Raw genomic sequence first — 72,089 nt, forward strand, 5'->3', positions numbered from 1 at the left:
ACTTGATTTGTGCAAAAGACCACTGAAAAACAGGCGAATCTCAACATAACGCCGACTGTGACGCAACAGTCGGGATCATTAATATGTACGCCCCCAACTTTTGCATATGGCATCCCAAGTTCAAGGCATTAGACAAGCCAGTATTAACGTCTGGAGCTGCACAGCCAAATCAACAAAAGTTATGCAGGTAGTATATTGTAAAGCAAGCAAGGACAATAGTGAAAATGGCAGATGGATTGATAAACTGTTCATCATCCATGATATCATGATATATTTAGTGATATTTGTAAATTGTCTTTCTAAATGTTTCGTTAGCATGTTGCTAATCTGTTAAATGTGGTTAAAATTACCATTGTTTCTTACTGTATTCACGGAGACCAGAGCCATGTCGTTATTTTCATTATTAAACACTTGCAGTCTGTATAATTCATTAATGCATCTTATTCTTTATAAATCTCTCCAACAGTGTGTAATGTTAGCATTAGCTCCATTAGCCCCATCATAGGCTACTATCAAACTCATTCAGAATCAAATGTTTATGCAATTGTTTATGCAATGTATTATACCAGTGGTTCCCAACCTTTTTTACACCAAGGTCCACCTCCTCTCTGAATCAACATGGCACGAGAGCGCACATGTGCGGTTTGTTTGCGCATCAATAATTGCGGACTCGTGCATGCTTTATGTACGACTGCTGTATGTCCCTATCGTCTTTACCTTCATTACTATCGTCATCCATCAAAACATTTTTAGCGACACTGGTTTTCTTTTTCCAACTGAGAGAGTTTGCGTTTTGAGCCACCATTCAGTCTGTATTTCACAGCAGCACAATTAGAAACAGACTGGGCTAAACCAAAACAATCACAGAATACGTACGAGAGAGGTGGTGCTTTGTTTTAAATGTATTTTTAATTCATTGAATTTAATTCATTAAATGTAACATATTAATAATTAAATTAATGAATTATATTAATATATTTAAATTAATTTTAATTTATCTCGCGGCCCACCTGGAGGATAACTGAGCCCACAGGTTGGGAACCACTGTATTATAGAGTTGGGAGCTTGGGAGCAGGGATCATGAGCATTTAAAGGGGACACGCACATTTTTAATTATGCCCCAAAATAGGCAGTTAAAACATAGTATTAGTGTTGTCAAAAGTACTGGTACTTCGGTACCAAGTCGGTACTGAAATTTTGAAAATGTGACGATACCAGCATTTCTGTAGTACCGGTAGTACCGAGAATCCGGGTATATTCGGTACCCACTGATAGGGCTGTGCCAGTATTTACTTGAATACGACACGAGTGAAGCACAAAGCTTTGTTTACAGAAGAAATAATAGGTTAGCAATTAAATGTGACATCGCAGCCATGGAAACATTTTGGTTAATGCCGAATAAGAGAGGTGCGTGAGTCCATACATTTAAGCTTCGTATTCTGTTTTCCGAATCGCGATCTGGTCACCTGATTAGCAGAGAATTTAACAGTATTCCATTAGTTATTCCACTGAACATGGAATCTGTTTCTTTTCCCAAATCTTCACTCACGCTGGGATTATAACGTTTCTTTCGTTCGCATTTAGGCCTATTATAGGCTATTCGCATTATTTACTGTGGTAAAGTAGAAAAAACACCGTAGGACAGAAACCTTTTTGCTTGCACGTCAGTTTCTATTTAACAGAGTTTGTGCTTGTTATTAGACTTTATAAGGCACGTCAAGTTTATTTGTATAGCACGTTTCACACACGCCGGTGATTTTTACTTTCGTTTTCTCTGGCAGCGCTAAATCAAACATAGCCTGAATGTCTTGCCCCTGCGGAGGATAAAACACGCTCTTCACACCTTTTACAACAAGTGTCCGTTGTTTGTAACATCAGGAGATAACGAAGATATTATTAAAGAGAAATGGTCTCTTTCCTGCTCGTGTCCCACATCCCTCTCAAAGTGCAAAGCGGCTATATCAAAGTAATAACGGGACTTTGGCTATATGACGCGTCTTTGTGTGGAAATAAAAAACGAATGCTTTTTGAAATAATATTTAACTTTCTTATTATTTAGGTTACCATTATTTACCGATATTTATTTCATAGTTTTACAGGCTGTAGTGTGTTGTTTCTCTGACGGAATAGCTAAAATAAACACGCACGTCTGTTACCCCTGTTGAAAAAACAGCATATGCTGGTAAAGTAGGTTTTGAAGCTGGTATGCTGGTTTGAGCTGGTTTATGCTGGTCCAGGACCAGCTTAGGACTAGTATGGACCAGCAGGACCAGTTTAGGACCAGCATTTGACCAGCATACAGCTTCAAAACCTACCTTACCAGCATATGCTGGTTTTTTTCAACAGTACACAATGGATGTTTGAGCATTTAATTATTTATTTATTTTTTTTATATTTCAAAATTTATTTCATTGAGGTAGCCTATATATACACACACAAACACACACACTCCGAATCATATTTAATGTTTTTAAAATAGGCTATATAAAATAGTAAAATAGTAACAATAGATTTTACTGTGGTACCGAAATTGGTACCGAGAACCGTAAAATTTTCATGGTATCGGTACTGACTACTGGAATTTTGGTACCGTGACAACACTACATAGTATAATAAAAAAAAAAAATTTCACAGACACATTCTGGAGACACCTTAGACTTTTATTACATCTTGTGAAATAGTGTTTTAGGGCACCTTTAATTTGAAACTTTTTAAAGTTTTTTTAAAAGTAACTTTTTAACTAAACTTTTTTTTTTAACTTTTTTTAAACTTAAACTTTTTAAACTTTTTAAAGAAGTTAAAATCACTAGACTAAAAATGAAAATAAAAACAAAGCACAGACTTAGCTATATAGGCTATTTTGATTAGGTTACCTACCCCAAATAATCACTTACAGTTACTGCTATTGTTTGTTTGTTTGTTTTATTTATAGAGCACAATTAAAACAGCACAAGGTTGACCAATGTGCTGTACAATAGTAACTAGTGAAAAAGAAGACAACAGCACAGAAGGAAAAGCAAGTAAATAAATAAATAAATAAATAGGCAAGTAAAACAAACATCAACGAGACCTACTTTGGTTACTCGATGTGTTGAGCAAAGGCTAACTCTAGTAAATACAATTTCACATTTCTTCTAAAAGAACTCAATGTAGGTAAAAGTCTAAGATATAAAGGCAAGCTATTCCAATGCCTTGCGCCCACCACTGAAAATGCCCAGTCACCACTCATTTTTAATCTAGTCCTAGGATCATCTGGTTTGATGCCCTTAGATTCCTTTGAGGTTTGTGTAAATGAAAAAGATCACTGAATAAGAGGGAGCCAGACTGTGTAAGTGGCCATTCACATATTGCGTCTAAAAGCGAACGACCGACCGATCGATCGAACGTCAAACCGAACGTCTGTCTGAACGTCTTGTACTTTGAGCGTCTAACTCAGCGTGTCGACCCACGTGACGACCTGACGTGACGCCAGCGTCTTGAAATTAACTGGTTTTTAACCATGTAAGGTGCCAAGCTGATGTGTAAAGACTATAAATGGACATTACAGGCATGAAAGTATACTATGAAAGACTAGACTATGTGTTTTACTAGCATGTAACTGTAAAAACATCCTAGTCTTAATTTGATCCGTACAATCATGTTAACTGTTAGCTTTATTGCCTACTGTACAATATAGCCTATACCAGTCCATCAGACCTCTTTATCCTACTTCCCAGGAAATCTACAGAATACCAATCAGGTGATGTGCTCCAGGAGAGCCTTTAGTGTTGGCTGTTAAACTAAACTCTGCTGGTCGTGTCCCTGCAGGAACTAAATTAGCCTTGCTTTATACACCTTTTTCCACCAGTTACTTTAAAAAATAATAATTAGTTATAGTAGTTACTTCTCACAAATAGTAGCTGAGTTAGTAACTACGTTACTTCATTCTCAATTACCAGGGAAAGTATAGGTTTTTCTTTTTCTTTTCTTTTTTCAAATATGTCAAATAACTTTATTGTGTGCAGATAGATAATTTTACAGATAATTAAAGATAATTTTGTCACCAAATCTCATTCAACTGAGATGAAGGAAAGAGGGTAAGAGAGCAACTGTCCACTAAAGGAATTGTAATGTTAAACTTTCATTCAAAAACATTTTAAAGGCTCTTCCGAGGCTTCACATGATATCACCTGAATATTTTGTTGATTTCATGGGAAAAAGGATAAAGAGACTCTGATGATGTACTATAGGCAATTACAATAATTAACAATGTATTAATTTAGAGTGTCTTGCATGGACTGTGAACATTGTACAGCAGGCAATAAAATTAACAATAAAAACAAGTTAGAATGATAATATAGGTCAAATTAAGAATATAGAATGTCTGTATGGACAGTCTGCTTTTTGAAAGTAGAACAATGGAGGAGCACATGGATTCAGGAAAGAAATATGTTTGTGTTAGTGTTGTTTTAGATGTGTATTGCCTGTAATGTCCAGGATTTAGTATTTAGGTATAAAATATCTTTATTTAGTGCCTGTAATGTCCATTTATAGTCTTTACACATCAGCTTGGCACCTTACATGGTTAAAAACCAGTTAATTTCAAGACGCTGACGTCACGTCAGTTCGTCACGTGGGTCGACACGCTGAGTTAGACGCTCAAAGTACAAGACGTTCGGATAGATGTTCGGTTTGACGTTCGATCGGTCGGTCGGTCGTTCGGAAGCTTGATTTTGGCACGGAGTCCGTGCCATATGCCACATGTGATTTACGTGACGTCTACGTCACGCCTGCGCCTCGTCTGCACCTTAAAATAAATGGAATAAATAGCAGAATAAAAAATTTAAAAAAAGATGTTGAGTGAGACATTCAATGAGATGAGTGCATGTAGCAAAGTCACATTATTGAACCCGGCGGAACGCGTTACGTATCAGCTCCGGTAGCCGCGTCGCAGCCGTAACGTGTGCAGTGTAAACGAGACTTAACGCCGCAGACGCGTCCAATGTAAACAAGGCTTCCTTCTTTCCAAAGCACTCGCACTCCCGTGGTGTCTGTCGTTGCTTTGCAACCATGAACTGCGCTCTCCACGAGGAGTAGGAAGTTTCAGCAAAGGATAAATTGGTACTGATAAATTCTAGCCCTTGCATTCCCACACAGCAAAAGGACAGATCTGCCGTGGAGGTATCGCAGCTTCCGGAACGTATCCGCGTATGGACCCGCATCGGCGTCCACTTGTGCGCAGTGACGGATCCGCAACGAAGGCGGATCGTGGACCCACCTTGGCTCCACGCTGCATCCGCTCCGCATCAGCGATTAAAACCTTACCTCCGCGACGGGTCCCTGTGGGACCCTCAAATTGATACAACCGTTAAGCCCCGGGTATACTTTGGCCGTCCGCGTTCGTGCACCGTCCGCATGACGTAATTTTCGTCATGCGGAGGGCTTGCGGCCGGCCGCACACCCTGGCCGCGTGCAGGCCAAATTTCGAGACCGCGCGGACAGTCCGCGTGCAACAGCGCATGCGCAAGCAGTATAGAAGAGTCCACTAGGTGGCAATACGCACAGTATTGAGCACAGTGTTCAGCCGTCAAAGAAGAGTGTGAATAGACCGTTTTAAAAACAACACGCTTGAAAAGAGAAAAACACGACAATGGACAGCGAACTTGACGAGCGTTTGTGCGAAGAGATTAGAAAGTAACCACATTTGTACAATTCAGGTTTAAAGAGTACAAAGACGTGTTTAGGGCGGCAAATTCATGGAGGGGGATAAGTAAAATATGGAAAAGGATGCACTTCTTTTCTTCTCCGATCATGCCCAGTGAATGTCACGTTGATGACACGACTCAGTGCTGCTCTCCGATGTCTGGTAGAGCATAGAAAAAAGCTGTACTGCGCATGTGACGAACGCGGTCATCCGCGCGCATCCGTGGTGTAGTATACTTTGAAAGACGCGCGGATGTGACTGCGCGCGTGACGCGTCCAGGCGCTGAAAATGAAGTATACCCGGGGCTTTACAGTAAAGGTGCGTGCGTGTCCGCGGATCCAACATGGGTCCGTTCAGGATCCACTGATTGACAGTAGAATTTACGGCGCCGCCCGGAGGCGGACCTGATCCTCTGGGCGGCGCCAAAACAAATGTGACAGTCACGCGGGTTTGGCGACTTGAACGCGGATTGCCTAGGAGTCTTCTGCTGTGTGGGTTAGCTTTACTACTAGATATTTATGGAGATATATTATGGAGAATATAAAAACCACCCTGTGCAGCTATGATCAGCCATTCGGCTGAGATTTCAATGTTTTGTTACAGAAAGGCTGAAGCTGATCGGTTGGTTCTTGTCACATGACCTGCAGTGCATTTGTAGCATTCTGAAAAGTTGAGAATTTTTCATCTCGATGCGCCTGGAAAACGCACCGCATCCGCGTCGCCAACTCTGAAACGTGCCACGGTGCAGCTGGTGTAAACAGAAGCATTGACTGGCCACGGATCAGCTTCGGTAGCCGCGTCACAGCTGTAATGTGCCGCAGACGTGTGCAGTGTAAATAAGGGGTAAGAGTTTATATAGTAAGATAAGTGATTTAAAATCGACACTGTAGTGGATTGGAAGCCAATGTAATGTAGCTAAGATAGGTGTTATATGCTGGTGTATACGAACACCCATCAGCAATCTAGCAGCAGCATTCTGTACCAACTGCAAGTGAGTTAACGACTGGCTCACACCCGCATACAAAGAATTACAGTAGTTCAATCTTACAGAAATAAAGGCATGAAAAATGTAAGTTATGCGCTGAGGAAAACACTACATCACAAACTCATTAAACAGCACAAGTATCTATCAGAACATATCTGTTGGACATCTGACAGGGCAAGCCACTTTAAACTGTACATGTTAACTATATCTTAATCTTGTGAGTTAGGCTATTTTTAAAGCCCTTAATATTAAGCATGTCTCATGTTTAGGACAAATGCATTTTTCCTGCAGCAGCACTCTGCGACATCCACCGCTATGTTTCAGATGCGCTCATATAAAACTACTGTATGTGTATATATTTTTATATATGATACGGAATGAGGCAATACCGTTTAGTATTGCCTCATTCCATATCATATATAAAAATATATCGATATACCGTACAAACTTGATATACCGCCCAGCCCTTCTGACTAGTACAATTCCATTTAGTATGGTGTACTTTGTGCGTACACATCCAGTCATCCTCTCCACATGAACCCTGAGGTGAGCTGGAATATCTCCTCCACATCTTTTGCATCCAGCTGATTGCATAATTTCACTTATGCATGCATTAGACCAACACTGTCAATGTCAAATTATCAATCTTCCAACACCAAATCCCCAGGCAATAAGAAGGCCACTATTCTTGTCACTGACACGACCTCCCCACCCTTTGGAAATGAAAGATATAGATCCTCGTGGTGTATTGCCAGTGAGATATTTAAGGGTGTGGTGAGTTTGTATTGGGAAAATGTCTGTGCTTTAGCTTTGAGATTAATGATCCTTCAGTTCAAATTTCAAAGCAATCCACGGTAGCTCCTACATAATTGCCAAAAGCCTCTACAAACTGAGGTGGCATGGTAGAAGAAGCTGTGTCAGCACAAAGATGGCACTGTTTTCTGTCTTACTGCTGCTCCATGTCATGCGACGTTGTTTTATTAACTCAGAGACCTGAGATCCAAGGTGCTCTTTCCAGGTGAGAAAGCTGAAAAATGGCACTCCATTTGAGATTCAGTTTCCATGCCGGTTGTGAGTGCGATTAGTTAATTACACAACAAGCGTTTGCCATTGTAATGTGTTTTAAGCTGTATAAAGTAAACTAACACGTCTATTTCCAATCCAAATAACGATGCATTCCAAATGAGATATATCGCCCTCCGAAGGCGAAGGGCACTTTGGAGTGAAAACAATCATGGCCGCCATATTGAAGGGTCATTCCAAAACGGAAGTGCTCAAAACTGGTCACTTCAAAGGGTCCTTCAGAATGAAGAATTTTGATGGGTTCAACTGATGGACACTTCGGGCCCCGATGGTCCTTTGCACAGGGAAGTTGTTTGGTGTCACAGAATGGGCTTTACAGCTAACTTTATCAGTCCATTCAAATGTTTCAAATACATAGACACAATATACGATATGGTGCGATAAACAAAAAAATTAAATAAACTAATGTTAAACAAAAGGCACAATCTACTCATCATTCAGAGTGTTTTTTGGGGGGTCAACCAGCATACAAAATGTGCAACGAAGGCGCCTCCCTGATTGTCTTGTTAAGATGATGCAGAAGTGTATTCCAAAAAAGTGTTTTTTTTCACCCCTACACCCTTCAAGCTCACCCTACAAGCTCACCCTACAAGCTCTCACTCCGTAAAGGATTAAAGGGATTAGTGCGTAGGGATGAGCCCTTCCAAATGGAACGCAGGGAGAGTAAGTCCCAGCATGCATTGCGTTGCTGATGTCATGTTTCTGGACTCTATATTGTTCAACATTATGACTATTATATTTAAGTGGAGCAATAATTCAGTCTCGTATCGATATGTGGCTTCTTCTCTGGAAGAACTGAAAATTGCGCCGCCGTGTTCGGACGCCGTCCAGTTCGTTCCGCTAAGATTGTGCTTTTACATACTATTTTGCTCACTTTTACTTTCTCTTTTTACACACATAACGTCTGCACTGATTAGTTATGACAAAGAAACACTTTTGGACATTGGACACCGCTACACTGACCTGTTTCAGGACAATTTATCCTTGAATAACCCTTTGTGGTCATCTGACCCTTACAAAAATAACCTACAGGAATCCTGCAGGAATATTATGCAGATTTCCTACAGGATTTCCTACAGGATTTTCAGCTCATTTTCCTGAAGGAATACCTGCAGGAATTTTATGAAGGAATACCTGCAGGAATTTTATGAAGGAATACCTGCAGGAATTATATCCCTGCAGGGTTTTAAAATATAATATTCAAAGTTCCTGCAGGACTGTTGTGGATATATATGCAATTATACAGGTCTTCTTATGTCTTCTGTAGGATTAATGCAGGGGGAATAACTTCACAACAAACAATGCATTTTCACAAATTATTTATTGTATTTATTGAAACTGTAAGAGCAGAGCGAAGCAGAGACCAATTCACAGCCAAATGAAGCCTCTACACTGTTTTCCTGAAAAACAAGAAACAAAGAGAAATTTAAAAATTTGTTTGTGTGTGTGTGTGAGAGAGAGAGAGAGAGAGAGAGAGCATGAGCGTGTTTGTGTGTGTGTGTGAGAGAGAGAGAGCATGAGCATGTGTGTGTGTGTGTGTGTGTGTGTGTGTGAGTGAGAGAGAGAGAGAGAGAGAGAGAGAGAGAGCATGAGTATGTGTGTGTGTGTGTGTGTGTGTGTGAGAGCATGAGGGTGTGTGAGGTGTGAGAGAGAGAGAGAGAGAGAGAGAGAGAGAAAGAGCATGAGCGAGTGTGTTGTGTGTATGACAAATTATTACCTTACTCGTAACTTGTGCTCATCATTTAACTTTTCTCTTAGTGCTGCCCTGATGAACTTTTTTGGAACATCTGGGAACTTTTTTTGTACTGTGTCTGTAAATGCAATTCCACTTATCATATGTGATAACATTATTACAATTTTGCACTATAACTGCAAAATCATGTTTGCGTAAAGAAAAAAGCAGGACATTTTTCTCACCTAGGATCATTACAACTTTGTCCTGGTCAAGAGCTGGCTTTGCCAAAGTGCCTGTGTTAGCATTGCCAGCCCTTCCAGACAGCCCATGTGTGGCCAGTGTCTCTCTCCCAAACACTGCCACTGCCAGATCTTTCACCATGGCAGAACATGATGTGCCCCCCCGTCCACAACTTGTCAGTACAGCTGAACTAATTCCTAGCCCCTGTGTCTGTCAAGAAAAAAAGTTAGGGACACTGTATCTAAAAGCATATAACTTTGACTACATACTGTGCAAAAGTGTTAGGCTTGTTAGATTCTTCAACAAAAAAGTGATATATTTGGTTTAGTGTGCCAGCTGTTTTATAGTCAAGGGGGTGATCATATCAAATGTGTATTTTGTTACAAAAGTAAAATGAAACATGAAGAAGTTAACATGCCTTCTACGACTTCTGTACAACACTTTACGTGAATATAGGCTATATAAACAAACTAATATATTTGTATTCACCTTTTCAGGGGGATTCTTCTGACTTGAATCTTGTGGTTGTTGAGCAACAAGACGAGTGTCCTGGTTCATGCTGCACTTGAGCATTGGAAGAATTTCTTAAAAAATACAAAATAAATGATTACTAACAGACAACCACACTGACTGATAAATTAATATATAGATGAATAGACAGAAATACATGAAGAAAAAAATAATACCTTGTTGCAGAGCTATATTAAGTGCTCTTAGATTCTCATTTTCTTTTTTTAATTTGAGAATTTCTCTCTCAAGTTGAGTTTCTCGGCTTGAATGCTCTTCAGCTTGACTCTCCATGCTGTTAATCTCTTGCATTAACATACTGTCCTTTCGGTGGATGACCTAAAGATGGACACACAATATTAGTGTCATATCGGTGTCATTAATATTTGTTATTTAAATAAGCATAATGAAAAATAAGAGTAGCCATTTAAAAGATGTAGGTATTACTTGATGTTTGACTGGAGGCTCTTGATCAGATGAGGACGTTTTGGAGTGAGATGGGGACTGAGTTGGAGTGTACGTTTTTTTTTTCTTTGCTACTCTTTTTGCATCATTTTGCAAACATGGCTGATTTTTTCTTTTCCCCTCTAGCCTAAACATCCTCCTCCTGAGGGTATCTTTGCTCTCTGAAGGGACAAAAATAAATTAGGAAATACATATCTTCTATATCATGATTAAGTCTTGTTTGCTGAACTTTTACCATCAATATCTATAACTGTGGCTGGGGAACTTTCCTCTTCATAAGCCACATCCACAACATCTCCAGATTCAAACTTTTTTTTTAGTATGTCCTTTTTAGGGACAATATCATAGGTGGGAGGCTCCTCCCTCCATTCCACCAGAACCCATGTTTTGCTCATTTTCTAAATAAATAAATAATTAAATGCATACATATTTACATACATACAATTGAACGAACATGAATACATTTATTCATTAATAATAATAATAATAATATTATATATGTGTGTGTATATATATATATATATATATATATATATATATATATATATATATATATATATATATATATATATATATATAATCCAAAGGTGTACAAAACTTTAAAGTCTCCTCATTCACATTCATCTGTTGCCTTCAGCTGATTGTATCCATGACAACAGTGTTACCTTAACGCAACCAGGCCAGCCAGCGACTCAGCGGTCTCGTCCGGTGCAGATAATTTATTTCTAATCTAAGGTAACAAAGATATCAATTATTAGCAAAAAAAAAAAAAAAATAATAATAATGTTTTTTGTTAGCAATAGTTACGGCTTACTTTTTATAGTCATTTATTAAAAAAAGTTTTGATGTAGGCGGTATATGGTAGTTATAGGCTATAATATAATACTGGCCTATAATGTATCGACAGCAAAAAAAAAAAAAGAAAGAAAGAAAAGAAAAACATCTTCATATGTTTTAGTGTTACAAATACACATTATTTTAGAAATGTATAACAAAACAGTAATTTAAAGCATTATAACGATATAATTATATAATAAAAGGCGGACTTACCTTCACGATACAAAGTGACAGTTGATGAATGACGTGCAATGATGTCACGTGAATCGGCTGCGCGAAGCAAGTGAGCGTCAATGAAACACGTCACCTCAGTGAAAAGATTAATTTACCGGTTCTTTATGTAAATTACACGAGCTTCTTTTTCAGGGTGAAAGACAACACTAAGACTTTTACGACCAAACTTTTCTTTTCTTTAAAAAAATAGCCTTCTAAAATAAAATATGTCTTCCAATTAACTAAGTCAATTTTGTCAATACCCAGATTCGTTATTGTAGTCATTTTTAGGAAATGTTCTCATTTGGATTAAGCTATTCGGGTAATGCAAAAAATATATTCTTTATTATATTTACAAAGAAATAACACTAACGTGTTTCTTTTTGAAGGATATGGAGTATAAAGTGTACTTAAATGAAGAGGCACCTGTTCCCGCAGCTACAAAAAGGCGATGGACACAGAATATAATAGGTTGCTGAATGCAAATAACTGTATTTTAGGCAATTTGTTTCTTATTGTACAATTGCATATTGACTTACATTAATCAAATAAGCAAGAAATCTGCTCTTTTTTCTTCTTCAGGAGCAAAAAAGAGAAGATCATACAAGACATGGCTTATTCCCGATATAGTTGAAGTATTTCAGGTTTTAATGTTGCCCTAAAAAACATTTTCAGTGATAAATTCATGGCCATTTGTTGTAGTCAAGAAACCATGTCTAACATGCTCCTGTATGTTTATAATTTCATACTTATAGGAAAACATTTCCAATGATGACAGTGGTGACAATATCAGCAAATCTGACAGGAACTGCCCTGATGCTCATGTGAGAATAGGCTTTTTTAATTTTTTTATTTTTCAAAGTTAATCTTCTTTAGAATTGTGCTTCCTTGTTGTCATACGGTTGGCAATTCTTTGATCCTTTATCAGCCAGAACATTTACAAAATTTAAGTACATGCATAAAACTAGTGGTCCAAGTACCTGTACATGTCTCACAGGGAAACTTTTCTACTGATGAAGAGAATGAGGTCGTCAGCGATGCTGATGGAAACTTTTCAGATGCTGATGTGAGAATGGATTTCTGATATTTTTTTTAATCCAATGCTTTTTGCATACATTTGTAAATATCGGTGTTCATATGGATTTTGTTTTAATGTGCAATAAATGCACAATTTCTGACAGGAAGGCTTTTCTGCTGATGACGAGGGTGATGTTTTTAGTACAGCTGATGAGAACTTTCCACAGACTCATGTGAGAATAAAGTTTAGAATATGTATCTAGTCTATAGCCTCATGCTTTTTTTTTTAAAGCTCACACTTCTTTATGTGTCAGCTTGTAATTAGTGCAATATTTACTTTCTAGATTGTCAGAAACCACAGTGCAGTTTGTGAGGGAAGCACAGAAGAAAGAGAGGAGTGTGCCAGTGAGGAAAAAATATATCCAAATGCCAAAATCACTAATGAAGAATCTCTGCTGTGCATACTTGCCTACAGCCTCAGGCATACAACATCCAAAGTGGCTTTGAGTGACTTGTTAGATCTTATCAATCTCCACTGTCCTGATTCAACCAATGGTGTTCCAGATAGCTTATACAAGTTCATGAAATCCTTTCACTGTGACACTTTTGAAGTCCAGTATATTTGCCCATCCTGCCAACATTTCTTTGGTAGTGAAATCCCCACCCATTGTGCTTCATGCAATGGTACCCCAGGGGACATGGAAAACTTAATCAAATCTGGCTCTGTCTTTATCAAATTATCTATTTCAGATCAATTAAGAGGTAAATTTCAAGATACAGATTTTTGTCAGTCTTTGAATTACAAATGGTCAAGGACAAAGCGCAACTCACAAAATGTTGAAGACATATTTGATGGCACTATGTACAAATCGATTGATGCACTGAAATGACCCAAAATTGTTGAATATTTCAGTGTCCTGGAATGTTGATGGTGTTCCAATTTTCAAATCTTCTCCTTTTCATATCTGGCCTCTTCAAGTCACAATCAACGAGCTCCCCCCTAATCTGAGGGCAAAGCATGTCATTCTTGGCGGTTTGTGGTTTGGGCCAAAAAAGCCAGAAATGAACTCGTTTCTGCAATCATTTGTTGATGAATTGCGTAGTCTTGAAAACCAAGGGTTACCTTGTCAGTGGAAAGGTGAAAAAACAGTAGTCCATGTATACAGTTTGCTTTGCATTTGTGATTCAGTGGCTCGTTGTGCTGTACAGAATGTCAAACAGTTTAATGGAGAGCATGGTTGTAACTGGTGTTATCAAAAGGGTGAAGTTGTAGAAAAGGGTAATGGGTTTACTAGGGTGTATCCTTTGCAGTCAACAGGGCCAGAGCTGAGATCACACAGAAAACACACTGAAGATGCTCAGCAAGCTGTTGGTTCTGGAACATGCATAAATGGCGTAAAAGGTCCATCTCCTCTAATGCTGCTGATGTTTTTTAATATGGTTTCTGGATTTGCATATGATTATATGCATGGCATATTACTTGGTGTTTGTCGCCAGCTGACTACCCTATGGTTTGACTCCAAATACCATACAGAGCCTTGGTACATTGGAAGAGAAAACGAGCAGATTGAAAGAAGGTTACTTGCCATTAAACCACCTACAAGTATAACAAGACCACCCCGTTCAATTTCTTTGCGTAAATATTGGAAAGCTTCGGAATACAGACACTTTCTCTTATTTTACAGCCTTCCCTGTTTGTTCGGCATTTTACCCAGACAATATCTTGACCATTTACTACTTCTAGTACAGGCTACATACATTCTCCTTCAAGATTCAATTTCCCCCCACGACATTGACAAAGCTGATGGCCTTTTAAAAGCATTTGTGGGCCGTTTTGAGTCTCAGTATGGAAAGTGTCATGTGTCTTATAATGTCCACATACTTGTACATGCAGCAGCATCTGTGAAAAATTGGGGTCCTTTATGGAGTCACAGTGCATTCTTATATGAGTCCCAGAATGGACACCTTCAGAAACTCTTTCATGGCACACAAGCTGTAGCAGAACAAATTGTTAACATGTTTAACCTTTACCAACATGTTCCACGACTCATTGCTGCTGTATTCAGTGATGAACAAACACGGCAAAGCAAAAGCTTTGTTGAAAAAATGTTGGGAGGCACCAATATTGTGACAAAGTGTATTGGTAGTTCTAGCGTGATGTTTCTTGGATGCCCACATGTACGACAGCCAACCCCAAGAGAGTCTCATATCCTTCAAGAGTCAGGTTTTAGTGCAAATAAAGCTTTCAGTTTTTATTCTAGGGCTGTGGTTAATGGCAAGCGAATTCATTCAAAAGGAGCTAAATCTTTATCTAAAAGAATCAACCATGCAATTCAAACCAAACATGGGTCTATAGCATTAGTACGATCATTTATAGACGTAGGCAATGCGCAAGGAGAGGGTCATGCCTTCATTGATGTTATGAAAACAACAAGTAATGACATCAGCAAAGACAGAGAATCAGGGATAACGGCAAAAAGCATTTTAAAAGAAAGAGGGATTGACTCAGTTGAACTTATCAAATGCACAGACATACATTCAACCTGTGTCTACCTCAAGGACCTACCAGGTCTTGCAAATAATTTTTTTTGCATCCAACCAAATAGATGGGAGTTGGATTAAAAACAAAATAGCTGCATCTTCATGTTATAAAAGGTAAAAATGTACAGTATACAGACTCATATCTCTTGAATGTTGACATGTCGTGGATGTTTGCAGAAATGTATAATTTTGAAATGATTTAGAGAAATGTTTTTTTTTTTTAATAATTGCCTATTTATTCTTACTCTTAATTTTTTTAATTTACTTGTTAAGACTCATTGTTTTGTCTCGTTGCTGCCAACAGCCAGAGCATAATATATCCAAAATAGTTCCATGAAATGTACTTGAATCTAATTAAATAAAAATTGTATGAATAAAACTACAGCAACTATCAGAGTTTTATTCTCTAGTCTAGACATAACCTATCCTGAATCCAAAACCTGTAGGGTTTTTTTATATATATTTTTTGACTTATTTATTTTTCATTTACAGGGAAAACTCCTGTAAGCAAACATTTTGTTTCTGCGTGAGGTGCACGGCAGTCCTGCAGGATTTTTTTTAAAATTCCTGTATGATTTTTCACTTGTGCTGTACAGCGCAGTATGTGCAGCAGTATGTGTAGGACATTCCTACATGTTCTAGAATGAACCCTTCAGTACAACAGAAACATGCAACACAAGTAAAAAATCCTGCAGGACTATAATTCCTGCAGGACTGCTGTGCAGTACAAGTGAAAAATCCTGTAGGACTTTATAATTCCTGCAGATTTTAAAAAAAATCCTGCAGGATTTTATAATTCCTGCAGGACTGCTGTGCAGTACAAGTGAAAAATCCTGCAGGATTTTATAATTCCTGCAGATTTTTTAAAAAATCCTGCAGGGTTTTATAATTCCTGCAGGACTGCTGTGCAGTACAAGTGAAAAATCCTGCAGGATTTTATAATTCCTGCAGGATACCTGCAGAAAAAATGAAAATCCTGCAGGATTCCTGTAGGTTATTTTTGTAAGGGTGATCGTGATTTAACTGGTGACCTCAGTCTTACGGAAGGACAGTGGTAAATCCAAAGTAGAGCTTAGATATTCGGGCCGATATTTCCCGCCACCGTCCTCGGGCCGGGTCGGGCCGGGCCCTTGATAAATCACGTCACGTGTCATGCGCAGCGTCTCGTCCACTCGCACACGCGTGACGCATCTGTGCGTGCTGTACTATTCAGTAGCTTAAAGCCTCGTTTACACTGCACGCGTGTGCGGCACGTTACGGCTGCGACGCGGCTACGGAGCTTATTCGCGGCTACTCTAGTCAATGCTCGTGTTTACACCAGCCGCGCCGCGGTGCGTTTGAGAAGCGTCCCAGAAGGGGCTCACTGCGCCGCTTCGCTAAAGATAGGCGCCTCGCCTATTTTTGACGCGCAGCTCAAATACAAAATAAAGTCAAAATAATCCTGTAAACTCCTGCTGATATTTCACATCACTACAATGACAGAAACTGAAGACAAGAGATTCGAAGTTGAAAAACTTGAAATTTCTTTGTTTTTGTTGTCCATAACTGGAATTTTAAGTGTGTTAACTTCATCTGTATGGCTACAGCAAAATAAAGTATGGCATAGCAATAAACACAATCAAACCGGACAAAATATAACCATTTAGCCATTAAAAACATGAAAAATTTAACGAAAACAATATTGGCCACACTGTAAAAAAAATCCCGTTGTTTCTACGGAAAAATACCGGCAGCTGTGGTTACCAGAACAATACTGTAAAAATGACAACCGTAAACATACTTACGGAGTTACATGTGAATTTTACATTTTAAATCTGTTAAATTTACGGTAAAATAACGTATTTCATTAACTGATATAATGTTAATTTACCAACCTAATGAAGTACTAATATCTGTTTTGCACCTTTATAATACACTGACAGTCACCAAACACAGTGGTGATAAGAGTCACATGATGAATCAAAGTTCATCACAAGCTGAGAAGGACAACACTAACATATAGAAGGTGCACACAGTGTCATTCACACACACACTAAACACCATCATGGTAACATGCATGAAATTTTAAAAATGCAATAAACATTAATTTAACAACATTAGATGTAACATAAAACCCTAATGTACATAACTGATTAGAAAAAAATGAGAAAAACTAAGAAGAAACAGAGTTATTTCAACGAAAATATATCAAATGTGAAGTATCACGCAGGGAATTGTGGGAATGTCAATATACGGTTTTTCACTGTAAATTTTACAATGAATTGTTATTTTTCACTTCCAAAAACTGTGAATTTAACGGTATTTTACCGTAAAATTACATTAAATGTACCATTAGATCTATTACAGTTATTCACCGTATATAGTACGGAAACTTTCTGTAAACCAATTGACAGTTTTTCACCGCAGCATTTTTACAGTCTTTTACTGTTAAAATCACGGTCATTTTTTACAGTGCAGGCAAATCTAGTGGTCTCGCGAATCCAGCCGCTTCTCTTCTGAAATGCTTCTGGTGTGAGTTGACACTGCTCAGAGGACGGAACAAAACCTTGTCGGAGCCATACGAACAGTGTAAACGAGGCTTAAGTACAACATGGAGCTTGAAGAAGCAAAGAAAAAAATTAAAACAGGAGAATTAACTTTGAGCAAGTCTGGAGGAAAATCGGAGGTATGGAAACATTTTAAACTAGTTTTAATAAACAAACAACGCAGTTTACATGCTTCTTCCTTGTCGTATTATTCATTAAGATAATAATTAATAAATGCACGCACAATTATGAACTTGATAAATGTTACAGATATGTTTACTATGCACAAACAAATGCTTTTCAACTTACATGTGCAAAATTCAGAATTAAATGAATGTGCTGCAATTTGTACAAAAAGAGAGTCTGCGTGTTTTAGCCATTAAATAAGCACATTTAGTTTCAAGTTTGTTAAGTTTTGTTTTGAAGAAAGATTTTCTTTAAAGTGAATTTCGTTTAGTATAAATTGTATCTTAATTTTAATACATTTTTCATCATCCAATTACCTCGATTTAATACATAAAAAGCAATATAGCAGACAATGTAATTATGACATGGAGGCGCCGGCGCGCCGCGGTCACACACCTTTTGAAACTGGTAACACACGCTGTCACCGAATTTACAAATGCACATCTTGCTTGTTGCTCACACATATATTATGTTGAAATAACAATATGTTGAAGTAACATTATTAATAATAATTAATCTTTAAGAATATTTGATTGAATGCTGAATGTTGAGCTTGTTCAAATTTAATAAAATTAAAACTTTAATTATGATAATTCAAATAATTTAATATTTAATATTGAGTGGCCAATTTTTGCTCATTTATTAATAGTATTTATATAATGTATATAACTGCGCAGCTCCCCCCTGTAGCCTAAATGATCTAGCACAGCAGCAACCTGCGTTAAAAAAAAAAAAAAAAAAAAAAAAAATCTGGCGCCGCCCCTGGTTATAACGGCCCACATATTAAAAATTACAGTGACCACATAATTACAGTGGACGTGTCGGGCCGGGCCGGGCTCGGACACAACGTGCTCGGGCTCGGGTAGGGTCGGGCTTGATTTGTTGGGCCCGATCTAAGCTCTAATCCAAAGGTGGTGGAGTGTGCTTCATGATTAACAAGAAATGGTGTGGCTCCAGGAACATCTCCACCCTGTCGCGCTCCTGCTCGCCTCATTTGGAACATTTATCCATTATTTGCCGCCCATTCTATCTGCCCCGGGATTTTTCATCGATCATTGTTACTGCTGTTTACATACCACCACAGGCAGACACCGTTTTGGCTTTGTCTAAGCTTCATGATGTGCTCAGTGGCTATAAACATCCAGGCATCATCCAAACATCCAAACATGCTTTTATCATCGTGGGGGACTTTAACAAAGCCAAACTCATGCAGGTCATGCCGAACTTTTATTAAAGGTCCCGTTCTTCGTGATCCCATGTTTCAAACTTTAGTTAGTGTGTAATGTTGTTGTTAGAGTATAAATAAAATCTGTAAAATTTTAAAGCTCAAAGTTCAATGCCAAGCGAGATATTTTATTTAACAGAAGTCGCCTACATCGAACGGCCAGTTTGGACTACATCCCTCTACTTCCTTCTTTAATGACGTCACTAAAACAGTTTTTTGACTAACCTCCGCCCACAGGAATACACAAGAGTTGCGTTTGTACAGTGTGTTTGTCGCCATGTCGTCGAAACGCTGTTATTTTCATCCCGCAGTCCAATCACCGGGTCTGATTCCGGCTCAAATCGATAGGGTAAAATTAAAGACATGTTTACAATAACACTGAGCGCGTGCATCTCCACCTTATGGTAAGAGGCGTGACCTTTCCGGGCAAGGAGCGCTAAGCTGCTGTCGAATCACAACACAGGAACCGCTGGCACAATCAGAACTCGTTACGTATTTCTGAAGGAGGGACTTCATAGAACAAGGAAGTCATCAGCCCGTTTTTATGACAGTGGAAACAGCGGTATACAGATAAGTAAATTATGTGAAAAATACTGTGTTTTTTTACACGCGAAACATGAACACATGTTATATTGAACACTATAAACACAATCAAAGCTTCAAAAAACCACGAAAAACGGGACCTTTAACGTGTCTCCTGTCCTACTAGAGGGCCAAATACACTGGATCACTGCTACTCTCAGTTTTAGAATGCCTACAAAGCTTGCTTACTACCGGCTTTTGGCAAATCGGACCATGCCGGCATTTACCTCACGACGGAATATAAACAGAGGCTCGTTCAAGAACCTCTGGCACAGAGAGTAGTGACACGCTGGTCCTCCCATTCGGAAACCATGCTACAGGTGGCTCTTGATGACATCGACTTGGGCATGTTCCACGCAAATTCATCTGACGTCAATGAGTTCATGGATGTAGCATTATGTTAACCAAGCAGGCAACAGAAACAATAACAATAGCCAGTAGGTCAGTAGGTCAGTTCACCTCCAACTCCATAATCCTGAGTGTCGGAGCTCCACAGGGCTGTGTCCTGAGTCCCCTGCTCTACTCTCTCTTCACACATGACTTTATGTCCACTCACAGCTCTACTTCTGTTATCAAATTTGCCGATGATACTGTGGTTCTGGGCCTCCTTTCCAACAATGAGACCGCATATTTGGACGAGGTAGAGAAACTAACATCATGGTGCCAGGACAACTGTCTATCTCTGAATGTAACCAAAACCAAAGAGCTGATTGTGGAATTCAGGAAGAGACAGCAGTGGATCTACACCCCTCTCATGATCATGATCCTGTGGAGAGGGTGAACAGCTTCAAGTACCTTTGTGTGAACATCTCTGAGGACCTGAATTGGACATCACATAAACTCAGGTTAAGACATCCAGGCAAAAACTGCGACAGTTGGGGAAATTCAGGGTTTTGCCAGCAATTCTGAAAACTTTCTATTATGGGGATTTTTACAAATAAAAATCTTGAATCTTGAATCTAGAGATTTAAATAATGTATCTTCTGATATTATTCCATCGCTGCTCTCTGATCACAAATGCATCTTTATATGCATTTCTCTTTCAGATACTGCTAATTTACATAGACCTACCTCATACTGGAAATTGAATTATTTCATTGCTTAAGTACAAGGAAGGATACAATTCATTTTATAAGCACTAATTATTGGGGAAAAGCTAACAAGGAAAACAATTTTTGCAGTAATTGGGAATTGGCAAAATATGAAATTGGTAAATACTTGCATTTTAGTAGTAAATTGACTAAAAAGAAAATAAATGATGAAACTATAAAGTATTATAATATGTAAAATCTCAAATCTTCTATCTAAAATGGTTCTGTCTGATGCTGAAAATCATCAAAACTCTTTAGATGAGTTTTATAAACAAAAAGCTGAGGGAGCAGATCACGGAAAAGATGGATTGAGGAAGGTGAGCAAAATTCTTCTTATTTTTTTTTTTAGACTAGAAAAACAACACATGGAAAAAAAAAAAAAAATCAAATTGGAAAGCTTATAATTGATGGATCTCTCTGTGAAGACCAAAAAGCCAATGCAAATTTTGTGACAAATTCTATCATGATTTATATACATCTTACAAATTTAACAAACAGCATGCTCATGTTTTTTTTGTTTTTTTTTTAATACGGAGCCGTTATGATCAAGCCATTTGCGATTCTCCCATTGCTTTAAAAGCAATTGATGGAGCAATTAAATTTTTAAAAATCAATAAATCCCCTGGTACAGATGGTCTAACGTATAAATAAATCATCTCTCCCACTACATTGTGCCAAGGACTGATCACTTTAATTCCCAAGCCAAGTAAAAAAACATTACTTTATTAGATAATTGGCGTCCAATACTGTTATTAAACAAAGATTATAAATAATTGGTTGAGTATTGGCCAAAAGATTAAAAGGAGTATTACATATTATTACAGGTTTTTTTAATTGCTTTGGTGCAATTTTCACAAGTAACTGGCAAATTTTAAAAACTCTTAGTACTAATATCACAACAGATCATCAAAAGTGCACTTTTTTTTCAAACATTTCAGCATATTTTCAACTGTGTTAGTACAATACACAAAATCACAAAGTATCCTTTTCACTACACAAAGTAAGTGTTTCATCTATATAAATGTTTCATTCACAGTAACTGCCTTTCATAATGCTATTACTATCAAACTTTTGATTTGTATCTCTTCTTGTTCAGTTTTATATATTTGTCTATTATTTAATCCAACTGGACTTAATGATTAATCAATGGATCATTTGGTACACCTATAGATTTCTATAGATATTTTAATTATATAGGCATAGTTTCTATAGAACTTGTTTGCATTTTCCGACATGGATAACCAAATGTAATGAATTCTTTTTTCATTATAAGCAATTTATCTTAGATGATGACCACAGTTGTCAAAGTGAGTGTGTGGGGTCATGGTAAACCCTGTGTTGTGAACCAAATGTCCCCACTAGGTCTAAAATTACTACCATCCTTTTGGTTTGGACATTTGGTTCACAACGCAGAGTTTACCTTATTTTTTATTTTTTATTTTTTTTTATTTTTTTTGGTCTCAATGAGGAAAACGGCTTTTAAATCATACAAAATTATATTTTTCTAAAATGTAAAAATGCAGAATGTTTTCTGTGATGGTAGGTTTAACTGTATAACTGACTGTAAGGACTGACTGTATAACATCAGACTGATTAGAGGCATTACCATGCAAGTTTTTTCAACTCTTATTGATAGAGTTCCCATTCACTCACATTACAGTTTTTTTTTTTAATTTGCTTTGATACTATTTTCTCAAGTAAGGTGTACATTTTCAAAACTCTTAGTACAAAAATCCAAACTGATCACACTTGTAACACAGCTAGTCATTCTTTCAAAACTTGATCTCATGCTTTCATTCTAGCTTCATTTTACATAATCACTGTTTCAAAAACAAGATCATTGTAATATGTGATGAGAACATTTGGTTTAATCACCGAAACACAACAGTATGATCTTTCAGTTTAGTACTTTTAACAATCAGTTAATTCAATAGCAAACAATGCAAGATACATGTTTCAAATCGCCCTTGTTGCTGAAACATTTACAGAGGCTACAGATATCACAATAAATGTTCTCACTTCTCTACCATATGACTGAATCTATAACTGATCTTATAGACATTACATTGGTATATGTGGTTTACGGGGACTATAGGCGTAATGGTTTTTATACTGTACAAACTGTATATTCTATCCCCTACACTAACCCTACCCCTAAACGTACCTATCACAGAAAACTTTCTGCATTTTTACATTTTATTAAAATATAATTTCATTTGATTTTTCCTCATGGGGACAAAAAAAAAAAAAAGTCCAAACAAGGCCTAAAATTACTGGTATTACCATCCTTGTTGGGATATTTGGTTGCAGTGTTGCAGGACCACACACTCACTTTGAAAATTGTGGTCATCGTCTAAGATAAATTGCTTATAATTCATTACATTTGGTTATCCATATCGGAAATTGCAAATAATTTCTATAGAAACTATCAGTATCTATAGGGGTAACAAATGATTCATTGATTAACCATGAAGTTCAGTTGGATTAAATAATAGACAAATGTATTATATATAATATAATATATTATTATACATTATATAAACTGAACGAGAAAAGATGCAAATCAAAATTTTGATAGTAATAGCATCATGAAAGGCAGTTACTGTGACTGAAACACTTACTTTGCGTAGTGAAAAGGATACTTTATGATTTTGTGTATTGTACTAAAACAATTGAAAATATGTTGAAATGTTTGAAAAAAGTGCACTTTTGATGATCTGTTGTGAGATTAGTACTAAGAGTTTTGAAAATGTACACCTGACTTGTGAAAATAGTACCAAAGCGAGTAAAAAAAAAACTGTGTCATTACAAGGATGATCCACAACTGTTTTTTTTTTTTTTTGTTTTGTTTTATTTTGTGATGGTTGTTCATGAGTCTTTTGTTTGTTCTGAGCAGTTCAACTGAGCTCTGTCAAGGTTTTTGTTTTTGGTTTTTTTTGCATATTTGAACCCTTTCCAGCAGTGACTGAATGATTTTGAGATCCGTCTTTTCACAATGAGGACAATTGAGGGACTCAAACTCAACTATTAAAACAGGTTCAAACATTCACTGATGCTCCAGAGGGAAACACAATGCATTAAGAGCCGGGGGATGAAAACCCTCAATTGTCCTCAGTGTGAAACGATGTATCTCAAAATCATACAGTCTGTGCTGGAAAGGGTTCAAATCAGAATCACACTTTGTGGGAACCACTTCAAGCAACTGTATACACAGCAGTGTCAGAGCGCCACTCAATGGACAAAACACACATTGCTTTAAAATGGCTCAATGATAAATTATATTTTGAATAGTGTTGGGCATGGGATAGGAAAGTTGTTTTATGCAGATGATGGTGCTAATGGAGAAGGGGTAGAAATGTGTCTAGAAAAGCATGCAGTAATGGTTGTTGTAATATGATTTTCAAAAAAGAGGAAAACCCCATCTATCGAAGTTATGATCAAGAACTGAAACAAGAATACAGTACAGTCCAAAAGTTTGGAACCACTAAGATTTTTAATGTTTTTAAAAGAGGTTTCGTCTGCTCACCAAGGCTACATTTATTTAATTAAAAATACAGTAAAAAACAGTAATATTGTGAAATATTATTACAATTTAAAATAACTGTGTACTATTTAAATATATTTGACAAAGTAATTTATTCCTGTGATGGCAAAGCTGAATTTTCAGCATTGTTACTCCAGTCTTCAGTGTCACATGATCCTTCAGAAATCATTCTAATATGCTGATTTGCTGCTCAATAAACATTTATGATTATTTTCAATGTTGAAAACAGTTGTGTACTTTTTTTTTTTCAGGATTCCTTGATGAATAGAAAGTTCAAAAGAACAGCATTTATCTGAAATACAAAGCTTCTGTAGCATTATACACCACCGTTCAAAAGTTTGGGGTCAGTAAGAATTTTTATTTTTATTTTTTTTTAAAGAAATTAAAGAAATGAATACTTTTATTCAGCAAGGATGCATTAAATCAATCAAAAGTGGCAGTAATGACATTTATAATGTTACAAAAGATTAGATTTCAGATAAACACTGTTCTTTTGAACTTTCTATTCATCAAATAATCCTGAAAAAAAATATTGTGCACAAATATTTTGTACAATTGTACACATTAAATGTTTCTTGAGCAGCAGATCAGCATATTAGAATGATTTCTGAAGGATCATGTGACACTGAAGACTGGAGTAATGATGCTGAAAATTCAGCTTTGCCATCACAGGAATAAATTACTTTGTCAAATATATTCAAATAGAAAACAGTTATTTTAAATTGTAATAATATTTCACAATATTACTGTCTTTACTGTATTTTTAATTAAATAAATGTAGCCTTGGTGAGCAGACGAAACTTCTTTTAAAAACATTAAAAATCTTAGTGGTTCCAAACTTTTGGACTGTACTGTATGTAATCAGATTTTCAAGTATACTTGGATGGTTTCAATAATAACATTTGCAGCACACACCCAACAGATGATAGATAAAAGTAAGAGATGGAATGAATGTTTTGAGATGTTTGGCAGGAATAGCTTGGGGGTGCTGACCGGCAGTCTGTGAAAAGAATATATTGTGCACTCATAAAAAAACTGTTTACAGTTGATTTTGGAAGTATGATTAATGGAACAGCCCCAGAATCTCTACTCGATAAAGTAAATATAATACAAAATCGAGCTTTAAAGGATTAGTTCACTTTCAAATAAACTTTTCCTGAAAATTTACTCACCCTCATGTCATCCAAGATGTTCATGTCTTTCTTTCTTCCGTCAAAAAGAAATTAAGGTTTTTGATGAAAACATTCCAGGATTATTCTCCATATAGTGGACTTCAATGGCCTCCAAACGGTTGAAGGTCAAAAATTACAGTTTCAGTGCAGCTTCAAAGGGCTTTAAATGATACCAGACGAGGAATAAGGGTCTTATCTAGTGAAACCATCGCTCATTTTCTAAAAAAAAAAAAAGCTTTATAAACACAAATGCTCACCTTGCAAGTGCTTCCGCCAGACCGACTTCCGTATTCTTCAAAAGGCTTACGCTGTATGTCCTACGCCTTCCCTATTCAACTTACGGAACTACGCAGTGCCAGTTCCGTTTTCCGTAATTTGAATACGGAAGGTGTTCTGGCAGAAGCTAGATATTTTTCTTTATAATTTTAAATATGAGAGATATCTTAAATATAAGATTTTTTTTACACAAACGTATCGCTTTGCTTCAGAAGGCCTTTATTAACCCACTGGAGCTGCGTGGAGTATGTTTATGATGGATGTGGATGGAAGCTTTTCTTCAGCTCATACTTATGGGTCCCGTTCACTGCCATTATAAAGCTCTGAACAGTCAGGATATTTATTAATATTTCTTTGATTGTGTTCATCAGAAAGAAGAAAGTCATATACACCTAGGATGGCTTGAGGGTGAGTAAAGCTTGGGCTAATTTTCATTTGAAAGTGAACTAATCCTTTAAGAATACGCTGTGGACTGTGGAGCATTACAACATCTCCAGTGTCAACTCTAAGTTTAAATGGCTGAGATGCCATTGGAGTTTCGTATAAAGGGCAATGAGAAGTACATCCAGTTAAAAGAATAATAGAAAATTGCTGGGAACATATATATATATATATATATATATATATATATATATATATATATATATATATATATAATCTGAATAGCTTTGGATGGAAAGCAAATAAAGAGGCTCATCAAACTGGAATAAGTAACTGCTGTATTCCCTATAGCAAGTAACACCTCCATGACTATTCCCAATACCTCTAGTCGACTTTCAACTTCTATAGTGAGATATAAAAACAGAAAAGAACCTAACGGCACAATAGTACATAAATATTTGGAACAGAAAGTACACTGTAAAAAAAATCCCAGTAAAATTTACGGTAAAAAAACGGCAGCTGTGGTTGCCAGAACTTTACCGTAAAAAATACAGTAGCAATGTAAAAAAAAAAAAATTTAAATTTACGGTAAAATAACGTATTTCATTAACTGATATAATGTTAATTTACCAACCTAATGAAGTACTAATATCTGTTTTGTATCTTTATAATACACTGACAGTCACCAAACACAGTGGTGATAAGAGTCACATGATGAATCAAAGTTCATCACAAGCAGCTTTTCCACAAGTTAAGGAGGACAATACTAATATATAGAAGGTGCACACAGCATGAAATTTTAAAAATGCAATAAACATTAATTTAACAACATCAGATGTAACATAAAACCCTAATGTACATAACTGATTAGAAAAAAATGAGAAAAACTAAGAAGAAACAGAGTTATTTCAACGAAAATATATCAAATGTGAAGTGTCACGCAGGGAATTGTGGGAATGTCAATTTACGGATTTTCACTGTAAATTTTACAATGAATTGTTATTTTTCACTTCCAAAAACTGTGAATTTCATGTTATTTTACCGTAAAATTACATTAAATGTACTGTTAGATCTATTACATTTATTCACCGTATAGTACGGAAACTTTCTGTAAACCAATTGACAGTTTTTCACCACAGCATTTTTACAGTCTTTTACTGTTAAAATCACGGTCATTTTTTACACTGTATGTATCAGTAATTCAGTTGCAGAATGGTCTAAAGATCCTGAACATACAGCAGTGTAAAAACCAAGGTTTAGGAACAAAATAGCAGAAAGAACATCTAATCATATATCAGTCTATACAACAGAAATGCTTGCAATATTGCTGGCTCTTCAGTGTGGAAGAGATCAAAACACCTGAAGTGGTCATATGTTCAGCAGCATTATCAAAATAGTGGAAAATTGTCAACTAGGCAATACATTTTATCAGATATTTTATAAAGTTTGTTCAGAATACATCAAACAAGAACAGTTATCTCATGGTTACCCGCTCATGTAGGGTAGAAGGAACAGAGTTGAATGTCCCAATGAGTAAATTGGAAATAAAAGGACTAATTAAAGCAGCTGTAAAGGATATGTGGCAAAGGAAATAGTACAGAGAAAATAAAGAACATCTTTAATATTCAGAGAATAGTTGGGAGCGAGAGGAGAAGTTTTGGAAACAGACAGCGTAATATCTCATCTCAGATTTGGGCTCTCTGCATATGATTGGAAAACATGAATCCAGATGTTGTATCAGATGTGATCTTCCTGAAACAGTCGAGCATGTTTTAATAAAGTGTTATGACAATGAAAGTTTACAATTTAGAAGCACTTAGAGATATTTGAGTTAATCAGCTTTCACTGCAGAATTTGTTAAACAAAGATTCAACGGTGTAAAAAAAATAACTAATAGATATCACCATACTTCCCCAGCTGATTAATTATATTAAAAATGGCAAAAAAAATAAATAAATAAATTGTATAACAAGTTTTTTAAAATGTTATGTTTAAATATGCAAATGAGGCATTATCTAATTAAACATGTGCTAATTTGCATACATTTCTAGAACAAAACTCTGAATATCGGATGACGTCAGGTTCAAAATTCTCGTTAAATTCAAAGGGAATTTTGGTTATTTCTTTTTATCAATCCATAAATCAGAAAATACTATCAACAGCCAGAAAAATAATAATAATAATAATAATTTTCACCATTTCTTTAGGACTAAAATTGTGTATAAAATCAGACAAATCATATATCAACAAATCCCTCTGTAAAAACCTTCAGAATATAGATAGGAATAAAATTGGTGTAGGCCTATGTAAGTTCTGCCGAAGAGGAGATATGTGAAAAAAGAAGAAAAAAATCATTTTTAGAAATTTACTGTAAATGAAATCTATAGACGCAAATAGAGTGCTAATAAAACATACACTTAAAAGTGTTTTTTGGATGTTTTCTTTCCACCAGTCTGAAAAAACACTTTATGAAAAGCCAAAAAGTGCAAAATCTCAAAATTGACAATTTGTTTTTGCCTGTAGTGTCCGCCCTTAAGATGTGCATGTAGTTTGTTGGTTCCCTCTTTTTTTAAAATAATTTATTATTATATTATCATCATCATTATGTAGTTGCCCCTCAACGTCAACGCTCCACACTCCACCCCAGGAGGTGGCGCAATATGCTCCAAAACCATAAAGAAGAAATAGAAGAAGAAGAAGCACAAGCAGCACTGCAGTTTGCGCCTCACTACACTAGGTGGCAGTACTCTGGCTCTCTGTGTTCAGCGTCTCCTTTCTTGATTCTCCGGTAGAAGAAAAAGCGCCCATCGCCTTTCTTTTTTCAAAATGGCCGAATACTTGGCGTCGATTTTCGGTACAGAAAAAGACAAGTAAGTATAAATTCTCCTTAAAATATTGCCTGCATTTGATTATGCTTAGTAATCGTATATGCTTTGTTACAAACTGCCTATTACGGGTAGAATATAAGGTTATTTACCTTTCTTATATCATGCCTCGTGTGGTTATGAGCTGACCTGTTTGCCAGCCTCGCCTCTAGTAAAACAACAACAATAATATTTATTATAATAATGATAATAATAAATGTTTGTTTCACATCGAATAGCTTTCATATGCTGAATAATCATTATATATTAAAATGTTTATTTTGGTTTTGTATTGTTTGTTTCCGTCTCGCGCGGCTGCAGTGCGTCTCATTCATTGTGTCTTGTTGGTCGGTCTTAAAGCAAAATCATAATCTCTTCATATAGTTTAATAAGCTGCGTTTGTCTTCTCGTTATTTTGTAGTTTAATAGCGTGTGAATACATAGTCATATGAACAGAAATCCAAACTAACCATCATGTGTGAACAAATCAGACCGAGTGTGTGTATTTTGAACCTCTCTTGCTTTCAACAGGGTAAACTGCTCTTTCTACTTTAAAATTGGAGCATGTCGCCATGGAGACCGATGCTCGAGACTCCATAACAAACCCACGTTCAGTCAGGTACGCGCCAGTTTTTTTTCTTTTCTTTTTCTTCATTTAGTTCTGCAATGCACGATTCTTCTGGCAGATTTGCCTTGTAATTCGTACTTGATTTGTGTTTCAGACCATTGCTCTGTTGAACATCTACCGGAACCCACAAAACACAGCTCAGTCTGCTGATGGCATAAGTAAGTCTTCCTCTTACACACATCTTGCTTGATATTCTGGAGTGGCGTGAAGTCAGACTACATGTTCACAGAAATGAACAGCTACTGAAGTCATTACTGTATTTGATTGTGGTGTTTCCTCTCTTGTATCAGATGCTGTGAGTGATGTGGAGATGCAGGAACATTATGACGAGTTCTTTGAGGTAGGTGGTCATTCTTCAAAAGTCATGTTGAAATGGAGAGGAAGACAGGCGTGCCCACAACATCTCTAATATATATTGAAAGGGCTAGTTCATCCAAAAATGAATTTTCAGTCATTACTCACTCGTCCTCATGACGTTCCACACCCGTAAGACCTTCGTTCATCTTCGGAACACAAATTATGATATTTTTCATGAAATCCAAGGATTTATGATCCACACATAGGCAGCAACATCATTGCACCCTTTGAGTCCAGAAAGGTAGTCATCGTTAAAATAGTCCACGTGACTACAGTAGTTCAACCTTAATTTCAAGAAGCGACGAGAATAATTTTTGTGTGCAAAAATAACTCCTTTATTCAATAATGTCTTCTCTTCTGTGTTATTCTCCTACGCTGTTGACGTAGTGAATACAGTGCAGCGTTTCCAGTTTCTACGTCCGAACGCCGGCTCAGTATTGGCAGACGCTGTTCACATGAGAGCAGTACGACGTATGCATGTGATGCTGACACAGGAGCCGGCCAATACTGCATAGAAGAGAAGAGATTGTTGAATAAAGACATTATTTTTGTTTTTGCGCTCAAAAGTATTCTCGTCACTTCATAATATTAAGGTTGAACTATTTTAACCATGTTTTTACTACCTTTCTGAACTCAAAAGGTGCCTATGTGTGGTTCAGAAACTATTGGATTTCATCAAAAATAGATTCAAGCAATTTCAGACTCCCCACAATGAGAGAAACAGTTGAAAAATTAGGGAATTTCAAAGTCTTTTTCCACACCTTAAAAAAAAAAAAAGGTATTCAAAAGTCATGGAAATGTCTAGGGCTGGATAAAAAAAAAAAATTACGATTTCTCGATTTTAATTCTCATTTTTATGAACCAATATTGATTCTTAAATCCCAAGAATCAATCTTTTAGTCTATGCTGTTTTTAGTTGATGAATGAATGGAACATTGAATCGCGCCTCCCATCTAATAAAATGCAATAAGCTTTGTGCTTCATCACTTTTGATATGAAACAAAGTCAATCAAAATTCTCAAATTTAAATTCTGTCCATTTTATTAAGAAATTCAAATAATAAATACAATTTTCGTGCTCTGTTATTGTGGCGTGAATGATTGTTGTAGCAGAGAAAGTGGTACTAACATTAAGGACCCCTGACCCCCCTAGAGGGACCAAGGTCCACCCACCACAGTTTCACAAAATCAGATTTACCATCACAGGAATAAATTACACTTTAAAATATATTAAAATGGAAAACTGTTACATGGACTTACCTAAATCTTACCAACTTTTGTACAGTGTCTTATCACAAACAATCTTTCAGAATAATGTACACATTTGTTGCATCAGTTGTGTTTTTAGGCTATAAATCATTCTTTGCAAATGTATTGTGTCCAGGAGGTTTTCACCGAAATGGAGGAGAAATATGGAGAGGTTGAGGAGATGAATGTGTGTGATAATTTAGGAGATCACCTGGTGGGAAATGTCTACGTGAAGGTGAGAATTTACAGTACTGTCATGTCAATGGTAAAACGCCAGTATACTCATACCTGTGACCGCATGTTGTATATTAATGGTGCTCATGTTACAGTTACTGACTACTTAGAACTGTTAACTTGTAATACAAATATTATGATTTCATGTATAGCCAGTGTTTCTTGGTACAGTTACTTTGGGCCACTGTAAAAATATTGCCCAGCTAACATTATTATTACTACTATTAGTATTATAAGCCTTGTCCGGAATTGTATGTTTTCTTTATTATTATTATTATTATTATTATTCCCGATCAGGAGTTAATAGAACCCCTATGAACCTTAAATAGGAAAATGATGCAATTTGGCACACTGATAACCCTTTTCCACCAAGGCGTTTTGAGCGCTGGTTCAGAGCCAGAGCCTAGTTTCAAATCGGTTCTTTGTCTTTCGACACCCAAAGCACCAGCTCTGAACCAGGAGAAGTGGTTCATAAGTAGCACCAAAACATTGCTGGTCTAGAAGTAGGGCTGGGTATCCCTCAATTTTCGATATCGATACCTTGACTTCGGTACTGGTTCCTGAACGATACTTTTTCAGTACCAATTTTAGTATTAATGGTTACATTACCTCCAACTAGTGTTTTCTGAGGGTTTGTCTCAATTAGCTCCCTAGTTCAGTAGTCAGGGCACTGACCAGAGAATCGGCCATTTAAGGGCTGTCTCAATCGCAGAATCCTTCCAGGGCACTAAAACTTTCGCTCCCTAAAAAGTCCCACAATACACCGTGAAAACCAGGGAGCATCGATGCTCACTATGTTCCCTTAACAGAAGTTCTGAAGTGCGAAGCTTAAATCATGTGAGCCAACTCACTACACATAACGATGCACGATAGGTGTTTTTTTTAAAAACAAACCATTATTTTATTATATTTCAGCATAAACATGTATCACTAGATGGGTAATGAACATAATCTAGCTAACATTTATAATTTATTTACGGCTGAAAAGTTGCACGTATATGTACCAAGCAAATAATTTATCATAATGTACTTTAAATAACATTACAAGTAATGTCGGAAAATATCAGGGGCCGTATTCACAAAACATCTTAAGGCTGAAAGTAGCTCCTAACTTGCCGATTTAGGAGAAACTCTTAAAAATAATGGGCGTGTCAGTCCTAATTTTAGGACTCCTAAATTTTTGCTCTAAGAGTATTTCATAAAGCATTTTAGCGCTAAAACTAGCTCCTAAATCTGTGATCTTCGAATATTGTTTTCTTTTATGTAGACATATGATAATGCATAAGATCCTGTCCTTCTTTGAAAGTTTTTATCCTTATGCAGAAATTATTCAGACAGCATCATGTAGATTCACACAGACATCAAGATTCTGTGTATGATCCTCAACAACGGTGACAATTTTCAGATAAACAGATTAACTCTGAACATCACAAAACAAGCTAGTAAAGTCACAAAAAAAAAATTTTTTTTTAGTGTCACCATTGTTGAGGATCATATGCTGATTCATGATGTCTGTGTGAGTCTAAAAGACACTGCTCAAAACTCTGTATAAAATATTAAAACCAAAAAACTAATAAAAAAGGACGGAAAAAAAGTTGATGCAAAACTGACATTTAACACACTTATAGTTTAGACTCTGGAGAAGACCAGTGAATCATCAGCACTAAACAACCAAATTCATCTGATCAGACTTTCTCCTGCATCTTTTGCTATAACAAACATGTTTTGAAAAGTTAAAGCAGCCAAAGAAAATCTAATAATTAAATAGCAAAAATCAAGAGCCCATCTAAAGCAAACGCTCTCCTCTATAATGGTGACTTCAAACTTTATTATTTTCTATAAAACACACACACACACACACACACACACACACAAGGCGAAGTTCTTGTGCAACTTTGTCTAAAAGTGACAAATTTTGAAATTTTACAGAACTTTTGGGACATAAAACGTCCTCTTTTGGTAATGAAAGTGCTGCAGTTCAAGGTTCATTACATGATTTTAGGGGGACGTTCCAATTTGGTTTATTTTATGGTCACATAAGAACGTTACACTGAGGATATTTAGGACATTAAATTGAACGTTGCTACATGGTCTTCTGTTGGTCATCTAATAACGTTCCCGATATGAGTTTAGGGGACCGTTCTATTTTGGTTATTTTATGGTCACACAAGAATGTTACAAAGAGGACATTTGGGAAGTTATCATAACGTCCTATAGTGATAGTCCCCTAAACATTCCCAGAACGTCCTGAATGTTCCCTGAAGATCCACCAAATAACATTCCCCAAACCTTAAAAGAACTCCACATCGTGACCGTCTCTAAACGTTCTGGGAACGTTACTAGACAACGTTCTTAATACCAGTGGACGTTCTGAGAATGTTCTGGGAACGTAACATTTTTAGCAGGACAACCTGTCACCTAGTAACCGAATGTTCTGTAAAGGTTCAGAAATTTCATCACCTTTTGAGAACTTTTAGGGAACATTGCGTAAGGTCCTGAGAACGTTGCCTTCTACGTGGGTAAGACCAAATCACAAACAGTCCTAATCCAGCCAAAGACACTGAACACCATTGAGGCAATAGCGATAGAGCCTTGGGTGCTGAACCTTTTCTTCATAAATGCAATACATTTTGATTTATAGATTTGAATCTACAATGAGACGCCAAAAAAATTCTTTAACAAATAAATAAAGATTGTCTGATTACCTGTGCCAGTGGTTTTCATTAGTTCACACTTACAAATGATCGAATAGAGTAAAAACACACACACACACACACACACACACACACACACACATATATATATATATATATATATATATATATATATATATATATGTATATATATTAACTGTATATACTGTTTAATTAGTGACACTTAGCCTATATTTTAAAACCTTTATGGCAACAATATGGCAACATTTTATTTTGAATAGGGCAACATTTGTATTTTTAAACCTTTATTTTAATATGGAAACATGATACCTCATTCTACAATATTTCTATGATTAAATCTCTGACTCCTCCCCATCAGCCAATCACTGTGTGTTTACTCCATAGCAACGAGGTCAACCCCGCCCTTACTCTTAGCTTAAGACTTCAGTCTATTCCTTAGTAAAAGTTTGTCTCAGCAGCTTTGTGAATATGTTTTAAGAGAAAACTCTTAGCTAAGAACTTTTACTGCTATTTAGGAGAACTCTTAGTGGTAAGATAAAATGTTTTGTGAATACGGCCCCAGCTCTACTGTTGTTTATAAATACCAGTAGTGATGTTGTACAATGAGGACGTCATGTCGCTGAAAATAGTCATAAGTATCCCAATGTGTAGTGAACCAGCATCCTTTACTGTCCTTACCAGTGCCCGAATTCGTGTACACGATATACTGATTCACGAGCTAGGGAGCTGATTGAGACACACCCTGAGTCTGTGTTGACTGCAAAGATGAATTTGACGATGCTGACTCGTCACTGAATGTGTGCGTGCCTATTATGGTAAATGCACCTTTCATTTGAATTACATAAAGTATTTGGTTCATTTGTGACGCACTGCAGTTCTTAAGTTATTCCGTGCACTGTCAAGTGCTTCAGATTTGTCGTGTTGCCGGTCTTGGCAGAAGTGGCGTAAACTAGTGTTTTCTGCCACAGCCAGTCATGGTGCATGCTTATTGGCTCACTGACCTTGATGAGATTAACCTCTTAGCTATCTAAATTTGGTATCGAATGACAAGACATTTTACGATACTCTATATGGTATCGTAACAATTAAGTCTGTGCCTTAAAAGTATCGAACTCTACCACCAGCCCCTTCTAGGCAGGGTTTCCATGACCAACAAGATGAACAGAAACTTGTGACTGCTATTTTTTAAATCGCAGCTAATCGAGCTAATAACAGCTCGATTGTAATCTCCGTCTATACAAACTACAGCGAGCTGCATGAACGCATTGTATTTCGCCGTGTTTAGATGCCCATGTAGGTTCGCAAAGCCATGAGCATCAATAGTAATGCAACGTCCGCTATTGTGTTTGGTCTCTAGGACCAACTCTTTAGTGCCACCACTACCTCAAATTCACTTTTTAAATGGTAATAACTTCTGAACCCTTTGTTCTAGAAAAATGACTTTTAGTAAACCTGATTCCTCTAATAATGCTGATCACATTCAACATCATTCAACAGCTATATTTATTATTATTATTATTAAAAGTAACTGTGTGTGGACAATTGGTGTTTTGTGTCATATTAGTATTGCCACCATTTGATAAACTGTAATTACCTTGAGGCTGTTACAATGTTTTATCATTTGTGTTTAAAAACACTCCTTATTGCCAAGAAACAACCAAAAACCTTTTTTTGTGTGTGTAGTTTCGCCGTGAGGAAGATGCAGAGAAAGCGGTGATTAACTTGAATAACCGCTGGTTTAATGGACAGCCCATCCATGCTGAGCTCTCGCCTGTCACCGATTTCAGAGAGGCCTGTTGTCGACAGTATGAAATGGGGTAAGTGACTAAACTAGCAGAGAGAGCGGCACACATTCCATACAGGAGCGCAAAACAAAAAAAATGGTATTGAAGAGACTATTGTAGCACGTTTCATCACAATGCCCCGTATTTTAACAAAAAAATCTTGCATGCTTCACCTTTTTAAGCTGCTTTTCACTGGCTTCACTGAGACTGATTGCAGTACTTGTGTCTTCCTGCAGGGAGTGCACTCGAGGTGGCTTCTGCAATTTCATGCACCTGAAGCCAATCTCAAGGGAACTCCGAAGAGAACTGTATGGCCGCAGAAGGAAGAGGTATGCCTTTTGTTTTTGTTTAACTCAAACGCATAATGGCAGAACATTTGAGTAGATCTACTTGTTATCCTAACATTGGCATCATTAGGCCTCTACAAGGTCTTGCTTCATTATCTGCTATGAAGATAAAAGGTCCTTATTGTAATAGCATACTGACTTTGTGTTCAAATGTTTAACCTTGCAAAAACTTTCTGCAGTTCTTTTTCTTTTTTTTTTCTTCTGTGAAACAAATGACAAGTTTTATATATTGTATTGTTCACATGTTTGGGGTTAAGATTTAAAAAAAAAAAAAAAAAAAAAAAAAATGTTTTTAAAAGAGGTTCTGCTCACCAAGGCTGCATTTATTTGATCAGAAATACAGTAAAAACTGTAAAATTGTCATTATTACAATTTAACATATGTTTTTTATTTGAATATATTTTATAATGTAATTATTCTAATTTATTAATTTATGATGTAAAGCTGAATTCAGCATCATCACTCCAGTCTTTAGTGTCACATGATCCTTCAGAAATTCTAATATGATGATTTGAGTATTAAAAAAAATCGTATTGACCCCTAAAGCTATGTACGATATATATGGTAATGTATAAATGGACAGCTTTTGAGCTTGTTAGTAAATGTATTCTCTCTCCTACACAGGCATCGCTCCCGCTCGCGTTCCCGTGAACGCCGTTCTCGTTCTAGGGAACGCAATAGAGGAGGTGGTGGTGGTGGTGGTGGTGGTGGAGGAGGAGGAAGAGACAGAGAGAGACGGAGGTCAAGAGATCGAGAACGCTCCGGACGATTTTAAACTTTCCTTCTTTCCAGAAATAATTCTGTCCCCAAACCCTGCCCAGGTCTCTCCTGATGAAATGTGATTAATGTTGAATTTATTTTCTCCCCGATTTCTTTGTGCTCCCATCTTTTTATTCAGGATTTGTTTGCTTTTCAATAAAGATACCTTAGTCATTTTACTGCTTTTCAGTAGTTATATTATTCTTATGTTATTATGTGCTTCCACTTGTACTCTCTAACAATGAAAGCAGTAGTTATTGTTTCTTGATTTCTTCACCTAGTGATTTCATACTTTTTCTTTTAGCAGAAATGATCAAATTGTTCTCAAATTTGCTGTGATCTCAAGAAGTGTCTAATGCATGTTGCAAAAGCTATTTTAATGGCAGGAAAGGGTGATATCAACATAATAAAAATAGTATCAGGTCACACAAGGAATGGCCTGGGTATTTGTAACGACCCTATTTGGATTAACTAATTGACTGATATGGTAACTTAGTCCTACAATTTAATGTTTTAACATTCATTTAAGGAATATTTGTTTGACTAGGCTTTTAAGAGGTTAAATGTTGCTTGGGAGTTATCCACCTGATTTATTGCACAGAACTATGGTATACAGTGCTCAGCGTAAATGAGTACACCCCACACACAATATCTCCATGAACACAAAAACTATTTCCAAAATGTTGACAAGACTAAGTTTTATATAACATCTGTTTAACTTATAACATGAAAGTAAAGTTAATAATATAACTTAGATTACACATTTTTCAGCTTTACTCAAATTAGGGTGATGCAAAAATGAGTACACCCCACAACAAAAACTACTACATCTAGTACTTTGTATGTCCTCCATGATTTTTAAGGAGGCATGAGGCATGGAATGAACAAGTTGGTGATATTTGGCAACATCTATCTTTTTCCATTCTTCAAGAATGACCTCTTTTAGAGACTGGATGCTGGATGTAGAGTGTTGCTCAACTTGTCTCTTCAGAATTCCCCATAGGTGTTCAATTGGGTTCAGATCAGGAGCCACTGAATCACTTTCACCCTGTTCTTCTTCAGAAATCCAATAGTGGCCTTAGATGTGTGTTTAGGATCATTGTCATGTTGGAAAAGTGCACGACGACCAAAGGCATGGAGTGATGGTAGCATCTTCTCTTTCAGTATAGAGCAGTACATCTGTGAATTCATGATGCCATCAATGAAATGCAGCTCCCCGACACCAGCAGCACTCATGCAGCCCCACATAAGGACACTGCCACCACCATGTTTCACTGTAGGCATCATGCAGTTTTCTTTGTATTCCTCACCTTGCTTTGTGACACCATACAGTTTTGAAGCCAAAAACATTTATCTTGGTCTCATCACTCCAGAGTATAGAGTCCCAGTAGTCTTCATCTTTGTCAGCATGGGCCCTGGCAAACTCTAGGCGGGCTTTTTTGTGCCTGGCCTTCAGGAGAGGCTTCTTTCGTGGACGACACTCATGCATGCCATTCCTCTGCAGTGTACGCCATATTGTGTCACTGGAAATAGTCACCCCAATTTGGCTTTCTACTTCTTTAGATGACTACAGTGAACTTGCATGCCGATTTTCTTCAATGCTTCTCATCAGAAGACGCTCCTGTCGAGGGGTTAACTTCCGTGGACGACCTGGACGTCTCTGTGAGATGGTTGCAGTTCCATCTTTTTAAAATTTTTGTACCACTTTTGCTATAGTATTCTGACTGATAAGTAAAGCTTTGCTGATCTTGTAGCCTTCACCTTTCTGGTGTAAAGAAATTATTTTCTTCCTCAGGTCTTGTGACATTTTTCTTCCATGTGGTGCCATTGCTGACAGCATGAAATGGGAAGGGGTTTTAACACCCTTTAATAGTCAACTGTCTGCTGGACACCTGTGTAATGAATAATTAGACTTACCTGTGGTTGAATTCTTGTTAAATTAGACATTTGTAGTCTAAAATTTAGCTTTGCTCCAGAGACTGTCAGTGGGGTGTACTCATTTTTGCATCACACTAATTTGAGTAAAACTGAACATTTTGTTCTCTTAGTTATATTATTAACCTTACTTTCATACTATAAGTTAAACAGATGTTATATTAAACTTAGTCTTGTTAACATTTTGTAAATTGTTTTTGTGTTCATTGAGATATTGTGTAAAATGATACTTTTCAAAGGGGGCGTACTTATGCATGCATATACATGATTCTGATTAATTAATGAAATGGAGCGATCAAAGATCATGACATCACAATTATATTTGATGGTTACCATGCAACTTACTACTATCATTCGTACTTACTACTATTATTCGTATTATTATATCGTTCCATCTGCATTCATAATTTAGAATATATTGGTAACACTTTACAATAAGGTTAATTAGTTTAACATTAGTTTTAACTAACATGAACTAACCATGAGCAATAGGCTACATTTGTTACGGTTTATAATCTTCGTTAACGTTAGTTATAAAAATACGGTTGTTCATTGTTTGTTCATGTTATTTCACAGTGCATTAACTAATGTTAACAAGATTTTAATAATGTATTAGTAAATGCTGAAATTAACAAAGATGAATAAATGTAGAAGTGCAGTTCATTATTAGTTCATGTTAACTAAAGCAGTTAACTAATGTTAAATAATGAACCTTGTTGTAAAGTGTTACTAATATTTTGAATAATCGTACGAATAATTTTAAATACTAAAAATGGCCTGGGAACTCGGTATTGTTAATTTTATAGTAAGAATAAAACCTTTGATAAATGTTAGAAGCTCAGGAGGAGTTCTTAATAAAAGCAAGAAAACGAAAACACCGTTCGCAAAAACAACAACGCGGTCGGACACAAAGAGCTTGATGAGAGACAACATAAATTAGTATGAGTTACATTTTATATAATATTTCAGTGTTAGTTAACTGGTTACCTGAGTAACACAACCCACTCGCCTGAGCAGAACTACGAGGGCACGTCTAAATGACGATGTTCCATTGGTTTGGAGAACAGAACAGGCACGCCCGCCGCAGCCAATCAGCGCTCGACCCGAACAAGTTATGCTGGCACCCGATTGGACGTCGGCTTGACTCTTTAACGCATGTGAGCAGCTGGCAAGCCGACTTCTTTTCACATTCGGGTAGGTCATCTGTGTAATCGGACCTCGCCGGCTCGCAAGTTCGTGTTTGTCTGACAGTCAGGTGAGTACAAATGCTCGTATTTTAGTCGTTAAGCCCTCAGGAAAATCCGTTTATTGATATCGACAAAGACACGGTAAAAGCATCAATCTGCGACACTGATGCTCAGTGATGATTGTATCCGAGGAACACATCCTAATCGCTTGTACTTCACTAAAGAGACATTTTGTCACATAAAACACGCCTGTCCTGAGTGATGAAACTATGCGGCGCGAGCATGATGAAATCGACCCCCTGCGTCACAGCATCACAATCAGCGCGAGCGATTGCGTCAGCTCACTTCACTGTATATGCGCTTTCATTAACATAATATGATGTTCTTACATGTGTTTCAATAACGTTACATACCTGCGGTGGAGTTCGCCAAATTACAGTTAATTTGAGTCATTAATTGTTTTCTTTTAAACCATTAACGTTATCTTTTCACTGTAATGACACAGTTATTTTCCTTTATCAGTTTTCTTTTCCATAATTAGTACGTTTCCTCAGGTTAATAATTTTTCTGAAGATGTTTGATAAAAATTTTTTCCTCTTAGATATTGTTTCAGTGTTGTTGTGTACAGTACCATGACAGTGAATCCCTCAGTACAGACTAACTGGCTTTCTCAGTGCTCTAGAAAGTCACACCTCTTCCCTGAAGGTTGTCTGTGGAAAGCAGAAGTTTATTACTCCACTGTCTGGTTTAGAGTAGCTTCTTTTCAGAGTATGGATTACTGTGATTATGTTTTGCTGTCAGTTGGGAGCAGAGATGACGCAGTTTGTGGTAAAGCTGCAGTCAAATTCTTGGACTGTTTTTGCTCTTTGGGAATGCTTGGCTGCAAAGCGCACTTTTGGCTTTGTCGGTGTTGTGTATCACTGTACTGTACTGTTCATTGCAAAAGAGTCACTTCCTGGCAGACTTACAAACGTGTGAGGTATGAACATGAGCAAGTATAGCCTTGTTGTTTTAAAGAGAAACCTAAACATCTCCAGCTCCTGTTGGAACTGAAAGAAAAGCCAGTGGCAGTTTTCCACAGGGATAAACTTGACCATTTCACTTGGATGCCAGTGCATCTCCTCCTCTAATGTGTCGATCATTAGTCTTGTTTTGTATAAGGGATCATTTTTTTGCTTATTCATGCTTTCACCAGGAGGAAGTTGAGGCGATGATATGTGTGCTTGTTTTATCTTTATGTTTGACTAATAGAGATTTATAGGTCTAATCTAATAGATATTGTTATCAAGAAGTGAGTGTTTTTGTACACATTCTGAATGATACAGAGTTGTTTTCTTCCTCTCAATGTCTTTAAGTACGCAAAACAGTGTTATCATTCCTTGAGATACGCTGCTTGCCCACTTGAAGTAAAGCACTTACAAATATTATCTGTTAGATGGTGCTTGAGACTTCAACCACGGCTTGTACAGTACAGTGATTTGGCTTCTTATATGGCATGTTGTGATCTGTCAGTGTTGCATAAGCATTCAAACCTGGTCAATGCAGAACAGTTTCAAGTTCTCACAAACAAAACTGTCTATGCATTTCTGCCAGCTCTGTTTATTGCACAATGAACCAGAGTTGTTCATGGATGGAGTACCCATTAAAGTTGTAAAAGTTTCTTGGTATCACCTTCGACAGCAAACTGTCTTTCATTCCTCATATTAAATTACTTAAAAAGAAATGTTTTAAAGCCATGAATGTTTTGATGGTTTTATCCAAAACCAAATGGGGGTGCAGACTGTTCAACTCTTATGAATTTGTACAGAACTTTGATTCTCTCAAAACTAGACTATGAAAGTGTCATTTATGGATCAGCAAGGAAATCATATATACAATTTTTGGATACTGTACACCACCAGTAAGGTTTGCATTAGGAGCCTACAGAAGATCTATATGTGGAAGCTAATGAGCCTCCCTTGGACATCAGAAGTCTGAAGTGTCTTCAGTATGCAATCAAACTTAAAACAAACAAGGAAAATCCGGCCTATTCAGCAGGTTTTTCAAGTCAGCATTCAACAATATATGAAAGAAAAACGAGTTTCATTCGTCTACACATTAAAAGCCACCTGGAGAATCTAAAAGTGGATTTAAACATCTTGAAACAGCCACATTTTTGCAGTATTCCTTCATGGGATCTTAAAGGGTTAAGAAAAGAAAACAAAAGATTCGTAAAGATTCGAAGCTTCATGAAGCAGTGTTTTGAAATCGCCCATCACTAGATATTGTTGAATAAAGTCGTTTGGTTTTGGGGTTTTTTTTGTTTTTTTTTGGCGCACAAAAAAAAAAAAAAATTCTTCATAACATTAAGGTTGAACCACTGTAGTCACATGAACTGTTTTAAATATAACTTTAGTGGCTTTCTGGCCATTGAAAGTGTTAATTATCTTGCTGGCAATGCAGGCCTCACTGAGCCATCGGATTGTATCAAAAATATCTTAATTTGTGTTCCGAAGACGAACGAAGGTCTTACGGGTGTGGAACGACATGAGGTTGACTAATTAATGACAATTTTCATTTTTGGGTGAACTAACTCTTTAAGGAACCCAAAAATCATCTGGGTTTAGCAAGAAACCAAGAATCAAAAACTTATCTAAATGAATATCACTAACAATTTCTTGACATAAGAGAAACATTCCCACAGCATATCCCAATTAGATGGATCTAAATCTGGGAATCGGGTGGCAGCAGCTTTTGCAACTAATCAACGATGTCAGGGTATACGTATCCCTGACCAAAGTTCAACCTTCACAACACTTTTTTTTTTTTTTTTTTTAACAATAACTCATTCAAAATCATGCCTTGATATAAACTTGATCATCCAACTATTGTTAAGATTTTAATTAAATTGTCATCTCTTGAATCGCAGCATTTTAATAATATTTTATTCTGCTGGCCACTCTCTGGTAATGAGCAAGCAGACAATGTTGCCAAAGAAGCATTATCTAAAGAACCTGTAAAATGTTCTATGAATTAAACATTAATTAAATCCGGATGTTGGAACAACATTCCTTTTTAATATTCGCTGGTATCAAGAATTTATACAAGATGCCAGATAGGACACTCAAGACTAACACATACATTTTTACTTTCAGGAGAAAACTATCCAGTGTGTCCATCTTACCTGAATCCACTGTCCATTAAACATTTTACTGGACTGTAACACTTCTACCCTTTTAAGAAAACTGTTTTATTCTGTTGATTCTTTTGAAGTAAATCATGTTTTTTTTTTTTTTAAACTAAACCTCTTTTGCCATGATTAGCCATAGAAGCTGGCATGGCGTTAAAAAAGACAAAAAGAAAAGAAAGAAAATCAGAATGAACATCTAGCGATACGCCCACATTTATGAGAGTTGCATAATGTTTCCTAATAATGTTTATAACAGTTCTTTGGGTGATCGGATACTAGGAAAACCCTGGTGACTGATACTTAAAATGTTTCCTCTCATAGGTAAGCCATGCCATCAGTACCATCTAGTTCAGAGTCAGTTGGGACTGGTCCCGTCTGCCCACATGCTGCCAAGGTCCTCACGAATGCTGCAAATGGAGAAACTGGCATCAACGTGGACGCCAAGCTGAAAGTCGATGCCGTCTTGAACGGAAAAGCTGGACACAAGAATGGCACAGCCCATGTGAATGAAACAAACGGTCACCATGTGAAGAGTATGAATGGAGAGCACATGGAGAATGGATCAGAGGTCACAATGGAGAGGAAATGGATTCGACCAGATTTGCCCAGCAGATGCACCTGGAAACTTGGTGACCCAAACACAGATTCGCCCCACAAACACTTCCAACAGTAAGAATGCAGCATCTTAAAGCTGTTATGCATTCCTCAGAGTTCGTAATTGTCAGTGCAGAGGTTTTAAGAGGGTGTTTAGTGGTTAGGGCATAAGGTTGTTTGGTAACAATTTAAAATAAGGTTCATTATTTAACATTAGTTAACATGAACTAATAATGAACTGCACTTCTACAGCATTTATTCATCTTTGTTTATGTTCATCATTTACTAATACATTATTAAAATCAAGGGTTGTATTTGTTAACAGTTAATACACTGTGAACTAACATGAACAAACTATGAACTGCTGTATTTTTATTAACTAATGTTAACAAAGATGAATAAATACTGTAACAAATGTATTGCTCATGATTAGTTCATGTTAGTTAATACATTGTTAACAAATGAACCTTATTGTAAAGTGTTACCTTTATATTTGTTGAACATTTTGATGTTATAAATTAATTTTTAAAAAAAATAATAAAATAAACTATACTATACTATAATATACTATACTAAAAAAAAAAAAAAAAAAAATAGTGACACCCTGCAGTTTTCTGGCAAAATACATTTGAAAATCAAGAAATTAAGTAAATATTAGTATTATAATTTTACAGTTGATATTAAATACGTTTTATTTTACAGTAGAGTAGTATTATTACATTAGTAATTGTTTTATTGTAGTATTTATTCTAGTATTTAACAATCACAAACTATTATTATTATTTTATGGTCATATTGAATGAATCAAAAAAAAAAAAACTACAGGGGAAATGTGTCCTATGATAAAAAATTTTTTTAACGGTTCACTTCATGATTACTGAAACACATTCAAGTTGGCCCTTGCAAAGTTTTTTCCCCAATTCATTTATACCTTAAAGGATGTATGAACTTAAAGACCTTCTGAGTAAGAAGTAATTTTTTCAATTTATAATTTACTTTAAATGTCCTTAATATTTTTGTCTTGTTTCCAGTCCAGATATCTAGAAATTCTTGAATCAAGATGCATTTACTAGATAAGTAATGGTATAGAATATTATGTTTTTGCTTAAAACAAGCAAAATTATCTGCCAGTGGGGTAAGAAAAATAATGTTGTTTCCATTCAAATTAAGATTATTTTTCTTGTTTTAAGCAAAAACGCCCTTAATAAATTCAATTATCGTTTTTTTTTGTTTTTGTTTTTGCTGGAAATATTGGTAGGGATTACAGTCTCATGAACATTCATGACCATGCAAGTAACTCCTGTTTGACAACAGTGTTCTTTCAGGAAGAATGACTCATCTAGAAATGTAACAGTGAATGAACACACCTTTACCATACCCATAAACCAATGCCACAGTCTGCAGAGTCACAGTGATTTAGTCAGTTCCGTTGTGGTTCTTCTATGGTTGATGTTGACTTTAATGTGTGATTGTGGTAGAGCATGTGTAACTACTTAACATGCTCCCTTTTCTCACAGGACAAAGACACCCAATATCCTCCCCAACATCTTAAGCAAGATTGGAGAGACCCCAATGGTCCGCATGAACAAGATTCCCAATGCTTTTGGCCTCAAGTGTGAGCTTTGTGAGTATCTGTAAAATATGGGTGAAGAGGATGTCTTCACACCTGGTTTCTAGTTTTTGTTTTTCTACTGTCGTGTCCTATAATGACACAAAAGATCACATGATCATTTAAGGACAGCCTGTGGAGTGCATGTGCAAGCACGTGTGTCTGGGTTGGGAAGTAAGGGGTTGTGTTCTGGAATGAGGAATGCAGGTGTAGGGTTACGGTCTTCTCCGCCGAGCGAAGACGTGAAGAAGCGAACGTTCCTGGACTGACCGTACTGAGTCGCAGTTCATTCAAGTGCATGAACCTATTTATTTGCTCAAATCACATGTTTAGTTAACATCATTAATTTTTTAGAAATAAAAATGAATATGCATACTTCCTTACTACATAGTAGGTGAAAAACCATATGTGAATATTATGTATGAATTCATTTTCATGAAAAAGTTGGCAAAAATTTACATATTACTACAGCTGAGATTTTGAAGTGTGTATCCAATGGACACTTTACTTTCCTATGAGGTCATGGGAGAGGACTTATGAATAGATATAGATATAGATGACAACGCCTGTAGGCTAAACGCGTAATAGGCATGTGCGTGCCGTCAATCCGTGTTTTTGTAGTTTACACAGTGATGGTAATGGCGTCGTTTTCAAACCGTTTTCACAAGTTTGCATTTGCAGGCCCCCAAAACACCATTGTCATGTAAATGAACGGCCAAAGCGCATAAAAAGTTTTCCGTTTTCAGTTGAAAACAGTGGCACGTAAACAGCCCCTGATATATGAGTATGTGATTTTTGGATGCAGCCATAGAATGAATCTGGAATTCCTGGGATCGAATTACTCTTCAACAGCGATTACATAGAAATGTATAGAGCTACTGCAAACACAGAATTGTGCACTTGTTTCTGTGGTGCATAAGAGTCTATAACATAATATAATAATGTGTGTAATCTGTAGAGGGGAGCCTCATCAACAAGGCATGTATGCACCAAATGTTTACCTGAAGCATACTAAACTTGGAATATAATCTGCTCTGGAGAAAGTTATGATCATTGCTATGGCTACTAGTATACCCTAAAAAATATTGGGAACAAAGTTGTGGTAAAATTACCTGGGTAAGTCACTTAACCTGCTTTCTGGAATACCTCCAAAGTCTCTTTTAGAAGAGCATTCCATTGGATCTTCTACACCGTAACTGAACTAAAACAGATCTGCTGGAAAGCACATTTCTTATCCTCAGATAAAATCAAAGGCCTTCGAAATACCTTTTAGTAATTTCTACAGGGAGGAATGCATTGGGTGTTGCAGAAGATGCATACCTCAAATGGCCTGGTTGTTGCGTTGTATTTTGCGTTTTGTATAGGACCTAAACTGAAACTCGGTGCATACTTTGACTAAACCAGGCTCACAAAATGGCTGCAGTCATTCTTTTTTTTTTTTTTTTTTTTTTGTGAAAGGTGAGCGAGTTTAGCCGTATGGGTCAGAAGTGTCGCAGGGCTGTAGTTAAGCCCCTCTTTGGTTTAACGAACGTTGTTTGAAAGTGTTATTGTGTGGAAGTCAAAGCCTTTTGATTCTAAATGCTTTAATGAGCTTTATAATTGGGATTCAATATGTCTAGCGTTTTCATGTGAACAAGATTACCCTTTGGCCAGTTGAGCCGACAGGCTTTGGCATTACAGACATAGAATTAGCTGACTAATTACATTTGAGTTCTTGAATGTGTGTGTGTGGTTTGTAAATTTTTTTTTTTTTTTTTTTTTTTTTTTTTTTTTTTTTAAATTTCAAATTTCAAAGCCCACCACTGTTCACAATATTCAAAGGAGTAATAGAGTGAGAGATTCAAACCAGGAACACCACAAGTGTAACAAAGTGGAGGAAAAAAAATCTGAAAAATTCTCAAATTTTTGGGGTAGTAGTTATACCATGGGTGAGTAAAGTCAGTAAGTTTTAGTCCAATGCAATAATGTTAACTGGCTTTTTCAAGAAAAAGAAAATCCTCTCCAGGTGAAATGACCCAAACACAACCTGATGGCTAATATTTAATTCACAATTTTTTACCTGATCTATGTTATTTGATTTTTCCAGCTCTAGAAATCACAATAAAAGTACTAATTATATATATAATATATAATATTTTTTTTTGTCTTTCTATCATTGTCTAGTGGCTAAATGTGAATTCTTCAATGCTGGCGGCAGCGTGAAGGACAGAATCAGTCTGCGAATGGTAGAGGATGCTGAGCAAGACGGCATCCTCAAACCTGGAGACACTATCATTGAACCCACATCAGGAAACACAGGTGTGTGTGTGTGTGCACCATTTAGCACCATAATACTTATTCTCATGTCTTTAATATTTTTCTTTAAAGCAAGTACTTTGTTTTTAACTGTGCCGTGTTGAGGAAGACTTCTGTTCCCTTTAGTTTAATCCAGACACTGGAATGCTGTAGGACCGGTTAATCATGTTATGTGCCCAGCTAGTGTGTCAAAAAATTATTATTCAACATCTGTTAGATGTTCTTCAACATCTCTAATACTTGCTAATCAATGAACTAGTGCAGATTATTGATCTTAAATACAGACTGATACAGACTGAGACAAAAAAAAAGTTTTTCTATGCTCTTCTTACTATTTCTTATATCCTTCCTTGTTCTAGTTTGTACTTTTCTAGACAATGTTGAATTCCTCTTTTGTAAGTCGCTTTGCATAAGTGTCTGCTAAATCAATAAATGTAAGTGTTTTTTTCAGGTATTGGACTTGCGCTGGCAGCAGCAGTCAAAGGTTATCGCTGCATCATTGTCATGCCTGAAAAGATGAGCATGGAAAAGGTGAAATTATGAAAATGAATAATGTGTGGGTGTAAATCCACTTGATATCTGAAGACTTCTGTCAATGTTTGTAGTGCGTGTGAATGTGTGTTTTCATAGTCACATGTTTCGTGTCCTTACATGCTCCCAGGTGGACGTGCTCCGCGCTCTTGGTGCCGAGATCGTTCGTACCCCTACCTCTGCTCGTTTTGACTCTCCTGAGTCTCATGTGGGTGTGGCTTGGCGTTTGAAGAATGAGATTCCTAACGCTCACATTCTGGATCAGTACCGTAATCCCAGCAACCCCCTGGCCCACTATGACACCACTGCAGAGGAGATTCTGGAGCAGTGTGACGGTAACTGCAGAATTTGTGTAGAAGCAACATTGTGGCTTTTTCAAAATTAAACATTCGCCTCTCTCTTAAGTCAATTTGATTCTTTTTATAAAAAAGCTCATAATTTACCTGTGGTTCTCAACCAGGGGCCCAGGAAGCCCCAATAAGTCTTAAAAATATTTAAATTAAGTAGGACAGGGTACTGACACAAATTCTGATTCAATATCAATTAATTTGGATATAAATCAGATACAGTACATGGCAAAAAATCTCTCAACTAATGCTGTAAACTATACTAGGAGTCAGTTGGTACTACATTACTATAATATTGAAGGTTAAAATTAAATGATTTGTATACAAACACTTAAAGTTTTATATTAATAAAGTTTTAATACTAACATAATTGCATAATTATGTTTCTACTCATTCATTTTTTTAGAAATATAAACATGCAAATTGCGGCTACATGAAAACTTGACAGATTTATTCAAACATACATTAAATGTTGAACAGTAAAAAAATATAATGATACAGATTTAACATACCTTCTGATGTTCATTCATATTTATTTCGTGCTGTAACTTGTAATGCAGAAGAGATGATCAGTTCATGTCACTTGATCTGAGGTGCTACAGTAATCTGTTAGAACTCATTAAGGAATAGCAAAACTGAATTTATTGTTTGCATTTCGTAATGAACAGAATTTGAAATCTGAGACTTTGTTTCATATAAAAAGTAACAAAGCTCAAAGCCTATTGTAATTTATTAGATGGGAGGCGTGATACAATGTTCTGTTAATTTGTCATTTAAAAGATTCTTGGGATTTAAAAAATATATTTTTTTTTTACCTAGCCCTAAAATTTAGTTATATTATACTTATATTATTGATTTACATATACAGCTGACATCAGATTAGATAATAGGGCCTTCAAATATTGACAAAAGGTTCAAATAAAGTCAAAAAGGTTGAGAATCATAGCATTTGACTAATGTTGAAGCCATGTTTTTTTTGTTTGCCCTCTGTAGGTAAAATAGACATGCTGGTGGCTGGAGCTGGCACTGGTGGCACCATCACTGGTGTCGCCCGCAAGCTGAAGGAGAAATGCCCCAATATCAAGGTGAGACTCAGATCGGTTCATAAATTCTGATACAGCAGTCAATGAACGTGTTTTCTCCTTCCTTCCTTCCATCCATCCAGTTTTAAAAGTATCCTGTTTTTTTATAGAGTATGCTTTTATTTCAGAAATAATAGTCATCTAAATGAATTCTGAATAATCGTTAATTTGAAGAAACACTGCATTCATTTATATGAACACATTCTTACACAGCCTATAACATGTTAATGTCTTTGTTGCTCAGATAGTTGGAGTGGATCCTGAGGGCTCCATCCTTGCTGAGCCAGAGGAACTGAACAAGACTGATAAGACTCAGTATGAGGTGGAGGGCATCGGATATGATTTCATCCCCACTGTTCTGGACAGATCTGTAAGTGTGTATTTGCACAGTAGGTGTGATGCAGTTGAAATGACATTTGATGTTTACTGTTGGCAAATGATCACTCACCATGATCCACCTTAAATGTTCCCTTCTAAAATTGTCATGCCTTTTCAGTGGTTGCCATCCGACCTATTGTCATATTTAAAGGGTTAGTTCACCCAAAAATGAAAATTATGTCATTATTGACTCACCCTCATGTTGTTCCAAACCCGTAAGACCTCCGTTCATCTTCGGAACACAGTTTAAGATATTTTAGATTTAGTCCGAGAGCTTCGAAAATACATTTTGGTCCAAAAATAACAAAAACTACGACTTTATTCAGCATTGTATTCTCTTCCGGGTCTGTTGTCAATCCGGGTTCACGACTCCGCAGTGACGCTGCTGACGTAAGACGCTGCTGACGTGTTACTGGTGCGCCCGAGCTTCGTTTACAGTCTGATGCTGTGTTCACACCAGACGCGACTATTCGCGCATAGTTGGACGCTTGAACATTTTGAGTTTGCTCGCTTCATTCGCGCGTGAAAATCCCTTCACAACAGACGCGAATTCGCGTCATGGGAGGGGCTCTCCCGCTCCATTATGTGTCCCAGACTCTCCCACTGCTTTCTGCACACTTCCTCTGAATAAACACAACTTGTCAGTGGGGAAATAATTGTAAATTACAGCGAATAAGCTCAATTGGTCGTCTTTAGTTGGCTTGTAGTCTTAATAAATATATATATATATATATATATATATATATATATATATATATATATATATATATAGCTCAAATTGAGTAAAGACCGTTTTTTACAACTTATCAGATTGTCCGACCTCCTCACTCACTTTCTTTCAAACACGATCCTTTTTATTTCTGTTTCTATAAATGTATGACGATGTATAGCGACGATGATTTTGTCCTCCATTGTTGTTTCGAATTTCTGCCTCAGCTCGCTACCTCACGTCACTACTAGAGCAAGCTCCTGATTGGTTAACGCGGCGAGGAAATTCGCCAAAGTTCATATTTTTCAACTTGCGCGATTCACGCGAATCGCGCCGCAGGATGTCAATTCGCGTCTTTGCATTGACTTAACATGTAAATCACTCGCGCTTACCGCTTCATTCGCGTCCGGTGTGAACCAAGCGTGAGGGAGAAGCACGCTGTATTCAAGCTATTCTATATTGTTTGTATTTTTGGTATTGCTATATTTTTTTTAAATGATGCTAAGTGTGCATGTCGCGGATGTCCTAATCGGCAAAAACAACGACGTAAAAGTGCATTACCAACGCCGACAGATGAAAGGATTCAATGGAATCAATTCAGTGGAATCAATTCAATGGAAAGGATTACGGAAGAGAATACAATGCTGAATAAAGTCATAGGGCCCTATAATACACCCGGCGCAAAGTGTGTTTGCTAGTTTGCGTCCGGCGCCGTGCGCGTTTTCCCGTTCAGCGCCACGTCCTTAAATTAGTAAATGCATTTGCGCCAGTTAGTGCGCCCATGGGCGTGCTGGTCTAAAAAAGAGGTGTGTTCAGGCGCATTGCGGCGCATTGCTATTTTAAGGAGCTGAAAATAGACTGCGCCATAGACCAACTCAAACCTGGTCTAAAGTCTAAAGTCAATGGCGCAATGTTTTGTTGTTAGAGCGCGTTGGTAGAAACTGCGCCTCTGGGCGCGTCCACAGTGCGCGTTGACTTTGCTTATTACACACAGGGATGCGCATCACACAAACATGCCAAATATTAAAAACAAAAGGATTACAGTGTAAAAGAATATTATTGTGTAGGCTACATAAATATAAAAATGTAATGATGAATAGTCATTGCGTATATTAGAATTAGGCTACCTATTTTCAATTCAGCCTATTACTACTAATAATGATGAACGAAATTGGCTAATTATTTGAACAATCGTGCCAATACACACACATATATATTAACTGACTCATCGCGTGTACGCCATGTAAATAGCAATCCGCCATGGCGCGAGCGCATCTCGCTCTTAAAGGGAATGGGAGATGACACTCTGATTGGTTTATTGAACGTTACGCCCATTACTCATTAAGAGAATAGGGACAACCCATTTCAAAAATGCGCCCCGGCGCACGGACCGTTTATCCGTCGTTAAAATAGCAAAAGTGGATTTGGACACGCCCTGAGTGCACCTGCGCCGTGCGCTTTACACTTTGCGTTTAGATCGTTAAAATAGGGCCCTTTGTTTTTGTTATTTTTGGACCAAAATGTATTTTAGATGCTTCAAAAACTTCTAACTAACCCACTGATGTCACATGGACTACTTTGATGATGTTTTTATTACCTTTCTGGACATGGACAGTATACCGTACAAACACTTTCAATGGAGGGACAGAAAGCTCTCAGACTAAATCTAAAATATCTTAAACTGTGTTCTGTAAATGAACGGAGGTCTTACGGGTTTGGAACGACATGAGGGTGAGTCATTAATGACATAATTTTCATTTTTGGGTGAACTAACCCTTTAAGTGACACAAGCTACCTAGAAAGGATGTACAGATATTTAAATCTTGAAGTGCATGGATGTCTCACCCCTTTTTACATATTGTTTTAAGTCATAGTAGTGGCAATAATAACTAAGGGCATGTTCACACTTTTAGTTTGGTTCTCTTGTATGGCGGCATTTTAATGCCATTAATGACCGAGCGCACAATTGATGCTTGCGCGCGCAGTAAATCACTTCCGCGAGAGGATAACAGATCTGCACGCGAGGAAACGGGAGCCCGCAAGCTCATTTTAAACCCGCGCGCGCGCATGACATCTTCCTCTGCGCGCAGATCAAGCCCTCGCGCGAACACTTTTGATTTTTGTCAGTCGTGGGGCGGGACTTTACTTATTTCAGTGTAACCTCAAATGTCATTGGTCAATTCAGTTTTTCCAGAAGTCTGTTTTGATTGGACGCCTGTTGTAAAATGATTAGACATGGCTTGGACCAGATGAAAAAAATACTATAGTAATTTATAGTAAATACTATAGTGTTTTTGAACCATAGTATAGTATAGTACTTTTATTTGCTGTGGTAATTCTATAGTTGTTGAGGGTAATATAAACAAATTACCCAAATACTATAGTTTTCTACAACTATAGGGTATATTACTACAATATACACTAGAGTTTACTGTAGTAAAAACTAAAGTAGCCTATACAGTATTTATTACAGTTTATCAGTTCATCATAGTTAATACACTGTATACTGAAGCATTCATTAACAAAGTGTTGTAAATAGTATAATGTATACAATATGCTACACTTTACTATAGTATGGTCCAAAACACTATAGTATTTACTAGTATTATGCAAGTGAGTTAAACTTTATTTATTGACTGATTGATTGCATTATTATTATTATTATATGTCCTTATTAGATACTATATTAACTTGATTTATTATTTTTATGGAGCTGTAGCTGCTGGGGAAAAATGAGAACACATAGTAGTTCACCGCTACATTATCATTATACTTCCACTAAACAGTATCTGCTTACCCATGATAGTATACAAAAACAACAACAAAAAAACGAAATATGTCTTAGATATAAAGATTTCTAAATTGGGTTTCGGGGGGTATGATCATTCATACTGTGTACTGTATCTTAACTTTAACTGCAACCTTTCAACAGAGTGAAATGCTGAAACCATTTTATACTGTATTTAATGGAAAATATATTAACCTGATAATATATTAAACTGACAAAGAATGATAACAAAAAGCTTACACAACAACTCTTGCTGATATGAACAAGTGATGTATCTTTCATCCAAAGCCACATGAAGCAATTCTGGATTTAGAATCATAGTTACAACTATTTAATTGACACTTTTGACATTTCTGTAGTTCTCAGAACTGATATAATTTTGGCTGGGTAAACAGATACTGTTTAGTGGAAGTATAGTGGTAATGTACTACAGCAAATATAATATGTGTTCTCTTATTTCCCCAGCAGCTACAGCTCCATAAAAATAATAATAAATCAAGTTAATGTATATGGTAGGCCATATTATAATAATAATGCAATCAATCAGTTAATAAATAAAGTTTAACTCACTTGCATCTGGTCCATTGATGAAGCCATGTCTAATCGTTTTACAACAGACGTCCAATCAAAACAGACTTCTGGAAAAACTGAATTGACCAATGACATTTGAGCTTACACTGAAATAAGTAAAGTCCCGCCCCACGACTGACAAAAATCAAAAGTGTTCGCGCGAGCGAAATAGAAGATTGAGCGCGAGTGTGGGGAATGATGACGCGCGTGCTGCGAATCTTGTCCGAGCACGCGAGGGCTTGATCTGCGCGCAGATGAGATGTCATGCGCGCGCGCGGGTTTAAAATGAGCTTGCAGGCTCCCGTTTCCTCGCGTGCAGATCTGTTATCCTCTCGCGGAAGTGATTTACTGCGCGCGCAAGCATCACTTGTGCGCTCGGTCATTAATGGCATTAAAATGCCGCCATACTCTTGGTTCTTTGCGGACCAAATTGTCATTTATAGTACTGAACGTAGAGATACAAAACAAAAAAAAACAAAAAAAAAACTTTTATGATGAATGTATTTTGCATCGAAACTTACTGAACATCGAAAACAATGCAGTGTGTTCAGCATGCTCATTGAATGTGCATACATACAGTATGGTGGTATTTTAACTAGCTGAGCACTCATGAAGAGTTTAGAAAATGTGTAAAGGAGTCAAAATGGCACCAGGAACTCCTCAATTACACACACCAATATCTGCTGCTAGAAGACACGTTTCTGATGACTGTAATGGATAACATTGCAACTATGACAAGAAACAGCGGGTATGCTTGAGTGTTCTCTCCTTTTTATGGTCGCTTCTTATAACATCACATCCTGTTTTTGGTTTGTTAAGATGTCTTTGGTCCGTGTTGCATTCATATTTCATTTGAACCTCACCAAAGTTTGTTTGGAAGGTGGGTCTCGGTCTGCTTGTTTGGTGCGCACCAAGGTTCAGCTGGCAGCATGAACCACCCTAACAGAGCAATCACACCAGAGTTTGTTTTAATGAAACCTGCCAAGTGTGAATACTTGCTGTGAACCCTAAAAGAGCCACAGTGAGAATGCTGAAGAAATGTTAGGAACTCTTCTGTTGACTTTCATAAGTGTTTGCCAATTTGTATTTGCAGTTTGTACCATTTTTGATCATGATACTGTGTATTCTATCAATTTCTCTAAATGAAAATAGCAAATAATAGATGTGTCACACTTCATTCCAACCCATGCTAGACAAAATCCATTCAGAATTTTCTTTTTTTTCTCCCACATTTTGCATCTCAGGTGGTGGATAGTTGGTACAAGTCCAATGATGAAGATTCCTTTGCCATGTCTCGTATGCTCATCAGAGAGGAGGGACTTCTGTGCGGTATGTGACTCTCTCACATTTAATATGTGTGAAATTAAGTGTGTATCTAAAGTCTGTTTTCTATCACTCTTTGTAGGTGGTAGTTCAGGCACAGCCATGTCTGCAGCAGTGCATGTAGCCAAAGAGCTGAAGGAAGGCCAGCGCTGTGTGGTGATCCTTCCTGACTCCATCCGCAACTACATGTAGGTTTCGGTGTTCCCAGAATTCTAGTGTGTTTAGCTGTGGTGTGAATGTGTGTTTTGTGTTGCCTGGTAGATTAAGCAACAACAATTGTGATGTTTAAGACTTAAAATTCCGAACATACCGACTGTCAAGGTTTATGTCACCGTTCTACCAGAATTGAGAATCTGCTCTGATGTTGTAGCTTCCCAAAATGGTTTAATTTAGTCTTGTCTACTAAACTATGCTAATCTTAAATTATTGGTAAATTACAGTCAGTTAGCTGCACTAAGAGTAGGTAATGACATTGAGACTGTTTAAGGAGGTAATATCTTTTACAAATGTATAACTATTCAAAACAAAACCAACAAGGATTTTAGCGTGATGTTTAACAAGTACAAGTAACTAATAAAACTAGAGAACACACAGCTTTATATAATACAGTCAAAAACACTGTGATGAACAGCAGCTGTTAATATGTATTTTTACACACACACACATCTAAATTTACTAAAACATGCTTTTTTTGAGAAACAAACAAATAGAGATTTCAGGAAAAAATGTCATTATTTATTAAAAAAAAAAAAAAAAGTAAATAAATAACTACTTTTATTTCATTACTCCCCAACACTGCATGCTTGTTCCTCAAATGCAGTATGTGTACAATAAATATATAGTATGCATATTTGCCCACTGTGTAGGATACTGTTTCCTAGGCTTGCATTATGGATCTAAATAAATCCAAAATCACAATACAGCTTAGTGCAGGGATGGGCAACTCCGGTCCTGGAGGGCCAGTGTCCTGCAGAGTTTATCTCCATCCCTGATAAAAACTCACTCGCCTATAGCTTTCTACTAATTCTGAAGACCTTGATTAGCTGGTGATTTTAAGTAATTAAATGTTTACGCTGGATGTTTCAGCTGTGTTTATTTACATGTGAGCAGCTTGTGATCCAGGGTTTTCAGGGTCTCAGAGCAGCTATTTACAGTAAATGCTGCTCTACATGAGCTCATCTCTGCATCTGATACGAGTTTGAGTCATACCATGCATTAGGAAATGCAATGCGCGCCAACCATCTTCCCAAACTTGTAATAAGCTTTTATAAGCTCCCTGAGGTTTTCCGCCAAAGTAATAGCAATAATAGTAATCATAATATTTTTATTTTATTTTATTTTATTTTATTTTATTTTATTTTATTTTATTTTATTTTATTTTTTATTTATTTATTTTATTTTTTTATTATTAATTAAATTTTTAGTTTTTATATATATATATATATATATATATATATATATATATATATATATATAAAATATTTTTATTATTGATTATTTGGATTATTTGATTATTGATTATTTATTATCCCCTTTAGGTCTAAATTTCTTAGTGACAAGTGGATGTGTGAAAAGGGCTTCCTGAGCGAGGAGGATCTCTTTGTCAAGAAGCCATGGTGAGTATATAGACATACCCACCTACACATGTTGTCTTTGCAAGCATCCTTGTTATTTACACTCCAATATCCTATGCAAATAAAGTCTATCTCTGCATCTGTTATTACACTAGGCTGCATTACTGCTAAAGTTAAGCTTCTATATGAGGAGGCATGTTCACTCTCCCAGATGAGCTTTTACTGTCTTCCCCCCCCCCCCTCACCCTGCCCTCATCTCTCGGTAGGTGGTGGAATCTGACTCTACAGGAGCTCCGGCTCTCCGCCCCCCTAACTGTTCTGCCTTTAGTGTCCATCAAGAAGACCATTCAGATCTTGAAAGAGAAGGCCTTTGACCAAGCACCTGTGGTGGACGAGGCCGGGTAGGTCATTCAGAATTTGAGTAGTTTGTCAAGCCTCTTAAGATTTTAGTGTAATTGTTTAAGGAGATCACATATCAGTGCTAATCACTCAAATCAATGCAGTGTAACAAATACTGATTAATTCCACATGTCAATGTTTCCACTGAACCTATCATGCTCTGCATAAATAAGTATGTCTGAGACAATGAGACGGTAAAATATGTGCCGTGTTCTTAGAAATATAGTGGAAAACATACTTTTTTTTTGTTGTAGTATACGTTTGAATACATGTGAGTGTTCATATTTTAAACCAATTTCCAAATATTTGCATATTTTTGCATTTGACAGCTGAAAATTTTAAAGTAATAATTAAAAGGTCAAAATATCTGATATTTAAGTTACTTAAGTTATTGATATTGATATACCACACAATATTAAAACAAATATTTTTAAACGGCTACCTCTGTTTAATTTTAATAAAATAAAAATAATAATAATAATAATAATAATAATAATAATGCTTTTAATAAAATAATTGGATTTTAATGATTCTTGTCATGGAACTTTTAATTCTATTGTATATTTTTTCTCTTTTATTATGTTTTACAGACAGTTGAACGCCCTAATTTTGCCCGACCAGAAATGTTGTTTGTGTATGTGTGAATATGTGTGTATGCATAAAAATATTATATAAAATAAGAAGTACTATTAATATATAATTATTATTTTTTCTAAAATTCTTACAAACAATTTTAATTAAGATATTAAAAAAAACTTACAACAGAAAGTCAGTATGAATTGTTTTTATAGTTATTATATGTTGATATTTTGGACGTCTTCCTGATTTATATCATCGGCTCATTAGTAGAGGTTCCCAAGTGTTTCAAAGAAGGTAGACACCCAAAATGTACAGTGCTAACATCTTAGAGGATCAAGATTAAGACTTGATAGATCTAGACATGTCATTGACCCAAAAATACCAAAATGATAAAACAGATGTTAAGTGTAGGAAGGTGTGGCTCAGTCTGGTGTCTGGTTTTCTCCCTGTAGGCACATTCTGGGCATGGTCACGTTGGGGAACATGCTCTCGTCTGTTCTGGCTGGGAAGGTTAGGCCATCTGATCCCATAAGCAAAGTTCTCTACAAACAGTTTAAACAGGTGGGTGCACACACACAAACACATACAGTACACACACCCCCTTTTCTGGCATAGTGTACACGTGATGCGACAGAAGGTTCAAGAAAAAGTATTCACACAGCTTGTTCAAATAAACCTTGAGACATCAGAAATCCTTATAAGGAGCATAGTGTTGAGGTTGTGTTTTTTCCCTCTGGCTCTAAATGAGGGTTGGATCTAATTATATGATTATCTATTACAAAGACTTGCGCTGTTTATGATTTCTGTGGCTTGGATGAATAAGCAAATAATATCTGAATAATAATGTGTTAATTGTACATGTCAGAGTAAATATCATTAATTGGTTACTTAGTATCCAGTACTGACAGAGGTAATGTGATCTCTCAATAGTCATCTTGTCTCTCTTCCTGTAGGTGCGCCTAACTGATAACCTGGGCAAACTCTCACGTATCCTCGAGACGGACCATTTCGCCCTTGTTGTGCATGAACAGATTCAGTGTAAGTCAAGTTCTTTAACTCTTTTAAAAGATTTATATTTAAAATAAATGCTGTTCTTTTGAACTTTCTTCTACTCAAAGAATCCTGAAATATATCAAAAATATTAAGCAACCAATCATTATATTAGAATGATTTCTGAAGGATCATGTGACACTGAAGACTGGAGTAATGATGCTGAAAATTCAGCTTTGATCACAGAATAAATTACATTTTAAAATATATTCAAACAGAAAACAAATTAATAATAGTTCACAATAGTACTATTTGTACTGTATTTCTGATCAAATAAATGAAGCCTTTAACTGTATTTGAACAGGAATTATACAATATAAAACATGAATGATAAAATATAATTGCTAGCCAATAATTATCTGTGAAACCAGGGTATTAACACTATTTCCAAAAACTCAATGCATTGCAATCAAATCATCCTTCATCTTTCACTTGGTATAAAGCTGCCACATTAGACAGATTCCCCTTTAAACAAAATGTGACCCAGACTTCCTTCAGTACAGGTTTCATTTATTAATGTATTTGGTCCCCACTTGACATACAATCTAAAGTTTGGGTCCTAAATCCAAACCATTGGTGCAAAGAATGTAAAACATTCTCAAAAAAGCGTCGTGGACAAGCATCTACATCACATGACTGAATTAACAGGTATTGTACAAAATGTACAAAAGTCTTTCCATATAAAACGCAGCACTATTTAGGAACAACAGTCTTATTCATGGAGCTTAATGCAATACAGCACCAATTCCTGATACAGGACACGTGTTTTCCTGAACTCCGGATCACTGTGCCCCCTCTGTTTGCTCTTTGTGGCGAAGACATTGCTACATTGTGTACCTGTTGACGGACATTACACCTACTGTGGCATATACTCAGCCAAGTGCTAGAATGACACCACTTTTTTCTAACAGAGGTTAACAAACATTACATAAGAAGACAGGGCTGCTTTCATAACTTTGATAACATCATTAAAAATTGTAATCATTGTAGCATCATTGATATAATAATATAGTTTTTGTGGTACTTTACAATTAGTGTTGGGGAAGTTTACTTTTAAAAGTAATGCATTACAATATTGCGTTACTTTCTGAAAAAAGTAACTGTGTTACATAGTTACTTTTTATTGAAAGTAATTCACTACGTTTTTTTTTCTCATCTAGGCTGGGCTTGTTTGTTTTAATAAACGTCAACGAAAAGTTCTATTTTTGGCTAATGTAAAGGCCCTTTCACACCAAAAGTGAAATTAATACGCCTCAGGCTGAAGGAAATGCAAATTCATGTCTGTACAGTAGAGAACAAACTTTTCAGCTGTACTGCCATTCTGAATAATTTTTGCTTATTAGCATGGTTGAATTGGATCATCGAAGGTCATCAGGTTAATAAAGTGAGATTAAATACATAAAGTATATTTGTATAATTTAAAGGTGCAATATGTAATATTTTTGCAGTAAAATATCCAAAAACCACTAGGCCAGTGTTATATATTTTGTTCACCTGAGGACTTACAATATTCCAAATGTTTCCAACTCTTTGTAAATCGTGAGAAAATTGCAGTTTTAAGGCTCCGGGACATGTGAGGAGTCGCCTGTCAATTGCGTCATACCCACGTTAACCCTCGGTCTGCCTTGGTTTACGGATTTATTTTGTAGAAACCATGGAAACACCAAAGACGCTTTAAAATGTAACACGTTTTAATAGACAAGGGAACAACTGTTTTGATATATTTATAGATAATATAGCTCAACATGTTTAGTCTTATTGTTTAAATCTAATTTTCTTGATTTTTTTTTTTTTTTTTTTTTTTTTTTTTTTTTGCGAGTACCATGCTTTACCATGCCTCAGAGAAAAACACTATTTTGTTATTTTAATGGCTAACATAGCATAATCAGATGCAGCTTTATTTTTAGTAACAGTAATACAGAATTTTCTCCATCATACAATATGTTTTAAAATCAATTGCATGCCATTTATCAACACAAGACATCCAATATTTAATGATATTCTAAAATTGATCTATCTTACTGCAATGTGTAACAGTGTCTCACAGCAGCCACCGAGTGAACGCACAGAGTAACGTTATAACATTTTCAACACTCTCAAATGTATCTAATATGATAAACAGAGCTGCGTTACCCCATACTCATGACTGGAAAAGCGGAATCGGCACCAGCGACTGTGTCATAATAAAAGTTCTGCTGCTTGCTGCGTGTGTTGTGTAATCGCTCCAGCGGCCTCGTTCAGCTCCTACAACACTTGGTCCGGCTCTGCTTCATACTACAATAACGTTAATAATCGCATCCATGAACATGATTTCTTCCTGACTCCAATCCCTATTCTTTTGCACCGTCCGTTGAGGTGAAGACCACATGTCCCAATATTCTGCTCTAAAACTTGGCAAAGTTGTCAAGCTACGCCTTTGTTTTGAATAGGCTTCTAGTGACCTCTAGCAGACAAAATTATTACATATTGTACCTTTAACATTTAATTATTGCAGGTTTGCGTAATATTCTGAGTTTTACCATTTTTATTCATTTTGAGGAATACTGAATCTGTTTTTGTGCTCGTGAGAGGAGTAAACGCATGTTCACATTTAGTCTAGATCTACAATAACCATCATGTTCATACAGCACACACAACACCTCTACCTACTCCAGATTTCTCTCAACATGGGGACAGGAGAGCTGTCAGTCAATAAATGGGAAAACAAAGAAACTAGCATTACTTGTTTGAAAAAGTAACTCAGATATTTTGTTGTAAAGTTAAAATTAATACGTTACTTGAAAAAGTAATCTGACTACGTAAAATCTAGTTACTTGTAAATGCGTTACCACCAACACTGTTTACAATAAGGTTTCATTTGTTAAAATTAGTCAACTACATTAGTTAACATGAATGATGAACAATACTTGTACAGCATTCATTAACAATGTTAATTTCAACATTTTTAAAATCAAAATGTGTATGTTTAATGAGGACACTTCGTGTGTCCTCGTAAACCAAATGGCTTAAAAAACATACAAAACTGTGTTTTTTTGTTTGTTTGTTTTTTGAAAAAATCAAAAAATGCAGACAGTTTCCTGTGATGGGTAGGTTTAGTGGTAGTGTAGGGGGATAGAATATACAGTTTGTACAGTATAAAAACCATTACGCCTATGGAGAGTCCATGTAAAACCACATATACAAGTGTGTGTATCTGTATTTCAGTTAATATTTTTTTTTTATTTCAAGTAAAACACTTTACTTGAAGGGGTGTGCATAAGACTGACATGACGCCTTCATAATCATGACATGACACGTGTCATGAATATGAAGGAGGTTTTATGAATGTTTATGACAACTGTCATTAAGTGTCATTCGCTCAATTATTTCATTTTTAATGCAAAGATGACATTGTTTGAGATGTCCGAGTTATGACAACTTGACATAAACCAATACATCATAACCTGTCAGTGTCTTTGTCATGACAACTTGACATCATTTAGCTTTATCGGTTAACATTACATTAAACTGTCATGTGGTTGGTTTTGACATGAGGCCATTATAATAGTGTCATAAATATGTATCTTGAGCTCAAGTACAGTGGTACAAATTGAACTTGTCATTAAAATGTCATTAAGTGACAATACTCTGACAAATAATTTTATAACAGCGTCATGACTATTTTTCATTTCATTTTTTTTTTGTTTTTGTTTTTTGTTTTTTTAAGTTTCCTCCAACAGAAGGTCAGATAATAGACAATTTCAAATTTCGTAAAAAAGATGACACTGTTATAAAATAATGGTAACACTTTATTTTAGAGTCTTTTAACTAGTTGCTTATTACTATTAGCATTCATATGGCTAAAATATTGGCTGTTTATTAGTACTTATAAAGCACATATTAATGCCTTATTCTGCATGACCTTATTCTACATTCTTAATCGTACCCAATACCTAAACCTAACAATTAACTATAATAAGCAGTAAATTAAGAGTTTATTGAGGGAAAAGTCATAGTTAATCGTTTATATATGTGTTCCCTATACTGAAATATTACCAAAATAATGTAATGTAATGTTAACCCATAAAGCTAAGTAGTTTTTTAAGTTTGATAATTAATCTGCTATGCCATGTTTATGACAGGTTATGATGTTTTGCTAATGTCACGTTGTCATGACAAAGACACTGACAGGTTATGATGTGTTGGTTTATGTCAAGTTGTCATAACAAAGACATCTCAAACAATGTCATCTTTGCATTAAAAATGACATAATTGAGGGAATGACACTTAATGACAGTTGTCATAAACATTCATAAAACCTCCTTCATATTCATGACACGTGTCATGTCAAGATTATGAAGGTGTCATGTCAGTCTTATGCACACCCCTTCAAGTAAAGTGTTACTGAAAATGGTTATTATTTTTTAATGGTTTTAGTTAACAATAATAACCCCATGGACCCCATGCAGATGAAGTACAGTAAATGCAGGTTGTGACGTCATTGCAGTGGATGATGTCAGCAGTCTGAATTGCAGTTCCTGTCTTACAGACATGAGTGATGGATCTCCCAAGATGAGGCAGATGGTATTTGGGGTGGTGACAGCCATTGACCTGCTGAACTACGTGGCCACGCGTGAGAGGAGGGAACGCTCGCTGTCCGAATGCTCTCTGTCTGAAGAGCAGTGAGCGATCAAGAGTGTGTGAACAGTGGTGGAACGTTATTTTCTTCTCTTTCTCTCTGTCTTTCTCTCAGTTTATTTCTCAGCAAGTGGCATGCTCACTTTTAAAGAACGATTATGCTATTTATAAGTAAGAGTCAGTTATTTCAGACATTTCATTCTAACAGATTTGTACTCTGTTTACGGTTTCATTTTTCTTTGGTCTCTCTTAATTTTAATTCAGTTTAGGTGCTTTGTTAACCATTCAACATAATGAAGTAATCAAACAGGTAAATCAACCACCCTTTGCAGGTTTGTTTACTTTGCAAATTTGATTTTATCGAGGTGTATATATTTCAATGAATGTATTTTATTCTTTGGAAAACTCATGCATTTTAGTATTTCTAGGATTAGTTTAAGAGCTAGATTCAGGTGCTCTCTTGTCTGATCTACAGCTATATTGCCACCTAGTGACTGCAATAGTTTACAACAAGCATGGAGACTTTCATCTTCATCAATCATGCTCTGCTTTTTGGCACAATGATCTCTGTGGTGTGTGGGGGGTTTGCAGGCATGATTAATAATATTTGGCAAAGCAAATAAAAAGTGTGTTTGGTAAACCAAACTGCACCCAGACAGGGTAACTTGGTATTTTTCTTGTATTGAAACAAGATATGATATAGAGTGTAAATAAATAATGGTGGTTTGTAGTTGCTTAAAACACACCACTCTGTGTTAAGCAAATTTGATCATTCTTTTCATGTTTCTATGTTATTTTCAGCTGATCTCTTGTAAATCAAAACTGTAACTTATGGAGACTGAATAAGATTGATTGTATATAGGAGTTAATGTGAAGTGAGTGAATGTGCATTAGGTTGATCATGTTTATGGTTTTTGTGCATGCTGCTGGAGGTCTCTGGCTCAGAATGTCTTTACTCTTCTGTTATGATGTTCTATGTCATTTGATTTGGCTTTTTCTTGAATCTTATTATTGTAATACTGTTTACAAATAAAGGCTTTATTTCGGGAAGGAATAATGGTTGTGTGAATTGTATTGTCACTACACTTGTCTTTTAGTCCACTGGCTAGCTTTTAACATTTTATTCTGGCTGGTGAGAATTATAGGTTGTTGGAAAAAAAAAAAAAAATCAACTTAAGGGAGTTTGTGCTTTAAAAAAAATATCTGTCAGTGGGGTAAGAAAAATTAACATTTTTTTCAAAAGGTACACTAGATTATTTTTAGAATGCATTGGCAGATCTTTTTCCTCTCCACTTGTTTTAAGGACAAGGACAAGTTCCAATTTTAGTGTGTAAATAATTAAAAAAAAAAAAAAAAACTATAAAACTGTATAAACCTGACCAATAGTGCCACCTGCTGGGGTAGAAAAAAACTTACTGCTGGACTGAATTAGAGCCATTTCTCAATATTTGTCTTGTCTCTTTATTGCCAGTGGTTTTACCCCTTAGTGTGTATTAAAGAAAGCTAGAAAATAATATTTCATGGACAAGGCGTCTTAAAATGCATGTTTGAGCTGTCTTAACTGAAAGTAACTTGCACTGACATATCTTTAAAGTCAATGCCATTGTTTTGTTTCAAGATCACCAGAAATATTATTATTATTATTTAAGAGGCACATGTATATAAGATACCTTAATGTCCTAGTTGAACTAAGGCCTAATCCTGGCTTAATCTAAACCCTGTCTGTGAAAACAGGCCAAAGTGTTTCTGGGATCCACACTGTAAAACCGAACAGTGAAATTAATTAAGTTAAGTTTGTTTCACTCAAATAATAATGAAAGTTCATTGTACTTAATAGAAAAAAGTTGCATGAACTCAAAATTTCATTGTAGTAAGCTGAACTTAATATGATTGTGTTGAGCTGCAGCAGATTTCTAATTCCCAGCATGCTTTGCATCAGACCATATAAATAACTGTTGAAATTAAGTGTTATTTTGTGTGTTTTTGCACAAGATTAACATATGGAGATATAAGTTAATGATTAATGCTGTGTTATGTTGGGATTCAGGGGGGTTCTGTTATGTTAGTTTGGTAGGGTTACCACTGTGGTGAAGAGTAGAGCCTGTGGTTAGGTTGAGGATGAGCTGCAAAACATTTAAGACCAAATATGTTGTTTGATTAAATATATGCAAGTATGTAATGACAGTCTCTCTGATAGTTATAATAGCATGTGTTATTTGCTATGTAACATTTAACCAAGATCTGAATGTGATGTTTATGTAAATTAACTGTATGTAATTAACATTATGATGAGTTGGGAAAGGGATGCTGGTGACGGGATTGTTAGTGAGAGACACCTGTGCACCACACTGGCCTTGATCCGCTTCCATGGCTCTCAGCCCCGCCCCACTTGTCACAAAAATTTTAAGTTCTACCAACTTTAAAAAAAAAATGAGTTAGTTTACTTAAATGTTTTGAGTATTCTGAACTTATTGGGTTTTACAGTGCACATTTAAAGTTTGAAAACGTCTATATGTCTAAGTATTAAAAGAATGAAAATATAAATATGTTTTTATGTAGCATTGCATCTTTACAAATGCCCAGAGCTTCCTCAGAGCAGCCTAAATCAGCTGTATAAAAACTTTTGTGCATGGATTTAGAGAAAAGTAAAGATGTTTATTAGTAGTAGTATTAGTACAGTGAATCTCAACCTTTTTTGAGTAATGGACCCCCATCATATTTGGAACCATCCTCAAGGACCCCAGAATAAAATTGGCTAATTGGTATCATTAATATCATTAAAACTATTAAAAACATTTCTGTTAATTGAGATAAAATTGAAATAAAATAAAATATAAATATTAGTTGGAAAATTATTAGTTATCAATTACCTGAAATAAGTACCTGAAGCACTAAAATTATTAACTTGAAATAAATACTATATAAAAACTACTGAAATATAAATAAATCTAAATTATCTAAAATAAAAAAGCCACAAATAGGCCTAATAGTAAAATGACTAAATAAATGAAACTAAAAATAAAAATATAAAAATAAAACCTGATATATAATATAATAAAATTAAAATAACATTGATATTGCATAAATTACTCCCAGCAGCAATCAGGTCATCTCTCATTTGTAAATTCACCTGTGAGCAATTACATTTAGAGGAGAGATCCACAGAAAACAGTTACACACAATACACACCTTTCCTAGTACCACTCAAGTTTAAAAAGATTTCCAGACGCAACAGCAATGTAAAGAAAGGTGCACGTGTGAACTTGTGCAATGAGTGCATGGAGGTTGTTTTGGAAACTTTTCATCTTCAGGCTGAGTCTCAGTTCCATCTCCACTGACCATCAATAACATCATTAGTTCTTCCTTTGAAGCTTCCTGGCACTATGCTTCTGCTTGTTGTGGGAAATCTGCCTTTGTTGTCGTACAGGAACCTTCCCTACTCAATCAAGAGTATGAACACACATCACAGCTAAATTCAACCTGAACTTTAATATTCTCATGAACAAATGACGTATAAAACTTACTGTGACAGGAAATGTTTCTAATAGGCTATAAAATCAGGTTCTGAATTGTCCCTCTTTTCTCAGACATCCCACCTGTGATTTTTCAGTAAATCATCCTGGTTTCATTTACGTCTGAGCTTTATTGTGTGGATAGAGTAGATCTAAAGTAGGTCTAGATGTTTACAATAAGATTGTGGTAATAACAAGACTGCGATGCCACGCCAACCTGTTCCTGGCTGTGAAAAAATCATCATCTTTGCATAAGCTGTCAGAGAAAAAATGGATTCAGTTTCAGATTCCATTTCACTGGATTATTTAGTAATTCTTTTGCAATATCGACACATGCTTTGTAAACAGACTTTTACGATATGGACTCAACAGTAACACCACAAACATATAAGTATCAGTGTTCATTCTAATGCCTGATCTGTGATCTGTGATATCTGATGTGCAATTATTCAAGATCAGGAAGATTTTCTTTGTCGTTTAATACTGTTTATAAATCAAGCCAGTGACTAAACGATAAACTTCACACTGTTTCTCCCAAAAGCATGAAAATAAACAGATTTTTCAATTGTGATTAAATTACACACAGAAAGCTATCAAAGTGCGCTCCCTTTACAATGGCTGAAGCTGTCAGTCACACAGCAGAAGTTTATCTGGACACTTGCCAAAACTGCCATTACAATGAATGAAGCTGTTACTATGACAATGCACAACGAAGCTCTTAGGCTAACATTACTGTATTTACATCATGTTTGCTGTTAGTTGTGGTGAAAGCATTTCGTGACAGTGCAGGAATCGAGTTACAATGACAAGATCACTGCATTCACATGATCAACAGACTGTCTGTCATCTGCTCAGTGCTCATCACTGCAACCTTTCAAGTGATGGGAAAAGATCTAAATATAAGGCTATAACCAACACTTTTCAGGATTCGTTAATCTCAGCAGCTGTAATTGTAAAAACTATCCGAGAGGGTTCCACATGTACAACTCAAATTATGGAAAGGTTGGGACATTTTTTAAATTTGAATAAAATGAAAACTAAAAGACTTTCAAATCACATGAGCCAATATTTATTCACAATAGAACATAGATAACATAACACATGTTTAAAGGGAGAAATTTTACACTTTTATCCACTAAATGATCTCATTTCAAATTTGATGCCTGCTACAGGTCTTAAAAAAAGTTGGCATGGGGGCAACAAATGGCTGAAAAAGCAAGAAACGTTGAAAAGATTCAGCTGGGAGAACATCTAGCAACTAATTAAGTTAATTGATATCAGATCTATAACATGATTAGCTATAAAAGGGATGTCTTAGAGAGGCAGAGTCTCTCAGAAGTAAAGATGGACAGAACTGTGAAAGAGTGTGTAAAAGGGTGCCGTGCTACTTCGGTGCCCTCAGGAGGCCATTCTGCCAACCCTGCCACCCTTGGAGCCTCGGGGCACAGTGGTTTCCATTGAGCTTTTGACACAATGTCCACCACAAGATGTTGCGTCAGGCTCACACCCTGACAAAGGGGTCAAAGATCAGTCAAGTCGGTTGTTTCCTGCCAGTTCGCTTGAGGTCAGCGAAGTGGCTATTTTGAGTACCCAAGAGACCAGCATCATAATCTCAAATGTATCTTCAATGGGTCCTGCAGATCATAGAAAAAGATTACAGAATCCAGTTTGGTTCTCGTCCACCAAGATTCAACTGGTTTTTTCTCATGTTGGTATGCCCCGAGCAGGCTCTGGTGATGGAACAAGAATAAATCTCTATTAGCAAAGGAAGCTATAGAACGGGTTCCTCTGCCCAAAAAAGAGTCCTGGTTTTACAGCCGGTACTTTATTGTTCTCAAAAAGGATGGAGGGTTGTGTCCTATATTAGATCTTCATCATCTGAATCGTTCAATCAAGAAGCCCAAGTTCAAGATGTTGAAGCAGATCGGGACTCAAACTGCAAGGGTACATGAGACCCTTGCAGTGGTGGCTCAAGACCAAGTTGTTTTCCCCGAGGGGGAACCTACATCGTATGATTAAGGTTATGTGCAGGTGTTTCCGCACCTTGGTTATATGGAGGAAACCTTGGTTTTTGTCCCAGGGTCCTGTGTTAGGTACTCAATATCATCGCGTCACGCTCAGAACAGATGCTTCTGTCATGGAATGGGGAGCGGTAATGGAAGGCCACTCAGCTCAGGGTCTGTGGAGGAGTCATCATCTTTTCAACATAAATTGCCTGGAGATGGTATTGAAACACTTCCTCCCAGACCTAAGAGGCCATCTTGTGCTTGTTTGCACAGCACTTCAGTGATCGCTTACATAAATCACCAGGGTGGTCTGTGTTCGCATCCACTATGCAAACTGGTGCACCAGATCCTCCTGTGGTCCCTAGTGAAGTTGCTCTCTGAGCAGTATACATCCTGTGGTACCAAAACATGGGAGCAGACATCCTGTCGAACCGGGGAATGGAGACTTTACCCCAAGGTGGTGGAGCATATATGGGAGGTTTATGGCCAAGCAGAAGTGGATCTTTTTGCATCTCAGGACATGAAGCACTGTCCACTTTGGTTCTCCCTCACACACCCAGACTCCCAGGGCTGGACGCTATGGTGCAGACATGGCCGAGGCTACGTCTGTACACTTTTCCCCTGATTTCTCTGCTCCCAGGAGTTCTGGAGAAGGTCTGCTGGGATGGAATAAGTCTACTATTAGTAGCGCCGTACTGGCCGAGCCGAATATGGTTCTCGGACCTTGTGTCCCTCCTCAACGGTTCTCCCCTGGAGATTCCGGTCAGGACGGACCTTCTGTCTCAAGCGGGAAGCATGATCCTTCACCCCCGCACAGAGATTGGAACCTGTGGGTTTGGCCTCTGAGGGGGCCCAAATCATTGACTCAGGTCTCTCAACTGAGGTTATGGAGACCATACTTCACTCCAGAGCTCCATCCATGAGGAAATTTTATGCCCTGGAGAGTCTTCGCTTCTGGGTACAGAATGCGTCTGTGGGATCCAGTTAACTGTCCAGTTGGTTCAGAATTTCTGCAAGATTGTTTCATTGTACTTTGTTTCATTTCTTCAGTTGTACGTGGCAGCCATAGCTACCTCCATTCACTTGGGTGGTATATCTTTGGAGAGGAACCTGCTGGTGACACATTTCCTTTGTGGCACTTTGAGGCTGAGGCCTGCAATTCGCTCCAGAGTTCCAGCTTGAGACCTGGCTATTGTGCTAGAAGGTTTATCTACAGCCCCTTGATACTGTTCCAGAAAAGTTTCTGACCTTAAAAACAGTTCCTGCTGGCAATATCTTCTCTTAAAAGAGCAGAAGATCTCCAGGCCTTGTTGGTATCCCCCACATGCTTTGAGTTTGCACCAGGGATGGTCATGGCATTCCTAGCTGGGCTATGTCCCTAAGGTGCCGACCAATGTACAGCGGCTTATTGTTTTGCAAGCCTTCTGCCCTTTCAGAGATCAGGACCAGGAAAAACTGGAACTTGTGTGCGCTGGATACCTATGTCCACAGTGCTGCCCTGTGCAGGAAAACTGATCAGCTACTTGTCTGTTTTGGATCACCTGTAAGATGTTATATCCCTGCAAGATGTTTGTGATGTGGCGGGCTGGTCCTCTCCACTCACATTTGTAAGGTTCTACAACCTGGACCTGGGCGCTGCCCTAGGTTCACAGGTGCTCATGTCTTAGTTGTGCTCAGAGTATTTACACGGACAGGCACTTGTAAGCATGGCATTTGGGCATTATCATTCTCAAAGCATCCTTGACACAGCACTAGTTCCCTCGAAAGGGAACGTCTAATGTTATGACTGTAACCATTGTTCCCTGAGAAGGAAACAAGATGCTGTATCACCCTGCCGTACTTTCTTCATACCTGTGATTGACATGCTTTGGCTAATTGAAGGTAACGATGTCATTCTGGGTGTGCTTTTATGCTTTCCTGGTCATGATGTCACCGACCCATGACGTTTTGTCTCAGCCATTGGACTAGTTGACACACGTGCTTCAGATACAATCATGCAGAGGCGTTCCTACTGAGGCGTTTGCATTTCAACTGCGCTGCTTCTCCATTGTTTTTATAGGCTAAATATGCACTAGACGGCCATGTTTTGACCATTGTGCTGGTGTCTTTTGAGCATTTTGTGCATAAAGCCTGTTTCTACTTACTGTTTCCGCACAAGTGCAAAATGTCATACTTGTCTTTTATTTACATAAAATTCATTGTTTATATGTCTTTACTAAAGAAACTGATAGTAATATGCAGCTCAATGTTTTATTAGGGTCATTGGCCTATAGAGTATACCATATTGAGTACCAGGAAAACAGTTGCACACAATACACACCTTTTCTAGTACCACTCAAGTTTAAAAACTTATACAGATGTAACAGCAGTGTAAATAAATGTGCATGCCTGAACTTGTGCGAGCCTGCATGAGTGCATGGAGGTTGTTTTGGAAACTTTTCATCTTCTGGCTGATTCTCAATTCCATCTCCACTGACCACCAATAACGTCATTAGTTCTACAGTGGAAGCTTCCTGGCACTATGCCTCTGCTTGTTATGGGAAATCTGCCTTTGTTGTCATACAGGAACCTTCCCTACATAATCAAGAGTATGAACACACATCATGGCTCATTTCAACCTGAGCTTCAATATTCTGATGAACAAATGATGTATAAAACTTACCGTTACAGGAAATGTTTTTAAAACAAAATCTGTTTAAGTGGTTATTTGGA

General features: G+C 36.7%; 4 protein-coding genes across 5 annotated transcripts; 3 read left to right on the plus strand and 1 right to left on the minus strand.

Annotated features, from left to right (window-relative positions):
• Positions 1-9,055: 9,055 nt before the first annotated feature.
• Positions 9,056-11,325, minus strand: LOC125269970 (BEN domain-containing protein 6-like). Of its 2 annotated transcripts, none has more exons than XM_048193095.1 (8): positions 11,304-11,325; positions 10,874-11,036; positions 10,621-10,799; positions 10,353-10,512; positions 10,156-10,250; positions 9,669-9,876; positions 9,469-9,562; positions 9,056-9,151 (listed from the first exon to the last, which is right to left on the minus strand). In XM_048193095.1, exons 2-8 carry the CDS (start codon positions 11,031-11,033, stop codon positions 9,139-9,141), a joined length of 909 nt encoding a protein of 302 aa, XP_048049052.1. In that variant the 5' UTR covers positions 11,034-11,036; positions 11,304-11,325; the 3' UTR covers positions 9,056-9,138. The 2 variants fall into 2 exon arrangements, with proteins under 2 accessions (XP_048049052.1, XP_048049051.1); XM_048193094.1 differs by lacking the exon at positions 11,304-11,325 and adding an exon at positions 11,257-11,299.
• Positions 11,326-11,334: 9 nt separating this feature from the next.
• On the plus strand, positions 11,335-13,595 carry LOC125269617. The gene is made up of 7 exons (XM_048192547.1): positions 11,335-11,373; positions 12,078-12,159; positions 12,271-12,332; positions 12,444-12,512; positions 12,686-12,754; positions 12,870-12,938; positions 13,050-13,595. The coding sequence occupies exons 2-7, from the start codon at positions 12,081-12,083 to the stop codon at positions 13,593-13,595; spliced, it is 894 nt and encodes a 297-aa protein (XP_048048504.1). The 5' UTR covers positions 11,335-11,373; positions 12,078-12,080.
• A 15,348-nt stretch (positions 13,596-28,943) lies between these two features.
• On the plus strand, positions 28,944-37,302 carry LOC125269971 (splicing factor U2AF 35 kDa subunit-like protein). The gene is made up of 8 exons (XM_048193096.1): positions 28,944-29,098; positions 29,624-29,711; positions 29,815-29,878; positions 30,011-30,060; positions 31,461-31,559; positions 35,917-36,050; positions 36,254-36,346; positions 36,989-37,302. The coding sequence occupies exons 1-8, from the start codon at positions 29,055-29,057 to the stop codon at positions 37,137-37,139; spliced, it is 723 nt and encodes a 240-aa protein (XP_048049053.1). The 5' UTR covers positions 28,944-29,054; the 3' UTR covers positions 37,140-37,302.
• Positions 37,303-40,157: 2,855 nt separating this feature from the next.
• Positions 40,158-64,913, plus strand: cbsb (cystathionine beta-synthase b). The gene is made up of 15 exons (XM_048193098.1): positions 40,158-40,313; positions 43,736-44,083; positions 45,526-45,632; positions 47,781-47,915; positions 48,364-48,443; positions 48,574-48,778; positions 49,784-49,875; positions 50,117-50,242; positions 55,562-55,646; positions 55,723-55,828; positions 57,179-57,256; positions 57,481-57,615; positions 58,645-58,753; positions 59,146-59,230; positions 63,771-64,913. The coding sequence occupies exons 2-15, from the start codon at positions 43,743-43,745 to the stop codon at positions 63,905-63,907; spliced, it is 1,821 nt and encodes a 606-aa protein (XP_048049055.1). The 5' UTR covers positions 40,158-40,313; positions 43,736-43,742; the 3' UTR covers positions 63,908-64,913.
• Positions 64,914-72,089: the final 7,176 nt, after the last annotated feature.

The sequence above is a fragment of the Megalobrama amblycephala genome, linkage group LG6 (genome assembly GCF_018812025.1).
Source record: "Megalobrama amblycephala isolate DHTTF-2021 linkage group LG6, ASM1881202v1, whole genome shotgun sequence".
Classification (NCBI taxonomy): domain Eukaryota; kingdom Metazoa; phylum Chordata; class Actinopteri; order Cypriniformes; family Xenocyprididae; genus Megalobrama; species Megalobrama amblycephala.

Coding starts and splice junctions, on each gene's coding strand:
- cbsb (XM_048193098.1), top strand. CDS start 43,743: ATGCCATCAGTACCATCTAGTTCAGAGTCAGTTGGGACTGGTCCCGTC. Junction 48,779..49,783: donor GATTCTGGAGCAGTGTGACG/GTAACTGCAGAA, acceptor TGCCCTCTGTAG/GTAAAATAGACATGCTGGTG. Junction 59,231..63,770: donor TGTGCATGAACAGATTCAGT/GTAAGTCAAGTT, acceptor CCTGTCTTACAG/ACATGAGTGATGGATCTCCC.
- LOC125269970 (XM_048193094.1), bottom strand. Junction 10,513..10,620: donor AGCCTCCAGTCAAACATCAA/GTAATACCTACA, acceptor GTCCATCTTTAG/GTCATCCACCGAAAGGACAG. Junction 9,563..9,668: donor CAAAGTTGTAATGATCCTAG/GTGAGAAAAATG, acceptor TTGCATTTACAG/ACACAGTACAAAAAAAGTTC.
- LOC125269617 (XM_048192547.1), top strand. CDS start 12,081: ATGGAGTATAAAGTGTACTTAAATGAAGAGGCACCTGTTCCCGCAGCT. Junction 12,333..12,443: donor ATATAGTTGAAGTATTTCAG/GTTTTAATGTTG, acceptor TCATACTTATAG/GAAAACATTTCCAATGATGA. Junction 12,755..12,869: donor GAAACTTTTCAGATGCTGAT/GTGAGAATGGAT, acceptor AATTTCTGACAG/GAAGGCTTTTCTGCTGATGA.
- LOC125269971 (XM_048193096.1), top strand. CDS start 29,055: ATGGCCGAATACTTGGCGTCGATTTTCGGTACAGAAAAAGACAA. Junction 31,560..35,916: donor TGGGAAATGTCTACGTGAAG/GTGAGAATTTAC, acceptor TTGTGTGTGTAG/TTTCGCCGTGAGGAAGATGC. Junction 36,347..36,988: donor TATGGCCGCAGAAGGAAGAG/GTATGCCTTTTG, acceptor TCTCCTACACAG/GCATCGCTCCCGCTCGCGTT.